Source organism: Euleptes europaea, chromosome 2 (genome assembly GCF_029931775.1).
Source record: "Euleptes europaea isolate rEulEur1 chromosome 2, rEulEur1.hap1, whole genome shotgun sequence".
Lineage (NCBI taxonomy): Eukaryota > Metazoa > Chordata > Lepidosauria > Squamata > Sphaerodactylidae > Euleptes > Euleptes europaea.
In genome coordinates this window covers 134,186,479-134,258,151 of record NC_079313.1, presented here as the reverse complement: position 1 = coordinate 134,258,151, position 71,673 = coordinate 134,186,479, and the positions used below count along the sequence as shown (strand labels likewise).

The following is a 71,673-nucleotide window of genomic DNA, read 5'->3' as shown; positions in this document are numbered from 1 at the left end:
TTAGCAGCCGAGATCTGACGAGATTGTTCTAGCCTGGGCCAACCTGATCAGAGAGGTTTTAATATATGTGTTCATAAAAACAGTAGATGCCAGCTTCCACCTCTGAGAAAGCATCTCCCTTTCAATGTCACTAGTGTTGCATGCCAACCTCCAGGTGGTGGCTGGAGATCCCCCGCTATTACAGGCTTTAACTCTTCCGTTATCTTCAGGATTGGGGTGTTCCCTCTCTACTTGGTGGCCAAGATAGGGTTGCCAACCTCCAGGTACTAGCTGGAGATCTCCTGCTATTGCCACTGATCTCCAGCTGATGGGACATCAATTCACCTGGAGAAAATGGCTGCTTTGGCAATTGGACTCTATGGCATTGAAGTCCCTCCCCTCCCAAACCCCGCCTGTGAGAGATCCCCCTCTCTGAGTTTGCTTCTCCAAATCAGTTGCTCAGACGTTGATACAGAAACAATAGATTTATTGAAGCCTTCAGGAGATGAGACAGGCACAGGTAGAAAGTTGCAAGTGAGGGGCTATACGGGTTTACAGAATATATTGACTCCAGGGCACTGGGGCACTGGGGTTCACACTTATTGTTATGGGAAGTTACAAGCTTGGCATAATACAAAACATCAGACGGATCCCAGGAAGTCTGGTGCGGCTATCACACTTCCAAGGCCGCACCGGCCTGAGGGAGTACTGGCAGGAAGAACAGCGGGGGGGAAGATACATGGGCCATCAGGCCTGGCGCCTGAGACCAGAAGGTGTGAACTGCTTTTACGAGTTCACTGATAACACCGCAGGTGATGGAAAGCAGAGACACAAAGACAGAGACCCTCACATTCTGCCCCCCTTAAGGCCCCCCTCCGAGAGGACGAGGCTTATCGGGATAAGCGAGGTGGAATTCTCGGACCAAGCGAGGAGCTGCCATGTGGGGTGCGGCCACCCATTCGTCATGAGCGGAGCCAAGGTTTTTCCAGCGAACAAAGTAAAACAGTTTCCCTTTCTTCCATTTGGAATCTAAAACCTTGGATATTTCCAAATGGGTATCCCCTCCTACTACGGTAGGAATCTCATGAGCGGGAGGGGGGTGGAACTGGGGAGCTGCTACATGAGGTTTGAGGAGGCTTATATGGAAGACTGGATGAACTCCCTTGAGAGTCTTAGGGAGACTCAGTTCCACGGTAACCTCGTTGATTACTCTGGTAATGGGGAAAGGTCCTACATAACGGTCGCTCAGTTTTTTGCAGGGGCGAAGAGAGCGGAGGTTTTTGGTGGACAGATAGACTTGCTCCCCCACCTTGAGTTCCCATCCCGGAGACCGGTGTTTGTCTGCTTGTTCCTTGTACTTGCTTTTTGCCCTTTCCAGATTTTTGAGCAACCATGGCCAGGTGGATTTAACCACCTGAATCCACTCCTGAAGATCAGGGGTAGACTGGAGCTCTGGCGAGACGGGGGCAGAACCGAAAGGGCCAAAATCCGTCCCGTATATAACTTGGAAGGGACTAAAGCCGGTAGAGGAATGAGGCGCATTGTTGTACGCATATTCGGCAAATGGCAGCAGGTCGACCCAGTCGTCCTGGTGGAAATTTACATAGCAACGCAAATAACATTCTACTACCGCATTTACTCGTTCCGTTTGACCATCCGTTTGGGGGTGATAGGCGGAAGAAAGGCCCTGTTCCTCCACTCCCATTAACTTTAGGAAAGCCCGCCAGAATTTGGCAACAAACTGGACCCCCCGGTCGGAGAGGACCTTCCTCGGGATCGAGTGTAGCCTGAGGACGTGCGTGATGAACAGTTTAGCTAAGCCCTGGGCTGAAGGAAGACCTGCACATGGAACGAAATGAACCTGTTTGGAAAAGAGGTCTGTGATAACCCAGAGAACCGTTTTCCCCCGACTTGGAGGTAGGTCGGTGATAAAATCCATGGCGATGACTTCCCAGGGACGGGAGGGGTTCTCAAGCGGTTTGAGAAGCCCCGGGGGTTTTCCCATCCGTTTCTTGGCTGTGGCGCAGGTGGGGCAGCTGCGCACATACAACTCTACATCAGATCTCATACCGGGCCACCAGAATTGCCTTCGAACCAGGTGAAGCGTTTTTATGAAACCAAAATGACCCGCTAGCCTGGCCCCATGTACAAGTCCCAATACTTCTTTGCGAAGGGAAGATGGGACATATAGTTTCCCCCCTTGCACCCACCAAGTGTTGGTTCGTTCCAAGCCAGTGGGGAGGAGATGGTGCTCCTCCTCCTGTAAGGAGGCGTCCCGGAGTCGCTGTTGGAATGCTTCCGGGATACCTTTGAGCGTAGGGGGGGTCTCCGGTTGGCGGGCTTGGGATCGGGTGGTGACGGCCAAGCCAGGGACTTCCCCTCGCTGTTCGGGAGTGAACAGGGAGTCGACGGGGCGATCGAAATCGTTGCGATACTGGGGAAGTCGTGACAAAGCATCAGCTAGGGCATTTTCTTTGCCAGGGACATGTTTGAGGGTGAACCGGAATTTTGCAAAAAATTGGGCCCACCGAATTTGTTTGGCATTGAGTTTTCTAGCTCCCTTGAGAGCCTCAAGATTCTTGTGATCTGTGCACACTTCGAACGGCAGCTCGGCCCCCTCCAAGAAGTGTCTCCATATGGTAAGGGCATGTTTGACCGCTGCTGCCTCCTTCTCCCAAATGGCCCAGTTGATTTCGGACTGGGAAAACTTCTTGGAGAAGTAGGCGCATGGCCTCAACCGTCCTCCCTCATCCCTCTGCAATAGGGCCCCGCCCATGGCTACATCCGAGGCATCCACCTGCACCACGAAGGGCTTGGTGCAATCCGGGTGAGCCAAAACGGGTTCGGATGAAAAAAGTAGCTTTAAACGTTCAAAAGCTTGCTGGCACTGGGGAGACCATTGCAGACGGGCTGAGGGGAGTGCGGCGCTAGCCCCCCTGTCCTTGGTACGCAACAGGGCAGTGAGGGGAAGCGCAACTTGGGCAAAGTTGGGAATGAAATTCCGGTAAAAGTTGGCAAACCCCAAAAACTGTTGAAGTTGGCGGCGGGTAGTGGGGGTTTCCCAGTCCCGCACCGCCTGGACCTTGGCGGGGTCCATTTCCAACCCTTGGTGGGAAATCACATACCCCAGAAATGTAATAGAAGGTTGGTGGAATTCACACTTGGACACCTTAGCATACAGTTTGTGCTCCCGCAGCCGCTGGAGCACTTCTCGCACTAGGCGCACATGTTCTTCCATGGTCTCAGAGTAAATAAGAATGTCATCGAGAAATACCACCACCCCCCGAAACAGTAAATCATGCAAAACTTCATTAATTAATTGCATAAAGACACTCGGAGCCCCCGAAAGTCCGAACGGCATGACCAGGTACTCAAACATCCCAAAACAACTGGAAAAGGCCGTTTTGGGTTCGTCTCCTTCTTTAATGCGAATGCGGTGGTAGGCTTCTACCAAGTCCAGTTTGGTGAAGATTCGGCCCTCCTTTAATTGTGCTAGAAGGTCAGGAATAAGAGGGAGGGGGTAAGCATTAGACTGGGTGACTGCGTTCAGTCTGCGAAAGTCAATACACAGTCTTAAATCTCCCGTCTTTTTCTTTACAAAGAAAGCTGGGGCTGAATAAGGAGCCTTGGAGGGGCGTATGAAACCCCTCGCCAGATTGACATCCAGATAGTCTCGCAATACAGTCTTTTCACTAGGGCTCATGGGGTAAACCTTTCCCTTAGACAGTTTGCCTTCCCCTACAATCTCGATGGCACAGTCCGTTTCTCTGTGGGGAGGCAGTTCGTCGCACTCTCTAACATCGAAAACATCAGTAAACTGCGAGTACTCAGAGGGTAATTGAGGAGAGACTGGGGCGGGGGACCCTACCAGTGCGGCGGCTGGAGTTCTGAGTACCCGTTCCTTGTCATGCAACCCACAGGGGTTTTCGGGGAAGGAAAGCACCCGTTTAACCCAATCAATGGAGGGATTGTGTCCCCTTAACCAGTTCATCCCTAACACCACAGGGGTTACAATAGGGGCGATGGTGAAATACAACCGTTCCCAATGTTCCCCCACGGACATAATCACGGCTGCAGTTCTGTGGGTCACAGGGCCCCGTTTAAAGTCACTCCCGTCCATTTGGGAAAAACGGAGGGGTCCCGGAAGCCGCTTGCGCCGGACACCCAACTTCTTGGCAGTTTCCTCATTTACCATGGTGCGGGCACACCCCGAGTCGACCAACGCGGGGACCTCTAACGGGGGACCCCCTTTGGGTAGGGACAGATGAACACGCACAAATACATTGTCCTCTTGGGCGCTTACCATCGGTGGAGCTCCTTGCACAACGATAGGGACGGTCTGCTGCGGAGCCCCCTCTACAGCAGACCGACGGCGTTTTTTGCCGGCTGTTCCCACTCTTCCTCCTCGCTGGAAGAGGGGGACGGGGTGGTGGCTTCCGGGGAGCCGTCCGAATCAAAGACGGTATTTGTAATCCGGGACCCCGATGGGACCGTAGAGTCGGATGCCCCATCCTGGGGGCGCGCGTGGAGAGCGGAGGGTGCGCCGGAGCGCCGGCTCAGTGGTCCACTTCTGCGGCGAGGCTGGCTGTCGGCGGCCGGTTTCGTCGGCTCGGCCTGGGTTTGGCGGGGGGGGGTCGGACGGCCTGAGCGAGAGGGGCATTGCGATGCAAAGTGACCCTTTCCCCCGCAGATCAGGCAGACGCCGGCCTCGAACCGCTTGCGGCGTTCCGCGGCCGAGAGACCCCCGTCACCCCCTTGCCGGAGTTCCCGGCCACGGTCACCTCGGGGCCTGGGGTCTCGCCCAAGCCGTTGCTTGGACAAGTTCAGGAGTTGTTTGCGATTCTCGATGTCAGCAGCATGGCGAACCCAACCTTCCACATCCGGGGGGTTCCCTTGCATGAAGGCCCAATGTTGGAGGTCTGGGTTGAGACCCTCCCTGAAACATTGTACCAAGGTAGCTTCACTCCAGTCCAGAATTCGGCTAGCCAGTGACTGGAACTCACTTGCATACTGCGCCACCGACTTAGTCCCTTGGCGCAGTTGCATCAGGGAGGCTTTAGCCCGCTCACCCAGAGTCGGGTCCTCAAAACGGTTTCGGAGTGCTACCATGAACTCGTCCAGGGTTCGCAGCACCGGCGAGCGGAGTTCATACTGCAACACCATCCAGGCAGCCGCCTCCCCTTGCAGTAAGGAAGCCACGTACTGCACCCGGGACTCCTCAGAAACGAAGGTTCGGCCTTGTTCCCGCATAAAAATGTCTACTTGGACCATAAAAAAGGTCAACTGGTCTCCCGACCCGTCATACGTGACTTTCAGGTCCCGACGGGCCGGGGGGGCAGGGGTTGCGGGCGGAACTACCGGCGCCCCGTCTGGGGGAGCACCGGCTGGAGGTTGCAACTTCAGCGCATCTAGGGTCGTGGCCATCTCACCCATTACGCGTTGCATGATCTCCATCTGCTCCTGCATAGCCCGGCGGTCTTCCTGCCACTGCTTTCGTTCTTCCTCCATGAGGGCCTCTTTGCGGGCCGGGTCCCCTTGGAGTCCCGTGCTGGGGAAGGCCAACCGGCGATCCTTCGCCGCAGTCCGCGAGAGCGACCAGCCCTTGGGAGAGTCCAGCCAATAAGTAAGCCCCCGGGGACGTCCGTCCCGATCTTGGTCGGGGGCGCGACCCTTCGGTTTCTTTGGCTTGGCTCCCTCCTCCTTCGGGTCCGGCTTCTCCGGCTCGTCCGGTTCCTTGGGGGCATCGGGGTTAGGGGTGGTGTCCTCGTCGGCTGACATTCTGTCCAAAGCGGTACAGCTGCAGTCCGAGAGGCAAGGACTTGCAACTTAATGTGAGAGATCCCCCTCTCTGAGTTTGCTTCTCCAAATCAGTTGCTCAGACGTTGATACAGAAACAATAGATTTATTGAAGCCTTCAGGAGATGAGACAGGCACAGGTAGAAAGTTGCAAGTGAGGGGCTATACGGGTTTACAGAATATATTGACTCCAGGGCACTGGGGCACTGGGGTTCACACTTATTGTTATGGGAAGTTACAAGCTTGGCATAATACAAAACATCAGACGGATCCCAGGAAGTCTGGTGCGGCTATCACACTTCCAAGGCCGCACCGGCCTGAGGGAGTACTGGCAGGAAGAACAGCGGGGGGGAAGATACATGGGCCATCAGGCCTGGCGCCTGAGACCAGAAGGTGTGAACTGCTTTTACGAGTTCACTGATAACACCGCAGGTGATGGAAAGCAGAGACACAAAGACAGAGACCCTCACACCGCCCTTCTCAGGCTCCACCCCAAAAATCCCCAGGTATTTCCCAACCTGGAGCTGGCAACCCTACAGCCCACACACACACACACACACCATTTTAGCCTCGTAACAATCTTAAGAGATGGGAACTAGTGCAAAGTCACCCAATGAGTTTTCATGGCAGAGCGGGGATTCGAACCCAGGATTGCCCGCCATCCACTGTAACCCGAACATGGTATGGTTTCCAAGAGTGGAACCCCCAGTCTGCCCACAGAGAGAATTATCCTATCTAGGTTAAAAGGTGGGAATATTTCCTACTCTGGGCTGGAAAATTCCTGGAGATTTGAAGGCTGGAGCCTGGGGAAAGTGGGGGCATAAACCCATAGAGTCCACCCTCCAAAGCAGCCATTTTTCCCCAGGGGAACTTATCTCTGTCTGGGGATCAATTGGAATTCCAGGAGCTCTCCAGGCATCTGGAGCTTTGCAACTCTATTAACCAAGTGGATTGCAGTCCTCAAAAAGCTTCCACCCCCAATTAGGAGGTTAGCCTTTGAATTGCCAAAAGAGCCGTTGTTTCAGCTTCTTTAAGTCAAGTTCTAGCTTTAACTTGAATTAAAGATGGTTGCTGAGAGAGAGAGTTATGGGAAAGGTGCAGGCAGGGTTGCCAACCTAGGGATGCTAGCCTCCCGGTGGGACCTGGGGATCCCCTGAAATAAGAGCTCATCTTCAGAATACAGAGATCAGTTCCCCTAGAGAAAATGGATGCTTCCGAGGGTGGACTGTGGGGCAGTGTATCCCTCTGAAGTCCCTGTCCTCCCCAAACTCCATCTTTAAATCTCCAGGAGTTTCTCAGTCTGGATCTGGCAACCCTACCCTCCCATCCACCACTGGTGGCCAGGAGGGACCTGGCAACTCTATGCCAACCTTCAGGAAGGGTCTGGGGATCTCCCAGAATTACAACTAACCTTCAGACTACAGAGGTCAGTTCCCAGAATTACAACTGATCCCCAGACTACGGAGATCAGTTCCCCTGGAGAAAATGGCTGCTTTGGAAGGTGGAATCTATGGCATTATATTCCAACAAGGAGGTTGGCCAAAGCGGCCATTTTTCTCCAGGTGATCTGATCTCTATCGGCTGGAGATCAGTTGAATTAGCAGGAGATCTCCTGCGACTACCTGGCAGTTGGCAACCCTATGGGCAACCCTAATGGGGGAGAATGCCGGGGTACAAATGGATTAAAATTAAAAATAAATAGTGGCCGTCAAAGATGCGCCCTGCCTCCTCTGCCACATTTCCCCACACGCAGGAGAGATTATGGGATGCAGAAGTCACCCCCTAGAAGGAGATGTCAGCGAAAAGGGAGGATCCCGGGCGCGGTTTCATGGAGGTCCTGGTCCGTGAACCTGAGATTAGCCGACATGGAGGTGGGCCACACTGATCTGAGGCCATGGCCCGGGGTCTGCAGCCTCTTTATAAATAGCACTGCCCGGAGGGGCAGGATGCAGTCAGGGCTCTTTTGACAGAGTGCTTCTTTCCTGACTAAAGAGAAACAAGACCTTTCCCTCAGCCCCCTCTCTCTGTGAGATGGCTTTGAAATGAAGGCCTCCTTCCGTTTATTTCTGGGCCTTGGCAGGAGAAGCGTTGGGAGAGGAGGTTCAAGGAGAGAAACGCTTTTCCCTTCCACAGAAGCTGCAGCCGGCTGGGTGCGGGAGCCGGCGTGCCTGCAAAGCAAAACACCGCCATAGGGTTGCCAACCTCCATGTACTAGCTGGAGATCTCCCGCTATTACAACTGATCTCCAGCCAATAGAGAGCAGTTCCCCTGGAGAAAATGGCCACTTTGGCCATTGGACTCTATGGCATTGAAGTCCCTCCTCTCCCCAAACCCTGCCCTCCTCAGGCTGTGCCCCAAAAACCTCCTGCCGGTGGCGAAGAGGGACCTGGCAACCCTATCTGTTCCGTAGGGCCCAATTAGACGTAATGGCCAGAGTTAAGGATGCCAGCATCCAGGTGGGACCTGGGGATCCCCTAGAATTACAGCTCATCTCCACACTGCAGACATTAGTTCCCTTGGAGAAAACATATGCGTTGGATCATGGACTCTATGGCACTGTACCTGATGGAAGTCCCTGTCCTTCCCAGGCTCCTTCCCCAAATCTCCAGGAATTTCCCAAACTGGATATGGCAACCCTACCCCCCCATCCCCCGCCAGTAGCCAGGCGGGATCTGGCAACCTTAATTATACCCATTGAAGTCCCTTCAATGGATGTCAATTGCCGCTGAACCAGACTGAACCAGCCGCCCGATAGTAAACTGAAGGCACAAACCTTTACTTTGGATATGTTTTCATGGAATACAATCCAACTGTGAGGATTTTCAAGTTTGATGAAGCATGAGCGAAATGGGAAGATTTACCGGAAGCCCATTGCTTGTCCTGTAATCCTATACATTGCACATTGTATATTGTTCCCTTGTGTTGTTGTTGCAAGCGCACAATTTGTATTATGCGCATTTTGATTTTGTGAACGCAATACTACTATTATACACACTATCTTGTGTTGGAGTGTAATTTTTCAGATATATTCTGATATTGCAAGGTGCTACTTTGATTGAGTTCCACCTGACTGTTTGGCACTTGCCAGCCTTTTTTGAATTCAACCTCCAGGTACTAGCTGGAGATCTCCTGCTATTACAACTGATCTCCAGCCAATTTTGGGGGTGGAGCCTGAGGAAAGTGAGGTTTGGGGAGGGGCTTCAGTGGAGTATAATGCCACAGTGCCCACCTTCCATAGCTGCCATTTTTTTCAGGTGAACTGGTCTCTGTCGCCTGGAGGTCAGTTGTAATAGCAGGAGATCTCCAGCTACCACCTGGAGGTTAGCAACCCTAGGGGGAACTGATCTCTGTCGCCTGGAGATCAGTCGTAATAGCAGGAGATGACCAGCAGCTACCTGGGAGCCAGCGTGGTATAGTGATTAAGAGCAGTGGTTTGGTGAAGTCTGATCTGGAGAACCATGTTTGATTCCCCACTCCTCCACATGAGCGGCTGAGGCTAATCTGGTGAACTGTATTTGTTTCCCCGCTCCTACACACAAAACCAGCTGGGTGACCTTGGGCTAGTCACAGCTCTCTTAGAGCTCTCTCAGCTCCATCTACCTCACAGGGTGTCTGTTGTGGGGAGGGGAGGGGAAAGGAAGGTGATTGTAAGCATGTTTGAGTCTCCCTTAAGTGGTAGAGAAAGTCAGCATATAAAAACCACCTCCTCCTCCTCCTCCAACACCACCACCAACACCACTCTTCTTCTTCTTCTCCTCCTCCTCCCTTCATACTAATGAGAAAGAAAAAGGAAAGGAGGAGAAATCAGGGCAGCCCCAATCTCTGCCCTGTGGCCTCGTGGCACGCTCGAGGCGAAGGACGAAAGCCCCGCACGCTTATCTGATGAAGGCCGGGGTCCTGCCAAACCGCCTTGCTATCAGCTGGAGACACATGTGCAATTGGCAGAGCTTCTGGGAAGGAACAATACAAACAGACGGCATTGTGGAGTCAACAATGCTGGGAGAAGGAGCCGGTGTGCCGTGGGCGGTCTGAGAAGCACACCGCGGGCGATTCCAATCAGGAAGATGCTGTCAAAATCAGATGTGTGTGTGTGTGTGTGTGGGGGGGATGGCAGATTTCTGGAGCTTGGCTTTCAGAAACCTTTTTTTTGGGGGGGGGGGGGAGGTTGTTCCAAAAGGAAAACTCATAAGTTGGGAATGATTTGGAGCCAATGATATAAAAGCCGCAGTCTCTCTCTCTCTCTCTCTCTGTGTATGTATGTGTGTATGTATATATATATATATATATATATATATATATACACACACACACACACACACACACACACAGAGAGAGAGAGAGAGAGAGAGACTATAAAGTGCAAAGAGAACTAGCACCTTGGCGAGTCCAACGACTTGTTAAACACTCTCTCTCTCTCTCTCTCTCTCTCATATATAACTATATATATATAACTATATAACTATATATATAACTGAGTATATATAGTTATGGTCTTTTGTGAGCTTAAAATAAACTGCTGTTGCCAACCAGTTTAACAAGTCGTTGGACTCGCCAAGGTGCTAGTTCTCTTTGCACTTTATAGTTTTGCCAGTTTGTGAGCAGAAGAGAAAAATAAGTAAATAAAAGCCCCCCACCGAAATTGCTACAGATGGATTGGAATTTGTCGTACCTTTGGAAGGTGTCGACTTTTCAAAACGTCGAGAGGGATATATTTGAGCTTCAAAACTAACAACAAGCCTTCCCAAGCTAACAATTATGTGCACCCTACCTCTTTGAGGGGTGTGGAGTTCCACGTTTCAGGGAGTCTTCTTGGAAACCAGCCTTTCACTCAACATAGTGAAGAGCCAGCGTGATGTAGCGGTTAGGGGCGGTGGACTCTAATCTGTAGAACCGATTTTGATTCCCACTCCTCCACATGAGCGGCGGTTGCTATTCTGGTAAACCGGGTTTGATTCCCCACTCCTCCACATGAATAGGGTTGCCAACCTCCAACCAGCATTGGTCCCTGAAGGCTTCTACAGCCGAAACAGAAAGATTACCAGGCTTCTGTTGAATTACTTCTCTTGAATTACTACTCTCAAGAAGCATACCTCTGGAAGAAAGGGAGGTGTTGTACTCCCTTTAATGGAGTTACTTCTAAAGCTGTTACTTGATTGTAAAAAGGCATAGCCTTATTTTTGGCGTTGTATATTGAAGGCTATAACCAGTATCAGTTGTTTTTGCCTATGCAGTATCAGTGGTGGTTATGAAATTAAATACCACTACTTCATAATTGTGGTGTCTAGCTAATTTGTGCTGCTTTTGGTTTGCTAACCTCCAGGTACTAGCTGGAGATCTCCTGCTATTACAACTGGTCTCTAGCTGATAGAGATCACTTCACCTGGAGAAAATGGCTGCTTTGGCCATTGGACTCTATGGCATTGAAGTCCCTCTCCTCCCCAAACTCCACCCCAAAATCTCCATAGAGTCCACCTTCTGTAGCAGCCATTTTCTCCAAGTGAACTGATCTGTATCGTCCAGAGATCAGTTGTAATAGCAGGAGATCTCCAGCTAGTACCTGGAGGTTGGCAACCCTAGTGTTGCGGTAGGTTTGCATGCTTCTTCCTCTTCTTAAAAGTTAAGTGGAAAGGTGTCACATTAGGAAGCCATCAAGTGTGTGCACAATGAGAAGAGTTGTTTTTTATATGCTGACTTTCTCTACCACTTAAGGAAGAATCAAACTGGCTTACAATCGCCTTCCTTTCTTCTCCCCAGAACAGATACCTGGTGAGGTAGGTGGGGCTGAGAGAGCTCTAAGAGAGGTGTGACTAGCCCAAGGTCACCCAGCTGGCTTCATGCATACGGTTGTCAGGTCGCTCTTTGCCACCTAGTAGCGCCCCTCCCCACATGGTGAGTTTTCCACCTATTGCCAGCCTCATACTGGCGACCCTGTGGCCAGGCCAAGAAGTTTTCACATTGTTTTTCTTTCCTCCATTTTATCCTCACAACAACCCTGTGAGGCAGCTTAGGCTGCGAGTGTGTGACCGAGTGTGTGACCGGCAAGCTTCCATGGTGTGTGTCACCCAGCAAGCTTCCATGGCCAAGTGGGGATTCGAACCTGGGTCTCCCAGATCCGACTCCAAGACTCGAACCACCACACCACTCTGGCTCTCTAGTATGAAGCAAATACCTGAAAAATCATTTGTGGATCCCCCAATGTAATAAATAGAGAGAGCCCTTAGGTTAGCATGCAGGACTTTAGTTTTCCTAGAATTCGGGCAGACTCATTTCCAACAGGATCAGTTTCCAGGGAGGCAGTCCATGGTGTAGATGTGGAAGGAGCCGAGTCAAAGGCAGAGGAAGGATGTTTTCTAAGAAGAGAAGGAGGGAGACATTTCCTAATAGTTACCGAGATTCACAATCACCAGCACTATGGTTGGTGATTCAGAAAGGTGACCTAGTGCACTCAGCCAAGAGGGAGGTTGGGCAATTGATTGGTGGTGGAAAGGGCCATTAAGTCACAGCTGATATTTGGGGACCCCTCATTTGGGTTTTCAAGGCAAGAGACGTTTTCAAGGCAGCCGTTGCTTGCCTCTGCACTGAGATCCTGAACTTCCTTGGTGGTCTTCCATCCCAGAACACACCACAGCCAACTCTCCTCAGCTTCCAAGATCTGACCAGATTGGGCTAGTCTGGGCCATCCAGGTCAGGGCAGAGGAGCAGAGGTGGTTTGCCATTGCCTGCCTCTGCGTAACAACCCTGGACTTCCTTGGTGGTCACCCATCCAAAAACTAACTAGGGCCGACCCTGCTTAGCTTCCAAAATCTAATGAGATCAGGCCAGCCCGGGCCATCCAGATCAGGGCAAATGAACAGAGGTAGTTTGCCATTGCCTGTCTCTGTGTAGAGACCCCAAACTTCCTTGGTGGTTTCCCATCCAAGTACCTACCAGGGCTGAGCTGGAGATCTCCTGATATTACAACTGATCTCCAGTTGATAGAGATCAGTTCCCCTGGAGAAAATGGCTGCTTTGGCAATTGGACTCTATGGCATTGAAGTCCCTCCCCTCCTCAAACCCCGCCCTCCTCAGGCTCCACCCCAAAAGCCTCCCTCCTGTGGTGAAGAGGGACCTGGCAACTCTACCCTGGGTTCTAGTATTATGGAAGAAGGAGAAAAGTATTATGGGAGAGGGAGAAAAGTAGTGTCGGCAAAGATGCCTGTCAAATAAATACCCTCAACACCTTCCACCTGGACTCACCAACCTCATTGTGTAGCTGCTGTAAAAATCCCAAAGGCCAATCCCTTTCAATACCATTGCAAGCTTCCTTTGCCAGTAGGTGGAAGGGTGCAGACAGGCCGGCTGGCTGGCATGTGCCTCCCAAGGGAGGTGTGAACAGGAGGCTGTGTGTTTCTGGGAATTGTGTGGCTCAAGGAAGGAGGTTGTCATTGTTCCAGCTACGGGCTTGCAGCAGGCATGTGAGATCAGCGCTTGGGTAAGGAACCATAGCAGGGGCTAGGGCAAGCCCGTTTTGTGGCTGCACCCCCCATACCGTGTCAGAATTCCAGAGATGTCCACAGGCTCAAAAAGGTTGGGGACCGCTGGTCTATATTGTTGGGCCTACCGTGTGATGGCAGTGAAGCATTCATACTTCTCAACCTCCATTGTCTTTCTGCAACGCCATCCAGCTAGGGTTGCCAACCTCCAGGTGCTAGCTGGAGATCTCCTGCTATCACAACTGATCTCCAGCCGATAGAGATCACTTCACCTGGAGAAAATGGCCGCTTTGGCCATTGGACTCTATGGCATTGAAGTCCCTCCCCACCCCAACCCCCCCTCCTCAGGCTCTACCCCGAAAACCTCCTGCCAGTGGTGAAGAGGGACCTGGCGACCCTATATCCAGCGGAGCTTTTCCAGGTCAGCTCTTTCCCCCGCTCTGCTCTTCAAAATATGTGAATGTTTTATTATCTGCAGTCGCTACTTAAACAGTTCTCTCTTTCATATGCTGGGCCTTTTCTATTTTGCTCGTACGCGCCTTTTCAAGATTTTGCTGTGAGTCACCTTGGGCGTTTTCAGCGGAGACACAAACTAATACATTAATTCAATAACAAAACAATCCCTAAAAACCGTATATTTCAAAGTCGCGTCAGCAACAAAAACGAACAAGGAAAGCTGGTTGGCTGCAGGATCGCTTCCAGTTTGGGAGGGGCTGTGGTTCAGTGCCAGATAGGGTTGCCAACTCCGGGTTGGGAAATACCTGGAGATTTTGGGTGTGGAGTCTGAGCAAGGCAGGGTTTGGAGATGGGAGGGGCTTCAATAACGTAGAGTCCAATTGCCAAAGCTGCCATTTTTTTCCAAGGGAACTGATCTCTATCAGCTGGAGATCAGTTGTAATAGAATCATAGAGTTGGAAGGGACCACCAGGGCCATCAAGTCCAACCCCCTGCACAATGCAGGAAATTCACAACTACCTCCCCCCTCCACACCCCTAGTGACCAGAAGATGGCCAAGATGCCCTCCCTCTCATCATCAATAGCGGGAGATCTCCAGCCACCACCTGGAGGTTGGCATGCAAAATAAAAGTGAAGTACCGGAGCAGTCGGGGGAGGTGACTATGGGGAATCAGCACTGCATAAACGGCCTGTGATGAAACGTTCACACCAGTTGCCTATTTCCAGCAATTTTTACTGGAGGCTATTCGTCTGCCTTGATCCAGACATGCTAATCTGCTGTCTGTCTGAAGACATATACTGGACTGATGATCTGCTAGCGTGAATGTTACGCAATTATATATGCAGTAGTTCCTGCGCTCCATATTGAGCGTCTTCGACTCCTTCTTTGAACAATTGGGCAACTGAAGAAATTAATCTTTTAAATGGGATTTTTAACCGGATTCCCCTTTCCCCTTTTGCTGAATTATTTGCTTTGGATGTCTTTTTGATGTCTTATTGATGAGTTGATGAACTGTCAATGTGCATTTTTGAATAGATTTGGATGTTGCTGTACAATTTCTCAAGGTTGACTCAGCCTTCCATCCTTCCGAGGTTGGTCAAATGAGTACCCAGCTTGCTGGGGGTAAAGGGGAAAGCAATGGCAAACCACCATGTAAAAAAAGTCTGCCTAGTAAATGTCGGGATGTTACGTCACCTCATGGGTCAGGAATGACCCAGTGCTTGCACAGGGGACCTTTACTTACTTACTATACAAATACACGCTGACTACTTATTTTGCAAAGACTCTTTAACATACATATTGTTAACCATGGTTTTTAATGTGTTGGGATACAATTGCTTTATGATATTATTGTTCATATGCCATTCGGATTGCTGTATCCATTTAGTCATTGGTGCCATTGTTTTTTCCCACTATCTTGTTACTTGGCACGAGCCCCTTTCTTTTATTGATCCAAATTAGGCAGGAACTCCAGGAAAACAGTTGCACTTACCTGTAACTGCTGTTCATGGAGTGTCTTCTGTGCAGGCATGCCTGGGACACGACGATGAATAACTGGTCTCCAGCTGACAGAGATCAGTTCCCCTGGAGAAAATGCCTGCTTTGGCGGGTGGGCTCAAGAAGTTGAAGCTTCTCAATTTCTTGGAGTGTGTTATTTCTTTGGTTCAGGCCTGGGAGGCCTATGAGTTTTGTGTTATTGAATTTTAGACCAGAAAAATAAGTTTCCTTTTGAAAACTGCTTCTGTGGAGGGAGTAAGCCCCAGCTGGTGCTAGTTAACCTCTCCCCTTTCTGGAATGCAAGGCCATGCATTGCCATAGTAATCAATCAGTCAGCCATCATGACGATGTCCAGGTGCAGGTAGTTCTGCAGGCTTCCTCACCTGAAAACACCTCCATCGTTACAAAACTGCTGCTGCCTCTCCTTTCAAAAGGCAGTCTTTCCTTTGCCATTTCCAAAGAAAACTAGCACCTCACAAAATAACAAACACGCTTGCCACTTCACGCTGTAAACCCAGCACAAAAGAAGTGTAAAATGACCTTTAGGATTCCAGTCCAGATCCCACCGCTGCCACCATGTCAAAGAGCTCCCCAACCTGTCTCCACCAGTTGGAGGCTGCTTTGGTTTGGTCAAAAGTTTTCCAAAAGACAAAACCTTGAACTCCAGGCTTTCGCCCCAAGTCCAAGGAGTAGCTGCCACCAGCCCTTTCAAAAGATTGAGCTCCGGGGGAAAGATAAGGGCAATCCTCTCCCAACTCACTCCAAAATTGAGTGCAACGCTTACCCTGCAAGGTAGAGGCCTGCCAGGGAAAGATTACACTCCAAAAAATGTCTTCGGTTTTTGGTAGGTGGTTTTTACACTCAAACAAGGCACTTAGAATTTAGGCTTGGAATCCCAAAATCACAGACACAAGCCATTTAAAGGCTAACAATTTATTTATAAGATTCAAGCTGGTTTACAGGAAAGAAAAGTCATGAAGTTTCAAGCAAGAAAATAATAAACTATTTAGCATAGCTAGCTAATACATTCAAAAGCCTGGAATGCTTCCAGCATTCAAGTTTCAAAAGATTGTCCAAAGGTTTCTCCAAGCAGGTCAGCTTGACCAGTTTCCCCCTCAAGGGCCAAAATCAAATGGGTTGTGATGCCGCCAGCACAGCTCTCCTGCTGTACCCCAAAGCGTGCATAGTTTGTTTAGGGTTGGTCTGTCCTTATATTCATTTTCTCAAAAGGATGAGCTCATAGAAACCAATCGAGAAAACGAAAGCAGTTAGCTGGTAATTAATCGCTTGGTCAGAAATGCTGACTCCTTAAGTGATGTGTTCAGGTGAGGAAGCTTACAGAACTACCTGCACCTGGACATTGTCATGATGGCTGACCGATTAACTACTAGGGCAAGGCACAGCCTTGCATTCCAGAAAGGGGAGAGGTTAACTAGCACCAGCTGGGGCTTACTCCCTCCACAGAAGCAGTTTTCAAAAGGAAACTTATTTTTCTGGTCTAAAATCCTAATAACACAGAATTCATAGGCCTCCCAGGCCTGAACCAAAAGAAATAATACAATCCAAGAATTTGAGGGACCTCAACTTCTTGACAACATCATATTAGGGTTGCCAACCTCCAGGTAGTAACTGTACAAAGAGGCAGCACGTGGCTCAAAATAATAAACATCAATATCAAAAAACTACAATTGTGTTTGAAGTCATCAAAAGTAGTAGAATTGTGCATTAAGCGTAAGAACTGACTGTAGGGTAAGTTTTTCCGGAAATGTATTGCTTATAACAATATCTTTTTTGGTTTATATTCAGCCCGGGAGGCTTTATTTTTGTTTAGCTCTTTGGCTTTCCTATATTTTCAGCCTATTGGCACTGCCTTAAGCCCTGCGAGGCTAGCCCTGCGAGGCTATTGTGTGTGTTTTTCGACACACTTTTCATTTGTTTTGGTGGTCTATTTTCAATACATTCATTTGTTTTGGTGGTCTATTTTCAATACATTTGACAGTAAGACAAACACAATTGTTGTTTTTTGATATTGATGTTTATTATTTTGAGCCACGTGCTGCCTCTTTGTACAGTTACCACTATTTTCAGCATAGGTTCCTTCAACCTCCAGATAGTAGCAGGAGATCTCCTGCTATTTCAACTGATCTCCAGCCAATACAGATCAGTTCACCTGGAGAAAATGGCCGCTTTGGCCATTGGACTCTATGGCATTGAAGTCCCTCCCCTCCCCAAACCCCGCCCTCCTCAGACTCCACCCCAAAAACCTCCCGCCAGTGGCGAAGAGGGACTTGTGGCAACCCCATATCATATCCTGCTGAACTCTTTCCCCCTTCTCAAACTCCACCCTACCCAGACTCCACCCCCTCTCCAAATCTCCAGGAATTCCCCAACCGGGAGCAGGCAACCCTAGGCCAGCAACATCTCATAGGCCCTGGATTTAGGGCAGAGCAAATCTAAAAGGTGGGAGAGAAGGGGGCTCAATAATGAGTAGGGTTGCCAAGTCCCTCTTTGCCACAGGTGGGAGGTTTTTGGGGCGGAGCCTGAGGAGGGTGGGGTTTGGGGAGGGGAGGGACTTCAATGCCTTAGAGTCCAATGGCCAAAGTGGCCATTTTCTCCAGGGGAACTGATCTCTATCAGCTGAAGTGGAGATCAGTTGTCATAGCAGGAGATCTCCAGCTAGTACCTGGAGGTTGGCAACCCTAACAATGAGAGATTATTCTAATTGCATATTCAGTTCTTTGCTCCTGTTTTGCTGAAACTCTGGGAAGCATGTGCATAAGACTGTGGGGAGGGGAAATGCTATAGGAAGCATTCAGTGGGAAGGGAAAGCCCTTGGTGAGAGCTCAGGAGCCCCCGCCTTCCCACAGCCAGCTTTGCAGTGGCGCCTGTCGAGAGGAGGATTTTGCAGCAGCCCGACGGGAAATAACCGAAAGCCGGATTTCTCAGGGTCAAGGACACCCGACGGGCCAAGAGGAGAAATGCTGGTGCGACTGGGGAGAGGCGGAGTTGGCAAGGAAGATGGAGAGCAAGCCGAGGGGCTCACACTTTATATCACTGCAACTAGGCCGAAAAGGGGGGGAACCTCACAAGATAACGTATACATGACATTAAAGGATAGCGTGGTGTAGTGGTTAAGAGTGGTGGGTTGGAGCAGTGGACTCTGATCTGGAGAACTGAGTTTGATTCCCCACTCCTCCACACGAAGCCAGCTGGGTGACCTTGGGCTAGTCACACTCTCTCAGCCCCACCTACCTCACAGGGTATCTGTTGTGGGGAAAGAAAGGGAAGGGGATTGTAAGCTGGTTTGATTCTCCCTTGGTAGAGAAGGTCAGTGTATAAAAACCAACTCTTCTTCTTCTTCTTAATTGGCACATACAATGCTCACCACACCTTCCTGCTCACACAAGGCATGAATTTACCAGATCAGAAGTTCTGGATTCTCCACATTACATTTTCCTACCTAACTACTTCGGCATTGGGTCAGCCCCCCCCCCACCTCGGCTCAACACTCTGGCACAGCCCACATGGATGTACATTCACGTGACAATGTCCAGAGAACATAAATCTCAGATGAAGCTGTCGAGAAATCCTTAGTTTAAACCTCACCTTGGCCGCTAACTCGCTAGATGGCCTCAGGTAAGCCACTGTTTCCCTAGCCTCAGTCTCCTCAATCTGAAAAATGGGGGTAATAAGGCTCAAAGCAGGACTACAAAACAGGATTACAGCTGAACATCAAGAAGACAAAAGTAATGACTACAGGAGAATGACACAACTTTAAGGCTGACAAGGAGGAAATTGAAATTGTTGAAGATTGTCTATTCTTTGGCTCCATCAACAACCAAAAGGGAGACTGCAGCCATGAAATCAGAAGGAGATTGAGACTGGGAAGGGCAGCCATCCTTTAAAATTTTAAAGCTATATTTAACGAATTATAGTTTAATGTGATTTTTAATTAAGAAATAGACTAACAGGTAGTTTTTGTTTACTGTCATAACACTTCGCCGGAAGTCCAATGGTGAAGGGCACTTTGGTGGGTGGTTGGGTATGGCGCATTAGGGACCAATGTTTTCAAAAGAATAGATAGTAATTACTAATGTACTAGTTTCGGTCATAATGCGTTGTACATGCTTTTTTGTATTGTTTTTTCTTTTTTTTCATATATGTATTATACTTATAATTTTTTTCCTTTTTTTCTTTTCTTCTTTTTTTCCTTTTTTTGTATTCTTTATTAAAAATTCAATAAAAAAATTTAAAAAAAAAGGAAGGGCAGCCATGAAGAGGCTAGAAAAGACTCTGAAATGTAAGGATGTGTCACTGGCCACCAAGATCAAGTTAATTCATGCCATCGTATTCCCTATTGCTATGTATGGGTGTGAAAGCTGGACATTGAAGAAAGCTGATAGGAAGAAAGTAGACTCCTTTGAAATGTGGTGTTGGAGGAGAGTGTTATGGCTACCCTGGACTGCCAAGAAAACACATCAGTGGGTTATAGATCAAATCAAGCCTGAACTGACCCTAGAAGCTAAAATGACTAAACTGAGGCAATCGTATTTTGGTCACATTATGAGAAGACAAGAGTCACTGGAGAAGACTATCATGATAGGAACAGTTGAGGGCAGCAGGAAAAGAGAAATGGATTGACTCAATAAAGGAAGCCACAGCCCTCAATTTGCAAAATCTGAGCGAGGCTGTCAAAGATAGGACAAAGAATCAAACCATCATACAATCACCTTCCCTTTCCCTCCCCACAACAGACACCCTGAGAGGTAGGTGGGGCTGAGGGAGCTGTGACTAGCCCAAGGTCACCCAGCTGGCTTCATGTGTAGTAGTGGGGAAACAAATCCAGATTAGTCTCCGCCGCTCATGTGGAGGAGTGGGGAATCAAACCCGGTTCTCCAGATCAGAGTCGGCCACTCTTAACCACGACATCACGCTGGCTCTCTTCACAGTCACGCCCTTTCACACTCATGGTCTGCTGGCTTTGCGAGAAGCGAGAGGTCGCCAGTCTGCCGGCTGAGCGAGAACCTTTCTCCTCTCCCTGGGAATTCCGGCTGCAGCAACGGGTTGGCTCCTGCAGAGGTGGGGTTTCCTCCTGCTCTGTCTCCACCCAGATGTGCTGGCAAGGCTCTTCTGTATTCAGGGGGCGAAGCCAGAGTACACCATCACAGCTGCTTTGTGACTAGGGGCATCAAACTTCTGCCAGATGATAAAGCTGGCTCTTATTTGGGGTGGGAAGGATGACTGCTGTAAATAATTGGATGCAAGTATTTTTCTTTTGGGAAGTGGTGGCTGGTAAGAGGACAGGGCTCCAATGCCAGGAAATTCCTGGTTCAGCCAAGGATCCTGTAGGCAGCCTTCGACGAGCCATTGCCAGCCATACAATATGGGGAAACTGAATGACTGACTTACCTTACAGGGCTGTTGTAAGAGTCGGTGGGGTGTATTGGTTGAGAGCATTGAACAAGGTTTGAACCTCCATTCTGCCACAGAAACTTGCTCAGTGGCTTTGGGCCAGTCAAACTCTCTTAGTCACAGGGTTGTTGTGAGGATAAAATGAAGGAGAGAAGAATGAATGATGTCAGCCACTTTGGTTTCCCCATCGGGGAGAATAGTGGGGCATAAATGAAATAAATAAAATTCCTGAGATAATGTATGCGGAACACTTTGATACTATTTACATGCTAAGTATTGGCATTAATTAAGAACCAGGGCTCTGCTGAAGCTGGAGGGTGAAAGATTCATAACAGATAAAAGGAAGTATTTCTTCACACAACGCATAGTTAAATTGTGGAACTCCCTGCCCCATTATGTGGTGATGGCTGCCAACTTGGAAGGCTTTAAGAGGGGAGTGGACATATTCATGGAGGAGAGGGGTTTTCATGGCTACTAGTCAAAATGGATACTAGTCATGATGCATACCTATTCTCTCCAGGATCAGAGGAGCATGCCTATTATATGAGGTGCTGTGGAACACAGGCAGGATAATGCTGCCGCAGTCGTCTTGCTTGTGGGCTTCCTGGAGGCACCTGGTTGGCCACTGTGTGAACTGACTGCTGGACTTGATAGGCCTTGGTCTGATCCAGCATGGTTTTTCTTATGTTCTTATGACCAGGGCTGAGCCTAAAAGTCTACTTTAATGACACGTTTCAAAGTCTCAAAGATGCGGCAAGAAGCTAGGAGAGCATACTTCTCAGCATAGCTGGAGTTCCTTTTGCACACTGGGTGATCACATTCGGAGAGCTCCCCACTCTAATCCAAAGAAATGCATTTGTTCATTTACATAATTTTTACAGTCTCATAGCAGAAACTATCAAGGTAGTGTATAGATAAGACAATAATCCACAGCTCAACAAATCCCAGGTGATAGTTCGCCCCGGCACCTAGACATTTAATTGTGGAGCCTAATATTTTCAGCAGTGGTTTTATTGTAGCTTCTCTTGGCAATCTTCAGGGGAAGTTCACAACTTTTCCCCCATTTCACATCAGACTGCGTTTTATGTACAGCATAAAAATCCATGTGCGTGAAGTCGCTGTTTGTTTATATGTTTATGCCGTTCAGTGGTGGTAGATGAATTCATTTGTTAACCAGTTGCTTTGTATGCTGGCTACAATATTCAATTAAATGGAGGTTTTTTTAAAGGAATAATGAAATTATGAGAAACTGGGAAGGGATAAAGTTAGGGATTGAGGTTAGCTTTCTGTTGTGATGAGAACCTGGGTTACCCCCTATTTATTTATATATAACATGTTTATCATAGTTTGAATAAACTTATAAGACACCAGGGAATGTTTCATATAAAAACCAACTATTCTTCTACATTGCAGTTTTTGCTTTATGCAAAATGCCCAAGAAAATGCACAAATTTAGAAACACATTTTTAATAAATGAAACATTATGACCACACAATGCTTGTGTGTGGATGGCTCAGTCTAGGTTTATCTTGTTAAATCTTGGATGCTTATCAGGGTCAGCCTGGTAAGTACTTGGATGGGAAACCACCAAGAACGTCCAGGGTCGCTATGCAGAAGGAAGGCAATGGCAAACCACCTCTGTTTGCCTATTGGGTTGCCATACATCAGCTGTGACTTGACAGCACTTTCCACCACCACAATAAACACACAACAATAAAGGCATGTACAGGGGACTTGTAGCTCATTGCAAGTAGCCAACACAAAGTGGCAGCAAACATTGTTATATATTCTGCACTCCTCCCAGCAGCACGGAAATCAGAAACATTGCCTAGTTTGGTTTCCTTTGGATCAGAGAGCCGTAGACAATTAGGATCTCTTGGTAATATGTCCTTGATTTACAAATATGCAAGCACTACCGCTTCAGGGGAGGGGGGAGCATTCGCTGCTTCTGATTTTTGATTTAACCAAATATTTCCCTAAAACGAGGCTCTTTTCCTTTAGAAGGAAATGATGCATATATAAAAGGTTTCTTGTCCAACTTAGGTGAGCAAATCAATGCTCCTGGATACAATGGAATTAGTATAGGACAGCGGGTAGCATGGAGTTGTGTGGCTTTCATGTTACAATACATTGCAATCCATTTTTACCTATACAAATGACTGAACAGACTTCTGCCAAATGGGGGGTTTCTATTGGAAAAACAAGTCCTTAGGGGTGTGTGTGTTTGGGAGGTACCGTCAGACCTCATGAAATTCAATTCCTTGCTGCTGTGCTTCATAGAATCATAGAGTTGGAAGGGACCACCAGGGTCATGTAGTCCAACCCCCTGCACAATGCAGGAAATTCACAACTACCTCCCCCCCACACCCCCAGTGACCCCTACTCCATGCCCAGAAGTTGGCCAAGATGCCCTCCCTTCAAGTTTCCTGACTTCGTAAGGGTATTTCTTTCCCCCAGTCAAATTCTGGAGGAATATGCATTTGAAGCAATCTTTCATTTGAATCCTACTATATTAAAATCCATTTAAATCCTACTTAGGCAGATCATGAGAAGGAGGGCAGGAAGGAATGAGCGAGAGCTCGGCTCTCATGGCCCTTTCTTACATGCCCAGGGGAATGCTGATCGATCACCACCAGGGTTGTGCACATTGATATACCAGAACCGAAAATAAACTCGAAATTAGCCATTTCGGCAGTGTTCAGGTTTCAGGTTGACCGAATACCAAAACATGGGAATTTGCCTGAAGCCAAACAGGCAATTCCCGAAAAAGCCAAATAATCAGTTTGCAAGACTTCAGCAAGGCTGTTATCAAGAGGATGTTTTGGAGGTTGTCAACTTATAGGGTCACTATAAGTCAAAACAACAGCACTTAACACACACACCAAGGCTGCTTACCATGCTATTGCACCTACACAAGATTGCATTATTAGTGAATTGACAGCCGAGGCATCATTTGAACCTGGGACTTCCCAGCTTACACGAAACGAAAGAGGAACAACATGCCCTTTCCACAAGCATTTTTGAAGCCATAATGCAGCCTCTGAATGTTGCAGAGCAACAGATGTGTGAAAGGGACATACCCTTTCCTTCTTCCAGCCATTTTCCTTCTCAGAATCTCTCCTCTGCCCTGCTACTTTTCTACCCTGGGAATGCTTTTGATTAGAAAAGAAGCTATGCGTGGCCGCATGCCACCTCTAGCTTGGGCCTTTGCCATTTCACTCCACTAGCTCTTGGTGGGATGATCCTCCTGATTCAAAGTGCTTAAAAAACGCTGCAAATAAGGAAATGCTACTCCTCTTGGGTGAATTATAAATCTAAATAAAAATGGTTCAAAGACGTTTTAAGTACAGCCCTAGGAGGCTTTGAACTTGCTATTGGACAGGATGTATTACAGACAGCTTAGCTATACGTTTTTCATTTCCCTCCCCCACCCAAATCGCTAGATCTGTGTGTGTGTGTGTGTATGTTGTCAAGTCACAGCTGACTTATGGCGAACCCATAGGATTTTCTAGGTAAGAGACGTTTAGAGGTGGTTTGCCATTGCCTGCCTCCGTGTGGGCTGAGAGAGTTCCGAGAGAACTGTGACTGGCCCAAGGTCACCCGGCAGGCTTCATGTGGAGGAGTGGGGAATCGAACCCAATTCTCTAGTTTAGAGTCCACCAATAGTTAGTATTTTTAATGTAACTCTTTTGAAATAAAAGTACTGATTCTAAAAGGTTGATGCACCCCCTGCTCCGGCCCATTCCTCCCTCGTCAGAATGACTGAGCACCCTGGAATCTGGAAGAAAACCACATGTCGTTTCTGTTTGAGGTGGGTTGGTATACACAGTGTTTCCAGGAGTAGCTGCAGCAAGATATGTGCCTCTCCTGATGCTTGCTAGAGGAGGCTGCATGTCTTAAACCCAGTCTTTGGCCAAGTTCTAGATCTGCTTCTGGTTGAGGGAGGTTCTGCCACCCTATTTTTCCTTCTGGGGTCTCAATTTTGCCAGTTGACGGATGATTTCCAGGCACTGTACTGCTTCCAGATCCTGGTTTGGACATCTGCCTAATCCAAACTACATGGAGGCTCATTAATGGCCATTTATGCATGGGAGGTTTTGCCTTGGATTTGTGGTTCTCTAGATGCACATTTGAAGTCTCAAAACTCTGCATGGGGGCTTATTTTTGAGTTTTGAGAATTTGGATGGGGAAAATGGGCATCTAGAGAGTGCCAAATCCAAGGCAAAAGCTCCCATGCATAAATGGCCAAATTGTTTCTGACGTCCTAACGACAATCGCCCTCCAGAAGGTGAACGCGTGTAGATTTCTGTTTTGGCCAAGTTAAAAAGAAAGGAAAAGAACCGGTTTGATTCCCCACTCCTCCACATGAGCGGCGGAGGTTAATCTGGTGAATTGGATTTGTTTCCCCACTCCTACACATGAAGTCAGCTGGGTGTCCTTGGGCTAGTCACAGTTCTCGTAGAGCTCTCTCAGCCCCACCTACTTCCCAGGGTGTCTGTTGTGGGGAGGGGAAGGGAAGGTGACTGTAAGCCGGTTTGATTCTGCCTTAAGTGGTGAGAAAGTCGGCACTCAGCATATAAAAATCAACTCTTTTTCTTCTTCAATCCCATAGAGTCCAATTGCCAATTGTAGATCAGTTGTAATAGCAGATCTCCAGCTAGTACCTGGAGGTTAAGCAAAATGGTACAGCAGTGGCCAAAAATATAAACATACAAAGTAATAATCCAGTCACTATCGGCATATTAAAAGATTCTATTGGATATACAAATGAATAACCATATCACATCAACAATCAAAATACAATATGCAACAAACAAAACCAATGCAGCAGAGAAGTGTCCAAGCATGAAATGTGGAGCTGAAGTCCAGGTAGTATTCTATGATATTCCTTGGTGATCTCAAAGTACCTGGAGGTTGGCAACCCATGTGTGTGTGTGTGCATGTTTGGGTTTGTGTGAACCTTCTGAAGGTTCCCTGTTGAGAGTGTTCTTATGCTTGGACATATATTTCAGCACTTCCACCACACATCCAATCGCCTTTTCCATTCTCTCAACAGAAGAAAAGGGGCAACCTGAGAACGAGCAAGCAGCCGCACAAGGGTTCTTTTCTTGTATTTCCTCCAAGAGCTCCAGCAATGATACTGCAGCTTACCACTCTGTGCCACGGGGCATGAAGATTAGTAGACATGTTACCACTTGTTCCAAACAGTAAGGATATTGTGCTATTTTCATTGAAAAGGGTTGTGTGGGAGCATCAAGGCAAATGCAAAACAATACGGCCCTTTGATTGGCGGTGGTGGGAAATGCTGTTAGGTTGCAGCCGGCTTACGGGCAACCCCATAGAGTTTGCAAGGCAAGAGGAAAACAGAGGTGGTTTGCCATGGCCTGGCTCTGTGTAGTGCCAGACCATGGCACTACACAGAGCCAGCATGGTGTAGGAGTTAAGAGCGGTGGTTTGGAGTGGTAGAGTCTGATCTGGAGAACTGGGTTTGATTCCCTGCTCCTCCACATGAGCTGCGGAGGCTAATCTGGTGAACTGGATTTATTTCCCCACTCCTACACACGAAGCCAGCTGGGTGACCTTGGGCCAGCCACACTCTGTCAGTCCCACCTACCTCACAGGGTGTCTGTTGTGGGGAGGGGAAGGTGATTGTAAGCCAGTTTGATTCAGAGAAAGTCGGCATATAAAAAATAACTTTTCTTCTAGTGACCCTGGATATCCTTGTTGATCTCCCATCCTAGTACCAACTAGGGCTGACCCTGCTTAGCTTCCAAGATCTGATGAGATAAGGCTAGCTGAGTGGTTATGTAAAAAAGGTTCATTCTTGAAATGGACCCAAATTGTTAACAACCCACCAAAGCCTTATCCCACAGTTCAACAGTGCCACCTACAGGAATTGTTAGAGTACTGGTGTGCCCTCAAAGTCACAGCTGATTTATGGCAACCCCACCCCAGGGTTTTTCAAGGCAAGAGACTCATTCTCATATTCTGCACCTGTGCTTCATGGCTAAATACTTCAACAATTTAGCGGTGAATTTGAAAAATAAATAAACAAAAACATGAGAGAGACAGAGGGCGAGCACTGCTTTTCTGATGCTTCAGTACCATTATTTGAAATTCTGTAACTCCACCTGGTAAACATTTCAACCAACCCTTCCTCCGAACAGGAGGAGATGTCAAGGAGGAGGGTGACACTTCCCCATTTAATCTTCACAATAACCCTTTTAGGGTGGTAGAAAGTGCCGTCAAGTCACAGCCAACTTATGGCAACCCTATAGGGTTTTCAAGGATGTGGTGATGGCTGCCAACTTGGAAGGCTTTAAGTGTGGACATGTTGATGGAGGAGAGGCGTATTCATGGCTACTAGTCAAAATAGATACTAGCCATGATGCAGACCTATTCTCTCCAGGATCAGAGGAACATGTCTATTATATGAGGTGCTTTGGAATACAGACAGAAGAATGCTGCTGTTTGTGGGCTTCCTAGAGGCACCTGGTTAGCCACTGTGTGAACAGATTGCTGGACTTGATGGACCTTGGTCTGATCCAGCATGGCTTTTCTTATGCTCTTATGTTCTTAAGGCAAGTTGGTCAGGGAAAGTGTTAAGCATTCCATAATTTCTTGTGCTTCTGATAATAATGTTAATTCCCAGAAATAGGTGGAAAGGTGTTGAACGAGCCTCTTTTCAACATGGCAGTGAGCAAGATTGGCCCTGCTGGGACAAGGGTTGCCAACTCCAGATTGGGAATTTCCTGGAGATTTGGGGGTGGAGCCTGGGGAGGGTATGAGGCGGACCTCAGCATGGTATAATGCCATAGAGTCCACCCTCCAAAGCAATCATTTCCTCCAGGAGAATTGATTTCTATGGTCTGAACATCACCTGTAATTCTGGGACATCACCTGTAATTCTGGGAGATTGCCAGGTCCCACTTGTGGTTGGCAACCCTAAATTATTGATATGCATTTGTGCTGTGCCCATTCATCCCTGATTTAGACACAGAGCACCTGAATTTGGAACGCATCTAACAAAACATCATATTAGTTATACCTGACTATATTGGAATCTTGGTATCTAGAACTTTGGTATCTAGACTTTGGGTGTTGCTTGCTGCTTTTTCTGAATAACCTGCAAATCTGTGAAAGTCCAGACCCATTTTAACTGCTGAGAAGGAAGCATCTGCGACAGAATGTTAAAAGCCTGCACAACGGCTGCGGGAAAAGTTGCAGCTCAGTTTGGAAAGCAGGTTTCTTTTTATTCCAAGGCCAACCAAGAGCCCTGGCACTCTTTCTAAAACCCTGTGTGTGTTAAGCGCCGTCAAGTCACTTATGGCGACCCTATGAATCAGTGTCCTCCAAAACATCCTATCCTTAACAGCCTTGCTCTGGTCTTGCAAATTGAGGGCTGTGGCTTCCTTTATAGTCAATCCATCTCTTGTTGGGTCTTCCTCTTTTCCTGCTGCCTTCCACTTTTCCTAGTATGATTGTCTTTTCCAGTAACTCTTGTCTTCTCATAATGTGACCAAAGTACAACAGCCTCAGTTTAGTCATTTTAGCTTCTAGGGTCAGTTGAGGCTTGATTTGATCTATAACCCACTGGGGTTTTTTTTTGGGGGGGGGGGCAGTCCAGGGTATCCGTAACACTCTGCTCCAACACCACATTTCAAAGGAATTGACTTTCTTCCTGTCAGCTTTCTTCATTGTCCAGCTTTCACACCCATGCACAGTAATAGGGAATACGATGGCATGAATTAACTTGATCTTGGTGGCCAACGACACATCCTGTTACGCATCAGTAATGATGAGACCATCCTCCCTTTCTCCTCTTCAACGAGCTACAGTTTCCAAACCAAAATGTCTTTGAATCACAGCCTAGATACGCATTAAACTCAGCTTCTAGCCAGCTCCACTCTCCCTGGTCCAGTTCTATATTTGCAAGCAGAAAAGAAAGACCACAACCTCAACCACAACAACTAACAGCAGGGTGGGAAAATCAGTCCAGGGATGCATTTCAAAGGAACACTAACAGATGGTTTTTGGCGAAGTCTTGCATGGATCCAACCGTACTGCATCAAAGGCATTTTATTTCCTTGCATTTCCACAGCTGCGGCCTCTGCTTCGTGAAGCTCCATCACACCTTGGCACCACGCAGGCATCCTGATCCCTATTGTTTTTCACAGCTTCAGCTTCTCCTCCGCTCCATTCCCCTTTGCTTCTCCAGCCGCCCGGCTTGGTTCTCCATTCTGAGCTGTTCTGCCACCTCCTATTCGCCTCTCCGCAGAATTGTCCCGTCCACCGATCCCATCGCGCACCGTAGAAAATCTATCACGCCGCCCAGCTGCAGAGCTCTGAATACGCTTGTAGTCCTTTCCTCGCAAGGGGTGGGCCAATCCTTGCAGCCGAACTACAACTCCCACAGTGCCTCGCGGCACACACCCAAGCACCGCGCGTTGCTCTCTGGGAGCGGCGGTCCAGAGCTGAGCCCAGCGAGGCCGACGAAGGCGTCGCGAGGCGAGGCGGGACTACAACTCCCGGCGTGCCCCGCGCTGGCGCATAAACGGAGTCGGGCGGCTGTGAGGGAGCGTCCGTTCTTCGTCGCGGCCGGCCGGACTGCGGCACGGCTCGCTCGGCCAGCGCCCAGCCTTATTGTCCCCTCTCCCGGCCGCTCCGGGCGAGGAGGCGCCTTCGCCATGGGCGGGGAGGAGGAGATTGTGCGCATCGCCAAGCGGCTGGACAAGATGGTGGCCAAAAAAAGCGCGGTGAGTGCCCGGCGCCGCGAGCCCAACTGGCTGGCTGGCCGGCCGCCTTCCCTTCGCCGCCTGAGAACCCCGCCCCTTTGGCCCCGCCCTCCGCCGCTGCCTCCTCTGGGAATCTTCATTCACCGCCCCTTAACGCCCTCTTCCCCCTTCGCGCCGCTTGAAGAATTAGCCCCGCCCACAACCGCCCTCCGCGACGTGGCCCCGCCCACCACCAGCTCGCGCCTTTTAAACCCTTCGCGCCTTTTAGCCCCTCCCCAACGGACACCCCCTGGCCGTTTCTCTGATAAGCTCCGCCCTCCTTTGGGAGGCAGCCCCGCCTCTTTACCCCTTGTCTCCTCTTCCCAGGCTCTAGCCCCGCCCACCTCCTCGGGCGCTCTCTCCTATCCCGCCGTTGGCCTCAACGATGTGTCTTTAGCCCCGCCTGTCTGCCTTTCTCGCAGCCCGATTGGTTCCCCTCACGTGGCAAGCTCCGGCCACCGTCTCGTGCTTCCTTCCCGCCTTTGGCCTCAACGGTATTGTAGCCCCGCCTGTGTGTCGTTCTCGCAGTCCGATTGGTTCCCCTCAGATGGCAAGCTCCGCCCACCATATCGTGCTTCGCTTTCCCGCCTTTTCCCCCTCAAGCCGTCCACCTTTTGCCTCAGCCTAGTGGAGAATGTCCCTTGTGCTGGATGTAATTCATTGGCATAATGTCAATTTTGTCCCCTTGATATTTTGTAATTGGCTCTTCCCCTGAGGTTACTTGCATTTCTACTCACAACAACCCTGTGAGGAAGGCAGGGTGGCAGCACAGTGTTCCTTGTGTGATTAATGTGACTGAATTAGGGTTGCCAACCTCCAGGTGCTAGCTGGAGATCTCCTGTTATTGCAACTGATCTCCAGCCAATAGAGATCAGTTCAGCCGGAGAAAATAGCCACTTTGGCCATTGGACTCTATGGCACTGAAGTCCTGCCCCTCCCCAAGCCCCGCCCTCCTCAGGCTCCACCCCCAAGAACCTCCTGCCAGTGGCGAAGAGAGACCTGGCAACCCTATGGATGACCCTGGGTCAGTCGTTCTTGCAGCCTAACCTACCTCACAGGGTTGTTGTGAGGATCGAAAGAACTATGTCAGATGTCCCAAGCTTCTTTAGAGCAATGGTGGGATGAAGACGAAAGAAAGACTTGAATAATGTGGCCATCAAAATTCCATAGGTTAATGGCCCCAACAAGAGCATTAGAGCAGAAGGTCGGGGAGTTGAACTGAAGAATCGGCTGCTTCCACGTTTTAGTTTCAGAGGGTAGCCCTGTTGGTCTGCATTAGAACAGTTAGATTCAACTCCAGTAGCACCTTAGAGACATTATTTTTCCTTTTGGAGTATCGTTGGGACTCCCCCCTCTCCTTCCTTTTTTTTCTGTACCCTATATCTTTAAAAGCATATATATGGTTTAAGTTTTCAAGAGTTTCATGGTTTAAGCTTTCAAGAGTCAAAGCTCCCTTCGTCAGATACGAGTAGAAAATAACTTGACTGGTGAAGGGGGCATTGACTCCATGGGTCTCTAAGATGCTACTGGAGTCCTAGGGATGGGACCTGTGATTCCCCTAGAGTTACAGCTGACCTGCGGACTACAGAAATCAGTTCCCCTGGAGAAAATGGCTGCTTTGGAAGTTGGACTCTGGCATTATACCCTGCTGAGGTTCTTCCCATCCCCAAACCCTGCCCTTCCCAGGCTTCACCCCCAAATCTCCAGGAGTTTTCCAGCCCAGAGCTGGCAACCCTATTCCCCATTCCCCTGCCTGTGGCCAGGGGGGACCTGGCAACCCTATAAACTGGACCTGAATCTAACTGTTCCACGTTTTAGGTTTTTCCTGCCCCGTTTGTGGTTCCATGCTGAGGAAAACAGCTGCCTCTTTTAAACCTGTATATCTCTCCAAGGTCTAGTTTTTACTTGAGGTGGGTCATCTGGGGCCTGTGCTGTATTCGAAACCGCAAAAGGGAGCTCTAATGATAAAATACACCTTGCGCATGGAGGATGGTGGCTCATGCCAGGCTTGTACAGACCTCATTGCTTCACCTCCGTTAGGTGAACTCCCAAAGGACAGCATCTCACTGTAGGCAACAATCTTTATGCGTGCCAACCTCCAGGTGGTGGCTGGAGAGCTCCTAAAATTACGTCTGATCTCTAGGCTACAGAGATCAGTTGCCCTGCAGAAAATGGCAGCTTCGGCGGATGTACTCCATGCTATTATACCCTGCTGAGGTCTCTACCCTCCCCAAACTCACTTTTCTCAGGCTTCACCCCCAAAACATCCAGGAATTTTCCAACCCAGAGCTGGCAATCGTAGCAGTCTTAAGCAGGTCTACTTGGAAATATATCCCAGTTACTAGATGGGGCTTCATCTCAGGAAGGTTTCCTTAAGACTGCAGCCTTATGGTGCAATCCTAAAAACACTTTCCTGGGAGCACGTCCCGTTGAATAGACCTGAATAGGATTCTGAGTAGATGTGGTGACTTACACAGAGATCCACGCTTACCTTGTAGAAGTGTGCACGGTTGCCAAGTCTGCTTGTATTTTATTGTTTTGCAGAAAAATTTGTCTGCACAGCTGGGCATCCTAAAAAGTTCAGTTTAAAAAAAATAACGAAGGTTTCTGGCAATGAAGGCTGCAGATGTCAGCTTGAGATTCTTCATGCAGTCGCCAAGCAACCATTTCTTATTTATTTAAAATGTTAATATCTGGAGGCCTCAAGGTGCTAAGCTAAAAACTTGGAAGCAGAGGGCTAAGCATGTTGTGTGGCCAGTCCGTTGAAGCAGAATCCATTATGCAAAATGAATAAATAAAAATAAATATGCATTTAATCTGCATCAGTAATACAGGTTTCAGAGTTCAGCTCTTCGTGGAATAACATTCGGTTTACTTTGCTGAGCGGCTGTTAAAGACAACAGATAATTTGATTTGCTTTGTTTGGTGCAGAGTAAACACAGTCCTGCTAATAATGTGAGAAAGAATGCGCTGGAAAAGGGAGACCTCCCTTTTCCAGCCCAGGGCATGTCTTGAAGCAGAAACTGGTTTTTAGATGCACTCTCAAAAAAGAGGCATGCCAACTGACATTATGAGAGAGTATGAAATAATAACCTGTAGAGGAAATGTCTGAGAAAGGTTACCCTTGTTTGCATGCGCCCTTTTCTCCCCAACTCCTGCCATGCATTCTTCCACACAGTTCTCATCTCAACTCATTTCTCAGAAAATAGTGCTGAGTTTTTAGGATCTTCTTATCAGATTGGCAAAGAGATTTTTCTAGCTGGAAGAGGCTATGATTAAAAAAAAAACAGGCTACTGTGGGCATCCTGGCCACCAGCTGGTGGGCGCACAAGGACCATTCAGCTCCTCCCAAATGCCTAAGGTGAAGCCAAAAATATGGTCCGAAAAAGAGGTCCGACCAACCACTTGAAGGCAAAACTGTACACTGGGAAAGCTACTTGTATGCCTCAAAGTGGTTGCAAACCTTTCCCATAGGGTTGCCAGCTCCAGGTTTGGAAATACCTGGAGATTTTGGGGGTGGAGACTGAGGAGGGCGGAGGTTTGGGGAGGGGAGGGACTTCAATGAGGTATAATGCCATAGAGTCCATCTTTCAAAGCGGCCATTTTCTGCAGGTGAACTGATATCTGTTGCGTGGAGATCCATTGTTATCCCCGGAGATCTCCAGCTACCACCTGATGGGTGGCAACCCTATTTTCCTATGGTTGCCAAGTCCCCTTTCGCCACTGGCAGGAGGTTTTTGGAGTGGGGCCTGAGGAGGGCGGGGTTTGGGGAGGGAAGGGACTTCAGTGCCATAAAGTCCAATGGCTAAAGCGGCCATTTTCTCCAGGTGAACTGATCTCTATCGGCTGGAGATCAGTTGTAATAGCAGGAGATCTCCAGCTAGTACCTGGAGGTTAACCACAAAAATAGAGTACTCCCATGCTAATACCATAAGGTTTGGAATTCAGCACAGAGACACTAGTACAAAGTAGACAAAATATTATTGTGTTTAAACATGCACCTGGAGGTTGGCAACCCTATATTTTCCCAATAGGCTTTGCCCCCACCTAATTTACTATTGTATGCCGACATAAGCTCCAAACTTCAGGAATGTGCATCATGCTCCCCAGAAATTAACCCTTTATGTACGGGGGCTGACTGTTGAGGGCCTTGCTCCCCCTTCCTCCTAGAGAACTGCCTTATGCCAGAAAAAAAGAGAACTAATATATATTACTGTCCTAGCGATAATTGAAGCCAGTCTTTTGCTGTTCTCTCTTTCTAGAAATGAGAGCAGGGGAGAGCCGCCGGCTTCCTTGGCAGCAACAGGCTGAGTTTAGAGCTGAGCTTGGCCTTTCTCTACAGAGAAGCATTTGTAGCGTTTTGCATGAAAATTCGGAATGGCGTTGTGCGGCCAGGAAATTTGATTCGGTGTCCACGATACTGTGTGGAATTTCCTTTCAAAATGTTAGTTTTTCTTTCTCCCACGGGGCTTATAAACTGCACACCAGTTCCAGAAAGTAAGCAAGCTCTTCTTCTTTTTTGCTGCGCACAAGGCTTTTGTCGTTTGGGTTGTCTTCCAGGGCACCAGACTGGCACTATGGCAAATGGATAAATTCTTGAATATCCCACACAGTAAAGCAGGGGATCCCCAATGTGGAACACATGAAACTGCTGCCTTATACTGAATCACACCCTTGTCCATCAAAGTCAGTATTGTCTACTGAGACTGGCAGCGGCTCTCCAGCCTCTCAGGCGGGGTCTTTCACATCATCTACCTGCCTAGTCCCTTTAACTGGAGATGTCGGGGGTTGAACCTGGGACCTTCTGCATGCCAAGCAGAGGCTCTATCACTGAGCCACAGCCCTCCCCAACACACACCACAGGACCTGCCAAGACTTTTCCTGGCACCCGCCAAGTGTTTTTAGAAAGTGGTTGGGTCAGGTAATGCTTCTGATTGGCCATTGGAGGTTTGATCAGCTCTGCAGATTTTTTTAAAAATTGCTTTGGCAGCAGCTGCCACCAACACAAGGAGTGTCACTGTGCAACTGCAGGTAAGCTGTGGCAGCAATTATGGGGCCATTATTCCCATCACACTGGGATTCTAAAGGTGTCCACAGGCTCGAAAAGGTTTGAGACCCCTGCAGAAAACCCATTGCCTTGGCCATGCTGCCGTCCAAAGAAACTATGGAAATTTCTTCAGCAAAAGCCAAAACTAGTTCTCCACTGTGGGCTTTTTGGGAGGCCTGTCTTGGGTTGGATGTTGTTGTTTCTGACTTTCACAAAGACTAAAGGGACTGAGGGGAGGGGCTATGGCTCAGTGGTAGAACATCTGCTTGGCATGCAGAAGGTCCCAGGTTCTGTCCCCGGCATCTCCAGTTAAAGGAAGCAGGCAAGTAGGTGATGTGAAAGATCTCTCTACCTGAGACCCTGAAGAGCTGCTGCTAGTCTGAGTAGACAATACTGACCTTGATGTACCAAGGGTCTGATTCAGAATAAGGCAGCTTCATGTGTTCAACTTTATTATGGGAGGGGCCATGGCTCAGTGGTAGAGCATCTGCTTGGCATGCAGAAGGTCCCAGGTTCAATCCCCAGCACCTCCAGTTAAAGAGACTAGGCAAGTAGGTGATGTAAAAGACCTCTGCCTGAGACCCTGGAGAGCCGCTGCCGGTCTGAGTAGACAATACTGACTTTTATGGACAAGGGTTTGAGTCAGTATAAGGCAGCTAGTTTCATGTGTGTGGGATTTGCTAAACGGCAAATTGCACTTTCTGGATGTAGTTGGAACGCTTGGCCTTCCAGCTCTTGCCCTCTGATTGATCTGTCCACGGCTTCTGATTGATCTGTCCACGGCCTTGCGGATTGCACTGGTGACTGAGCCTCTTTGAGAGAAGAATCAGCGACAGATCTGCTCTGTGGAGAGGGAGACATCAAAAGCCAGCAAGCCTGTCAGTTCAAACCTCTTCCCGCCTCTGTGGTTAGCCTCTGCAGAGCTCGTGTTTTGGAAAAAGTCCAGAACATTTACTGAGCTAAAAGCCCTGGCTGATGGAAGGGAGTGGGAGAAGCAGCTGGATGGTCATGACATATTCCAGGCCAACATGTGCCTGGTTAGCACTGTGGAAAGTTGGCCCGTACAAATGTTTTCATCACATGGAGAGCTGGACAAAAGTGGGGGGAGGGAACCAAATTCCTGGGTGCAAACCAGATTGATTGCGTTTTTAAAAAATCCACTGATGTGCCAAAAAATCATTTGGATCTGTAAAGTTTAATAAATGTGCAGATATTAAGTTAAATAAGTCACTTTCCTCTTGCATCCCTGGACTGATTTTCCCACCCTGCTGTTAGTTGTTGTGGTTGAGGTTGAGGTTGTGGTCTTTCTTTTCTGCTTGCAAATATAGAACTGGACCAGGGAGAGAGGAGCTGGCTAGAAGCTGAGTTTAATGCGTATCTAGGCTGTGATTCAAAGACATTTTGGTTTGGAAACTGTAGCTCGTTGAAGAGGAGAAAGGGAGGTCTCATCATTATTGATGTGTAACAGGATGTGTCATTGGCCACCAAGATCAAGTTAATTCATGCCATTGTATTCCCTATTACTATGTATGGGTGTGAAAGCTGGACATTGAAGAAAGCTGACAGGAAGAAAGTTAATTCCTTTGAAATGTGGTGTTGGAGGAGAGTGTTACAGACACCGTGGACTGCCAAAAGAACAAATCAGTGGGTTATAGATCAAATCAAGCCTGAAATGACCCTAGAAGCTAAAATGACTAAACTGAGGCTGTCGTATTTTGGTCTTATTATGAGAAGACAAGAGTTACTGGAAAAGACCATCATACTAGGAAAAGTTGAGGGCAGCAGGAAAAGAGGAAGACCCAACAAGAGATGGATGGACTCAATAAAGGAAGCCTCAGCCCTCAATTTGCAAGATCTGAGCAAGGCTATCAAAGATAGGACATTTTGGAGGACTTTGATTCATAGGGTTGCCATGTGTCAGAAGTGACTTGACGACACTTACCCTGGGCAATGCCACAGGAGATGCTCAGATCTGTCCAGCAGAAATTGCCATAGGCATGCCCATTACCTCCTCTGCACTGCTGTGGGAAGAGGCAGTGGGTTAGCAAGGTGGTTGTACTGGCCCTTGCTGGGTCCAGGCTGGCTTCGGGCTCAGCTCTCAGCTGCCTGCAACACGCTGGGAACTTTCCTGTAGTTATTTACCAGGGTGTGTGATAAATTCATTCACATGTCAATCCTGCTCCAGGGAGGGGATGCATACAGATTGCCTGCTGTCCGGAGAATCTGGAGGCCTCCTGAATTTTACGCAATTCACAACCACAGCTGCTCAAGCAAAAATGTCTGATTCCTCCTGAGAGGATGTCTGTGCTTCATTGATCCTGTGAATTGACTCAGTATTTGCTGGATCTGTTTTTCAGAAGATCTCCCAAAAGCTATTCAGATTAATTTTAATAGTCATTTTATAGGATTTATTTCCTTTTCCAGGAAGGGGCAATGGATTTGCTGAAGGAGCTGAAAAGTATGCCAATAACCTTGGACTTGCTGCAGGTAAACTGTGCTGCTTCATATTCTCCACCTTCCCTCTAGGTACCAGTTCCTGAACACCCCCCCCCCCAGTTTCATGTAAGTCACTTGGTTGTAAAGTCACTTAATTTTGTGGTCTCTGCAGAGCTGATCACACTGAATGTGCTAAATATGTATATTACAACTCCTAAGAGATCAGAATATTATAAGCGTTTGCTGCACAATATTCCTCAATCAGTCCAAATTCCTGCAATAAGAAAACCCCAAATTGTTTATATAATCAATCAAAGCAGATTATTGTTTTCCCTGAAGAATATATTGTGGCTTCAGCAGAACCGAGGTTGATCAGACCAGTGGGTCCATCTATTCCAGTAATTTGTTTCATACAGTGGCCCTGGGAGGTCGATGAGCAGGGCGTAGAAGCCAAGGCTTTCTGCTGATGTTGCTTCCTGGCACTAGTACTCAGAGGTTTGCTGCCTCTGAATATGGAGGTTCCCTTTAGTGTCTGTGGCTAGTAGCCACTGATGGACGTCTCCCCCATGAGTCTGTCTAACACGCTTTTGAAGCCATCCACACTGGTGCCCTTCAGTACATCCATTGGCAGTGAATTCTACAACTTATTGTTGAGTAAAAAGTATTTCTTTTTGTTTGTCCTGAATCTCTTGATCAAGGTAGAGAAGGGCAAAGGTGGCAGAGGAATGGGCTCAACCAAATCGAGCACTTATGCAGCATAGGCAGAGAGATCCTTAGTGGAATGAATGACTTAGTTTTTATAAAGCACTTGCAACAGTAAAAGTGGTACTTAGTGGAATAATCCTGGTGCAAAATGTCAAGCTGTCTAAGAGTTGTTCTGGTCCCTTGATCACTGCTGAAGTTTTTGGAAGTTTCCTTGTCAACATTTTTGTCTTGCCAGTCATATAGTGAACTGCTTATTTCTTGCCTGTTGGTTTGCAGTCCACACGCATTGGGATGTCTGTGAATGCCCTCCGGAAGCAGAGCACAGATGAAGAAGTGATTGCACTTGCCAAATCTCTTATCAAGGCCTGGAAAAAACTCCTAGGTAAGGGAATGAGCATGCTTGAGTGGATTTATGAGAAGAGCCCCACCGGATTGAACCAAAGGTCTGTTTTCTCCAGATTTCTGTTTCCAGCAGGGGCTAGCCAGATGCCGGTTGGCAGGGCTTGTAGACAAAACTTTCCCCTGTTGTTTGTTCCTCTCTCTGATATTCAGAGGCATACTGCTTCTTAATGTGGAGATACAACTTATCAGGTACCTGTTTTATCAACTCACATCTGCTCTTTCTTTGCCTTAAAGCCTGCATTTGGCACAACGCAGGAACCTGACTACCTACTAGTGCAAAAAAAAAAAAAAAAAAAACACGTTAAAATTCGGGTTCAGGTTTATTGGGCCCAATTTTTTTTGAAACCCGAAATAAGCCGAATTCCCATATCAGAAGTCTGCTAAATGGAAAATTCCCACAATATAAAACAATGGGGATTTTTTGCGAAGCTCCTGTGGGGGCATTTTTTGGGGTAGAGGTCCCAAATTTTCAGGCTAGCTTTCAAGGACTCTCCTTGCACGAACCCCAAGTTTGGTGAAGATTGGGTCAGGGGGTCTGGTGTTATGGGCTCTGGAGAGGTTGTCCCTCCCTCCTCTATAGACAAGCATTAGCCGATTAGCAAACAGAGAGTCTGACTCTTACCATCCTGCTTGTGTATGGAGGCAAGAGGGGGGCGACCTCTTCCAGACCCCATAACTTCAGACCCCCGACCCAATCTTCACCAAACTTGGGGGTTCTTGAAAGGAGAGTCCTTGCAAGCTACCCTGCAAGTTTGGGGGCTCTATCTGGGGAGAACCAGAAAAATCCTGAAAATTACCCGATTTTCAGGAATGGACAATTTGGCTTTGGCTTTCCCCCCAGGTTTTGGAATTCGGTAAATCCGAACCCAAAATTTACCGAAATGGCTTTTCTTCCAGCTTATTTTCTGTTCGGGTTTATTGATATGTACAGCCCTACTACCTACTAAACCAGTGGTCCTTCAAATTCTGGATGGTGACACAGATGGTGTTCGTCGGTCAGAAGCGTCAGAGTCTTAAAAATACCATGATGTGGTACCTTTCTGCATTGGGGAAGCCTGCAAGTAGTGCTCAGGAAAAGGCCCCTGGAATTATGAGTGGGTCCTCTTGCTGACTCTGCCTTGATTGACAGAAAAGCTCTACTTTCTCCCTCCCTCCTACTGGTCCCCAAATGCTCATAGGATGCAGGAGGAATTAGAATCATAGAGTTTGAAGGGGCCATACAGGCCATCTAGTCTGACACCCCATTTTATCCTCACAACAACTCCATTAGGTAGATGAGGCTGTATGGGATTGACTGGTTTGAGGTCACCCAGGGAGCTTCATGGCCATGTGGAGGTTTGAACCCAAGTCTCCCCAGGGTAGCTTGCAAAAAGTGAGTACTCTGGCCACCAAACCACACTGGCTCTTTTAGCTACTGTAGATTATAAGATCAGGCCGCTAAGCAAGCTCATTTATGAATGATCAAGCTGCTGGACATCCTCCAACATCTGCAAGGCAGAGAGAGAGAGAGAGAGAACAGTAAAATGTGTCCTCAGCTTGCTGGGGATAAAGTGTAGACGACTGGGGAAGGCACTGGCAAACTACCCTGTAAACACAGTCTGCCTAGTGAACGTCACGATGTGACGCCACCCAATGGGTCAGTAATGACCCGGTACTTGCAAAGGGGACTATCTTTACCTTTACGACAACTTAATTCCCCCCCCCTCTTGTTCTCTTCCCTGCCCTCCTGTACCACATTCAGATGCCTCAGAAGAGAAGAATGATGAGAAGAAAAAGAATTCCTCCTTGCCCACTTCCTCCTCCAAGGAGAGCAGTGACTCAAGAGACCAAAGGTAATTCATCTCTCTGGTCAGAGGTGACGCTCTGTTATTCCCTCCCGCCCCTGCCTGGTTTTTTTCATTTTGGATTATTAATATTAAGTCCTTCCCTTCTGGATCGGAATGGGATTTCTAATCAGATCTAGCACTAGTGAAGGCTACCTGAAAGGAAAGGAGGGGGGAGGCAGAAGAGGGTGGGTACAAGTAGATCCATCCCTTTAGTGTCATCTTTATTTTTATTTTAAAGCTACAGATGTAAATAGAAAAAATAAATGTCTACAAAACCCAGTGACTTTTGTGAGTTTATTTTGGTTACCTTTGTTTATGGTTTATCTCACATTCATATCTTCTTGGTTCTCTCTCATGCTTGTCTTTTCTTTATTAATAAAAATATCACTTCTGGTTTTGTTGATTTACTTTGTTGTTTCATTCTTTTTTATTTCTTTATTATTAACATGTCCTGCCCCTCCCTCCCCCTTCCACTATGTACATATGGAAACACACACAATTTCCTTCTAGGCGTTTTAAGGCTTTGTGCTTCTGTTGAAGCAGAAGCGACGCTAGCGGGAAAAACTTCTGCTGTTTAAATAGAAACAATATGCTGTTGAACAATTCTGCAACTTATCAGCTACCATCTGATCTGACAACACACATGCTAAATTTCAAGGCACTGCACTCTGTCTGATGCACATTCTGATGCACATAGCATGACGACACAAGGACAGATCTGAGAAACTTGTTGTGCATCAGGTGTGCATGGATTTACCTGTACAGATTTACCTGTCTAAAATTGATTTACCTGTCTAAAATGGGGATCCTACCATATTTACTTGAAGATGACACTGAATGTAAGGCAACCCCCTACTCCCAAAAAATTTATACACAAACTTTTTTTTATTATTGAACATAACTGTAACTTGTATGTAAATGTGAGATGTCACACCTTTTTGATGTCACACCTGGGGAAAAAAATCCAGGCTGTCCATTCCGGAAGAAGGGGAGGAATCATGTCAATCATGTCAATCAATCAATCAATAATTTATTTGCAGTCATAGACGATCAAAAAAGGCAAATTTGCATAGTTAAATAGTACAGGATAAAAACAAATACAAAATGGATTTACTATTAAAATGGTTAAAAATGGCAAGATACATAACTAATTACTATCCGAACAAATACTAAATGTGGGTAACATTAGAATGCTTGATAATATCCTAAAATTACAAAGGCTAGGAAGTTAGGCAGCGGCCGGAACGGCACAACCACGCTGCCTCTGCAGAGGGGCCCCCCACCCCGGCCGCAAAGAAAATAACACATTTTGAAAGCGAGTCAGTGTTAGGAATGTTGATAGGTTACAGGGGAGGAAGGGTGGTCTTTTGGACTTGAGTTGTCCAGTGCACATCAGCAGATCTTGTAGAGTGCCCCCTTGTGAAGTCTTGTCCTCTGAATGACCCACAGACACACTGTTCTTAACCACTTGTGGTGCGCGGCTGCCAAGGGGAGATGGCGGCCCTTCCAGGTGCCACTTCTGGGGGGATGAGTGAGGATGGATCTGTGGTGGCAGAAGAGCTTGTTTTGCCCAGTGAAGGCATGCCCTTTCTGTACCCACGTGGGTATACAAGGAAATCATGACATCTGAGCATCCTGACCTCAGTCTGTGACCCTCTTCGCTCTGCTAACAGTGGCGCCTTCCTCTGACACATGGAGCTTTCTCCAGTGCAAGAACCTCTTCTGCATTGGCTGAAGGTTCCCTGCAGCAGAGGAAGGCACCACTGTCAGTGGAGCAGAGGGGTAAGGACACACAACCTGTTGTCTCAGGAGGCGTGAAATTGGGAGGGAGGGCTCCCTGTAATCATTTGATAGAAAACCCAAGACACAGTACATTAGAATATGCATATGCCAGGGTGGCAAATAGGGACCCCCCTCAGTTCCCACCATCACTTTTCATGGGGACGGACCTACAGAAGGAAATGTCAGCGTTGGGTGGTGAAGAAATCATAGGGCAGGTCTGCTCTGCCATTCTGTGTTGGTTTGTGCAAGTTTTAATTGTTGTGATGTTCCTCCAGGAATCCTGGGAACTGGTTTGCAGAGGGTGCTGTGATTGTGTGTGTGTGTGTAAAGAGCGATCAACTTACGGGGTTTTAAAGGCAAGAGACAAACTGAGGTGGCTTGCCATTGGGTGCATCTTTGTAGCAATCCTGGACTTCCTTGGTGGTCTCCCGTCCAAGTTGTAACCAGGGCTGACCCTACTTAGCTTCCAACATCTGATGGGATCAGGCTTGCCTGGGTCATCCAGGTTAAGGAATGCTGTGAATAGAAATGTAAAATGTCTGGAAATTTTGAAGCCATGGAGAACACCTCCTTTGTTTTGCTTTTGCTTTTTTTGCATTAAAAATTGAAATTTCAGAGAAAATTGAAATACATGCAATACTTACTTTCCTTTCAAACCTAAACTTCCTTTACTGATTGAGGAACACCAAACTCATTATTTATAATGTGGCATATAAAATTGTACTATTTAGGCATATTTATGGAATGTAAACAAATATCTTCATTTTCTATAAGGAAAATAGTAAGTATACCCAATACTAGAGAAAGAGTTACAAACAGCAGTACCCTATGCTTCTATAACACATGTAACTTTAATTTTTTTGCCATTTGAGAAGTAGGAAAAAGTTGAAGGTAAAAAAAAATCTATAGAAATTCATCTTTGTATTATTTGGACAGAATCAGAGTTACAATAAGTAGGACTATCAGTATGTTTGGGTATTAAGCAAAATTTTATACCATTGAAAACAGTGAGCTCTTTAATAATGTATTATCATTATACTCATAATAGCATATTGTTACCAAAATTATTCACATTTAAACAAAACAACCCCTCTTGAAATAATTGTATATGTCTACCCTATGATAGGTTTTTTCCAGTGCTCAACCAAGTTTCCCAATTTTTCCACTGGAAAAATTCCTCAGAATTTCCCATGCCGTACATTTTGAGTGTGCAAAACCTTGTATTAAAAAGCATTTTACTCTTTCTAAAAGAAAATATACTTTATGAGGTTTTTTTTTTAAAAAAAATATGCCTCCAAAAAAATTTTCCATCAGAAAAAAAAATTGAAAAATTATTTGGGGGGGGGAATTCTATGGGGGGAAATCCATCAATGTTCTGTCGTCCCCTCCCCGGGCCTTCACATCTCTAGCTGTGAGTGCCGCAATCCCTAGTCTCCTTGCCTCCCTCCAGCAGAATTACAATTTCTGGGGTTCCCAGAGGGGAAGGAATATCTGGAACCAATTTAATTCTGTTGTGCAGAGCTGGCTCAGAGGAACCTGCAGTGGTCAAGATCAACCTTCTGCAGATCAGGATAGCCTGGGCCATCCAGGTCAAGGCTAGAAAGGTCCTATGAATCTTTACATTATCCATCCCCTTCTAAGAAACTCTCCTGGGAAAGATAGTTCAAATGCCTCTTGGGAACTTGTTCCGAGACTGAACGCTTCACATTGTGAATAAGTTCTTCCTCATTTTCACCTGAAATCTTCTTCCCACAGCCTGTGATCTGATTCTCAGAACTGCTGTTATGCTAAGATTCAGGATTAGGTGAGAAGTCACTCGCAAAAGTATTTTTTTTCTTTTTCGCTGAGGCAAGACAAAATAGTGGAATTCGGAGAGGCCAATTATGCCCTCTCTGTTGGCTTAATAAGCGCCATTAATGACTGTGGGCACAAAGAACAGCTATATTAAATTTAAGAAGGGCTGGTCTGTTGCAGCCAAGATCAGAGGTTTGTGGTACTTTAAAGATGAACAAATGTTGCAGATGCTTTTGTGAGCCAAAGCCCACTTTCTCAACTGCACCATAAGCCCACAAAACCAGCGTGGCATAGAGGTTATTGTGTCAAACTAGTATCTGGAAGGCCTGGGTTCGAATCCTCACTCATGCCATGGAAGCTCACTGGGTGACCTTGGGCCAGTCACATTCTCTTAACCTCACCTACACAGGGTTGGTGTGAGGATAAAATGGAGGAGAGAAGAACGGTGTAAACCTCTTTGGGTCCCCATTGGGGAAAAAGGTGGGTTATAAATAAAGTATATATCCCATAATATACAGGTTAGTTTTTAAAGTGCCATGAGATCCCTTGTTATTTCAGCTGTACAGGTTGAGTAAACCTTATCCGCAAATCCAAAAACCGAAATGCTCCAAAAACCGAAAGTTTTTAAGCCGACGTGATGCCACACCTCAAAATGCATAAGTAAAAAGGAGCACCTCTGTGTTAAACTGTAATGGCAGAAAAACAAAATAACATCGACAGACCACACTGTATGGTGAACGAATGATGTCTAATAACACCAATTATATGTGCACCTGGAACATCTCAAATTTTCAGGTAAGTGTTCGCAAATGAAAACTTGCAGGTAAGTATTTAAAGTCAAGATACAACAATCACAAAGAGATGTGAATGAATGTAATAAATAATATCAAGTCCTCTTGTAATAAGCCCGTCTTATGAAGACCCAGCAAATGCAAAAAGCTCAGGGGTTGCATAACTAGTTCCTGATATTGTTTGTTATTACATTCATTCACAGCTCTTTGTGATTGTTGTATCTTGACTATATACTTACCTGTGAGTTCTCATTTGAGAACACCTGAGATTTTGAGATGTTCCAGGTGCACATATAATTGGTGTTATTAGACATCATTAGTTCACCATACAGTGTGGTCTGTCTATGTTATTTTGTTTTCCTGACACCTCATTAGCCTCGGCGTTTTGCTTCGCTCTCTGCCTCAGGCAGCCCCATAAGTTGCCGTGTCTTCCCGCCCCTAAAAGGGGCAGGCTAGTAGCTATTGCGGCACTTCGCTCTCTGCCTCAGGCACAGTAGCAGCCCCGTTAAGTTTGCTGAACAAGGTGACTCACGGCAGGAGGGAAAAGACCCATATGCATGATTCCAAAATAATCCCAAATCCGAAACACTTCTGGTCCCAGGCATTTTGGATAAGGGATCCTCAACCTAAATTTGATTTCTAATGTACATTACAAGCAGAATGAAGCATAAGTGGATCTCCACCGTCTGCTGTCCTGATCTGCTGGTCAAAGAGCAGCTAAATCCCTTTGTAGTTTCCTTGTGGATTCTATCATAGAATCATAGAGTTGGAAGGTACCACCAGGGTCATCTAGTCCAACCCCCTGCACAATGCAGGAAATTAACAGCTACCTCCCCCCACATCCCCAGTGACCCCAACCCTCCCCCCGCCATGCAGGATCCCACAATCATCTTAATTGCAGTTTAAGAGTGAGGCTTGAAAATCTATTGGCTGGAACAGGGTTTCTTTTTTAAAAACTCTTTATCATAAGTTGTGGATCAAAACAAGAGTTTCTGATCAGAGCCTCGATCCAGACTGAATGCATAGTCAGTCCAGACAAAAGAGGAAACATTTGTGTAAATCAAGAAAGGCAGAGGCATGTAGAAAATGCAGCTTTTGCAGCACAGATGCAAAACTTCCCAGAAAGGTTTCCTGCGCAGACGAAAAATCCCAGGACATTGTGTCAAAGCTGATGCATAGAAATGGGTGTTATTTATTTAGAAAATTTGGATGCTTGGTGCTCACTTGAAATGGGGATGATAATACAGCATTTCTTACAGGGCTGTTGTAAAGGTTATATTTTTATATAATTAATTTGTACTCCGCCTTTCTCCCCAATGGGGATCCAAAGCAGCTGACATAATTCTCCTCTCCTCCATTTTATCCTCACAACAACCCTGTGAGGTAGATTAAGCTAAGAGAGTGCAACTGACCCAAGGTTGTCCAGCGAGCTTCCATGGTACGAGCGGGGATGCTAACCTGGGTCTCCTAGATACCAGCGTGGCACTCTTAACCACTTAAACCACACTGGCTGTCTACAACTATGGCCTTTACAGTTTTACAACCAGGGCTTTTCAGCTGGCCTGGATAAAATTGTCCATCTCTTTAATAATGTGTGGAAATGGACAGTTGAAGCTTTTGTGGTCATGGAAGTCAATGACATCCCCTTACGTTTCCAGTAAAGGGACAGGACATTTTCCTCTAGGCCAGTGGCAGTTAGATATGTCAGTGCCATCAAGTGGCAACCAACTTACAGTGAACCCAGCAAAGGGCTTTAAAGGCAGGTGAGAGGCAGCAGTGGTTTGCCATGGCTGTCCTCTGCTGGGGCTTCCTTGGTGGTCTCCCATCCAAACAACGACCCTGTTAAGCTTCCAAGATCTGATGAGATCGGGCCTTCCCTCCTGACTTGGCAGGTTGGGAACCCTAATTTCAACAATTCAGTGACATGTATCCTACCCTCTGCCAAGCAAACATTGAAGCTTCCCTCAAGCCTGAGAAGTCTTCCTCCAACTTAAACGGCTTTTACCTATTATTATTTATTTGTTTAGTACATTTTTGCCTGCTCTTCCTGTCTAGGGTTGCCAACCTCCAGGCACTAGCTGGAGATCTACTACTATTACAACTGACTTCCAGCCAATAGAGATCAGTTCATCTGGAGAAAATGGCCGCTTTGGCAATTGGACTCTATGGCATCGAGGTCCCTCCCGTTCCCCAACCCCACCCTCCTCAGGCTCTTAACACCTGGAGGTTGGCAAACCTAGTATTGCAATATGTGTCACCTGTTCCAAGATGATCAACTTCGCAGCTGATGATGTGGCTGTTTTTGTGATGTAGAAGGACCCATATCTTATATGCACATCCTTGACCATATGTGTTGGTTTAAACAGGGTGGGGGCAGGTCACCTATCCCCCCATTTTCTCACTCTCTGTCTTACAAAGATAAACCATGTATAGGGTTGCCAGTTCCCTCTTCGCCATTGGTGGGAGGTTTGGGGGGCAGAGCCTGATGAGGGCGGGGTTTGGGGAGGGGAGGGACGTCAATGCTGTAGAGTCCAATTGCCAAAGCAGCCATTTCCTCCAGGGGAAGTGATCTCTATCAGCTAGAGATCAGTTGTAATAGCAGGAGTTCTCCAGCTAGTACCTGGAGGTTACTATATAAACAACAGCACGAGGCTCTTGAGGAAACAAATTTACTTAACTAGATAATCTCACAGTATAGAAAGCAAATAATAAGCTATATACATATTATTGAAAAATAAACATAAAATGCCCCTTAGGGTTATAACATCACCCAAGTCCGGATAGTGCGTCTTGCAGCGGGTTAAGTCACCCTGCACTTCCTTGTGGGTTACTGCACCCTTAGCGTCCTTGTGGGTCTCTTCACCCTTCTGGCAAATCCAATTATAATCCAAATGGAAGTGGCAAGCAATCCAAATAATAGGTTCCCTTGTATATCAGAGGTAGGCAGCCGCCGTCCAGTTCAAGGGAAACAAAATGGCGAACGGAACAAAAAAAGACGACCCCTCTAGATACTTGGCCGTTTCGCAGCTTGTGGCTTCTTCAGTTAAATTTCTTGAGTTACAAGTGGGCAAATTGCCTCACATTAGAAAGGAACATGACCCCTATGGGTTCTCTATGCCTCTGGGAGGTAGTACCTGGAGGTTGGCAACCCTAACCATGTAAAACTGGGCTCAGTCATTTAACTGGACTTCTTATGAGGGAAGATGGGGAAGAAATGTTGAAAACTGGCAAGGACTGTTTTTCATTACTGCTTTTGAATAGGAAGATACATTTTTGAATGCGTTCCAGCCATTGTTCAATAACTTAGTTAACGGATGCCACTCACAAACTTAATAATTAATTAATGCAGTTTTTTAAATATTCTGTGGTGAATACTCCATAGTAATGGGGCCTGTGCAAGAGAGCAAATGCTAAATATTTTTCTCTGCTCACCACCCTTACTCTTTCAACTGACCTGAATCTGCGTTCACTCCAAGGGATCTGATAACTGGCTAGGAAAATATTTTGATTAAATCTTGTAACAGACTAAAAAAACACACCCCTGGCTTGAGCAAAACCAGTAATGCGAAAGCCACACAGATGCTGTGATGAAGACAGAATCTGATCATTATAAAAGAACTCAGTTATTATTTGTCTAGCTGCAGATCTGAGCAGAAGCACAACCATTTTAGTTTGTACTTTCTGAGAACATTTGACATACGTATTGTTTCTTTTTTGGGGGGTGTGGGGTCTAGTACTTAACAGAAGGAGAGCCCTGCTGGATCAGACCAGTGGTCCATCTAGTCCAGCATCCTGTTTCCCATGGTGGCTGACCAGATGTCCTAGAAGGCCCAAAAGAGGGGCTTTTTTTGTTTCTACCCCCCCTCCCCAAATGGCATTTGGAGATATATCTCCAGCATGGTATAGTGGTTAAGAGCAGTGATTTGGAGCGGTGAAGTCTGATCTGGAGAACCAGGTTTGTTTTCCCACTCCTCCACATGAAGCCAGCTGGGTGACTGAGCTAGTCTCACTCTCTCAGCCTCACCTACCTCTCAGGGTGTCTGTTGTGGGGAGGGGAAGGGAAAGTGATTGTAAGTCGGTTTGATTCCCCCTTAAGTGGTAGAGAAAGTCGGCATATAAAAACCAACTCTTCTTCTTTTTCTTCTTCAAATACAGAAGTCCCAGTTAGCTGTCATAGCTAATAGTGATTGATACACTTTCCTCTTTGAATTTGTCTATGAATTTGTCTACTTTTAAAGGCATCTAAGCTAGTACACCTCACCACACCCTGTGGCAGTGACCACCACAAGAAGTACTTTATTTTGACAATTCCAAACCTCCTGCCCATCGATTTCTGCAAAGCATATCTGAATTGATACAGGCAATGCCTAAATTCTTGATCTACCCCCCCCCCCCCAGCATTAATTCAGCTGTCACATTTCCTTCGGGCTGTCATTATCTGATTTCTGTAAGGCAGGCTGAGGAATTCTTCTGACAAGTTTAGTTTCTCTTGTAGCTCCAACAGAAGGCAGGACCCTCCGAAGACCCCGACCACCCCCAAAATCACCACCTTCCCACCGGTGCCTGTCACGTGTGACACCGTGCGCAACAAATGCCGAGAAATGTTGACCTCTGCTCTGCAGACAGACAGTAAGTAGACAGGAGCATGATCGTAGGGCAGCCCTTCCCCTTCTTTTCCTCCTCCCATCCACATTCTTGTTGAGGGATGGGCTGTGGCTCCCTGGAAGAGCCTCTGCTTGGCGTGCAGAAGGTCCCAGGTTCAATCCCCCGGCATCTCCAATTAAAAAGGACCAGGCAGTAGGTGATATGAAAGACTGCCTGAGACCCTGGAGAGCCACTGCCAATCAGACTACCCAATACTGACTTTGATGGACCAACGGTCTGATTCGGTATAAGGCAGATTAATGTGTGACATTTCCGAATCTGGTTGCTACAAAAGAACCTCCCTTTGGAAATGTTTGTAATGATCAGTATCAGCTCCTGGGCTCACAGGACTTTTAAAATGAACTAATTCTTCTTTAAAACGGCATGGGCAGCCACCGATCTGACCTGTGGCTGCTGTAGCTCATGTGGAGGAATGGGGAATCGAACCCAGTTCTCCAGATTAGGTTTGCATTCAATTCCTTTGGGAGTAAAGCAGCAATCTGTCACATTACCTGGCTAGGACGCATTCTGGATGTCCTGGTTTTTTAAAAAATACTATCTTATTAAAAATTTATAAAATCTAATTACACACATACTATCTCAAACACACGGCATATTCAGACTTCCAAGGGCATCAGTGTATATATTGCCTTCTAATACAATCTATTTTTGTTTTACAAAATGATTATTTAATTAACAATCTATTCTAAGTTCATTGCTAATATTTCCATTGTAGACTGACAGAACCAGAGTTATATTTAATCATTACCTCAATTTGTGAAAAATCATCACTATATTTTATTGTCTATACCTATCTTTCAAATTATCTATACTTTATTCTAAAGTATACTTTATACTAAACTGAGGCTATCGTATTTTGGTCACATTATGAGAAGACACTAGAAAAGACAGTCATGCTAGGAAAAGTTGAGGGCAGCAGGAAAAGAGGAAGACCCAACAAGAGATGGGTTGACTCCATAAAGGAAGCCACGGCCCTCAGTTTGCAAGATCTGAGCAAGGCTGTCAAAGATAGGACATTTTGGAGGACACTGATTCATAGGGTCACCATGAGTCGGAAGCAACTTGACGGCACTTAACACACACATACTTTATTCTATATCTTGTCTAACTATTCCAAACTAGTCTGTTTATTATAATCATTTAATCTATTGTACATATGCTGCTATTCTAATCTAAGAAATATTTTTCATTTATCCTGCTTTACTACATTACAGTTTCGATTTAGCATAATCATAGTAAGGCTACCCTGTTTTTGTTTGTCCCTAGACGACCACGTTGCCATTGGTGCCGACTGTGATCACCTTGCTGCCCAAATTGAAGAATATATCCTTATATTGTCTGTGGTATTGGAAAAGGGTGTTTATGAGCAACCGTTATTTTGCACGCAATCTCCTGGTCCTTATGTTTACTGCTCTCTCTCCACCACCACACATGAAAATCAAACTACAAAACTTCCTTCCCCCAGGGAATCTTCGGGAGTTGTTCAGATTTCTGAGAGTATGGAGAATTGGTTGGTAGTGACCTCTAGCGTTTTAGCACACCTGCAGTTCCCAAGTGTTTCAGTAAGCCATAGCAGTTAAATCAGTGTAAGCCTGCAGTGCAGAGATGCTCTGATTGTAAGGCAATGTGTATTAATTTAAAAAATAATAATACTGGGAAGGCAGTTCCATGGGAGGAATAAGGACATTATATATAGACAATATAGGCCATTTTGGTCAGGGATCCTGGAGGGTTTTTTTTTTTTTGCCATCATCTGGGCATGGAGCTTGGGCTGTTGGGGGAGGTAGTTATGAATTTCCTGCACCCTGGAGGTCCTTTCCAACTTTATGATTCTATGATTCTAATATGGAGGTGGTGGGCTCTCCTTTAGAAGTTTTTAAATGGCCTGACACCAAGGCTGATTCTGTGAACTTAGGCAGATCGTGAGAGGGAGGGCAGGAAGGGATGAGCCGGTGCTCAGCTCTCGTGGCCCTTTCTTATATGCCTGGGATAATGCCAGTCACCACTTTGGGGTCAGGAAGGAATTTTCCTCCATGTCAGATTGGCCAGGGATCCTGGAGGATTTTTGCCTTCCTCTGGGCATAGAACAAGGGTCACTGGGGGAGTGGAGGAGAGGTAGTTGTGAATTTCCTGTATTATGCAGGGGGTTGGACTAGATGACCCTTGAGTTACCTTCCAGCTCTGTTTTTCTATGTATCTAATATATGCTTCAGACTGCTTCTTCCTTGATTATCCTACTTCATTACACTTTATCAGAGGCTGGATGGAACCTCTGCCCTCTCTCATCATCCATGATGTGTAACAACCGGATCCTGTTTCAGTCCCTTAAAAAGAGAATCACACCTAAAAGGTTTATGACAGGATTCACCTCAGGCCTCTCTGTGCTCCAAGTCCTCCATTGTCCCCTGCCCCATAATTATTCTATTTTAAAAATATCTGGAATGATTTCCTACCCGTAGCTCTTAAGGAAGTGAGTTCTGGCTCACAAAAACTCACCTGGGGTAAAATTGGTTAGGCTTTAAGGGGACACTGGTCTTCTGGAATAGGGAAGAACTATCACATACCAAACTGCGGCCTGCCAAGTAATGAAGTTTTCTTGCATTGGTCTTCACGCCATCATGGTGTAGTGGTTAAGAACCGTGGTTTGGAGCGGTGGACTCTTATCTGGAGAACTGGGTTGGTTTCCCCACTCCTACACATGAAGCCAGCTGAGTGACCTTGGGCTAGTCACAGCTCTCTCAGCCCCACCTACCTCACAGGGTGTCTGTTGGGAGGGGAACGAGATTGTAAGCCGATTTGATTCTTCCTTAAGTGGTAGAAAAAGTTGGCATATAAAAATCAACTCTTCTTATTCACGAGAAGTGGAAAATCTACTTCCTGCCATGCCAGTCAAGTGGCAGGACCCCTTCCCAGGGTAATTCCCTGTGAATTTTAAAGACTGCATTTCCATTGCAGTGGCTGAAGGCAAGCAAAGAAACTCAGCATTTGCAGACAAAACTGTGCCAGGTCACGTCACCTGTTAGGGATTTCAAGTCAATTCAATTGCAAGGGAATGGGCATTGGATTCAGGATAGAAACAAGAAAGTGCTTCTTCACCCAATTTATAATAATAATAAGAATAGAAGAGTTGGTTTTTATACCCCACTTTTCTCTATCTTTAAGGAGTCTCAAACCTCCTTGCAATCACCTTCCCTTCCTCTCTCCACAATAGACACCTTGGGAGGTAGGTGGGACTGAGAGAGTTCAGACAGAACTGGGACTGGCCCAAGGTCACCCAACAGGCTTCATGTAGAGGAATGGGGAAACCAACCCGGTCCAACAGATTAGAGTCCACTGTTCATGTGGAGGAGTGGGGAATCAAACCCAGTTCTCCAGAGTCCTCCTCTCTTAACCTACACCACGCTGGCTCTCTTGTGGAACTCACTGCTACAAAAAATACTTAGCTGGCTTTAGTGTGGAACCCATCAATGGTTGTTGGCCATGATAACTAAACAGGGCTTCCATGTTCTGAGGCAGTGTACCACTGAATAGCTTGTTGTGGTGGTGGGGAGGACAACAGCGCAAATGCCTTTGAGCATGGAGGCTTTCTGGGCTATCTGTTGGGCTTCTGTAAGAAACAGGATGCTGGACTAGATGGACCATGGGTGTGATCCAGCAGGGTGCTTCACATGTTCTTTTGAACTGCTACAAAAGACATCATATGGCACTTGAGCCAGCTTTTCTGAAGGAGATCTAGTCTTAGTTAAAGAGACCGCCAAGTTGTTTTCTGTTGCCCCAGAAGGTTGGACCAGAACCAACAGGTTGAAATTAAATCAAAAGAGTTTTCGGCTGAACATAAGGAAGAACTTTCTGACAAAGCGGTTCCTCAGTGGAACATGCTTCCTCGGAAGGTGGTGAGCTCTCCTTCCCTGGAGGTTTTTAAGCAGAGGCTAGATGGCCATCTGTCAGCAATGCTGATTCCATGAACTTAGGCAGATCATGAGAAGAAGAAGAAGAAGAAGAGTTTTTATATGCCAACTTTCTCTACTACATAAGGGAGAATCAAACCGGCTTATAATCACTTTCCCTTCCCCTCCCCACAACAGACACCCTGTGAGGTAGGTGGGGCTGAGAGAGTGTGACTAGCCCAAGGTTACCCAGCTGGCTTCATGTGGAGGAGTTGGGAAACCAACCTGGTTCACCAGATTAGCATCCGCTACTCATGTGGAGGAGTGGGGAATCAAACCCAGTTCTGCATATCAGAGTCCACCGTCCAAACCACCACTCTTAACCACTACACCACGCTGGCTGTCAGGAAGGGTTGCGTCAATGTTTGGCTCTCTAGTCCACTTCTTGCATGCCCAGGGTAGTGCCACTTTGGGGTCAGGAAGCAATTTTCCTCCAGGCCAGATTGGCCAGGGATATTGGAGTGTTTCCCCTCATCTTCTGGGTATGGAGTAGGGGTCACTGGGTGTGTGTGTGGGGGGAAGTAGTTGTGAATTTCCTGCGGTGTGCAGGGGTTGGACTAGATGACCCTGGTGGTCCCTTCCAACTCTGTGATTCTGCTTCTGATGCGTGGGACTGGTTTGGTAAAGAAGGTAAGATTTCCAGAGCTGTGAGTGTTTCTGTGGAAGAGTCCCAAGATTCATAGAATCAGAGTTGGAAGGTACCTCCAGGGTCATCTAATCCAACCCCCTGCACCATGTAGGAAATTCACAACTACCTCCCCCACCCCCAGTAACCCCTACTCCATGCCTGGAAGATTGAAAAATAAAAAAACACCCCTCTCCAGGATCCCTGGCCAATCTGGCCTGGAGGAAAATTCCTTCCTGACCCCAAAGTGGGTCAGCATTACCCTGGGCATGTAAGAAAGGGCCAAGAGAGCCAAACACTGACACAGCCCTTCCTGCCTGCCGTCTCACGATCTGCCTAAGTTCTCAGAATCAGCCTTGCTGTCAGACGGCCATGTAGCCTCTGCTTAAAAACCTCCATAGAAGGAGAGCCCACCACGTCCCAAGGAAGCCTGTTCCACTGAGGAACCACTCTGTCAGGAAGTTGAGGGCAAGGAAACAGCTGGCAAGGGACAGAAGGATCATGGTCCTTTGGGATTTCTAATCGGGCTGCCCCAGCAGCTTCTTCCCAAGATGATCCAGAGAGAAGTTCTCCCCTCTGTTGGCAGAGTATGCTAAGTATGCAGAAAAGGGTCAGACTCACTGATTAAAGATAAAGTTGCCTTTATTCAAGGAACTACATTTTAAGACAGGAAAGCTGAGAGACAGAGCCTCTAGCTGTCTATCTAGCTAAGGAGGGAGAGAGAGGGTAGAAAAGACTTTCAAGAAGGAGGAAATTGTCCCCTAAGAATATCAGTCTAAGGACAGACAAGAGGTGTGAAAAAAGGGTGGAAAGGCCTCTAGTCTTACAGCCCTACACTAGCTGACCACTTGCCCGCCCCCTGCTGGGTCTTCTTCTCAGTTCCTTTGCATGCTAGACATTGCAACTCTTCCAACACCCTCTTACTCTGAGAAGTCCTGGGGTTCCTGTGCTGACTTAGAAGCATCCTGGTCTGGCCTCTGGGCCATCTGTGGCCAGACCTGGGTCCGCTACCATTTCAGGGTTGGAAGCAGGACAAGCAAAACTCTCCAACGGTGGATGCTCCTTAATAGACTTTGCACTCATATACCAGGATGTCAAGAACACAGACCTGAAGTACAAAAACCGTGTCAGGAGCCGTATCTCCAATCTGAAGGACTCCAAGAATCCTGACCTCCGAAAGAACGTCTTATGCGGAGTGATCACTCCAGAGCAAATTGCGGTGATGACCTCAGAGGTGAGGTGGGGGGGGGGGGGAAGGATGGCATTAAATCAGCCTGAAGGTCCAGGGCCTGGTTTTCATTTGCTCTAGACTCCCTCAGCCTCTGCCAGCACAATGATCAATAGCTGCAACAGACTGAAATACTGTGGGTAAAAAGGAAAAAGCCTCTGCAGAAAGGTTTAGATGGTAGGATCGGGCTAGACATGCATCATAGAACCATAGAGTTGGAAGGGGCCATACAGGCCATCTAGTCCAGCCTCCTGCTTAATGCAGGATCAGCCTAGAGCATCCCTGACAAGTGCTTGTCCAGCCTCTGCTCAAAGACTGCCAGTGAGGGGGAGCTCACCATCTCCCTACATAGCTGATTCCACTTCTGAACAACTCTTACTGTAAAAAATAATAATTATCCAGCTGGTACCTTTCCGCCCACAATTTAAACCCATTATTGCGAGTCCTTTCCTCTGCTACTAACAGGAACAGCTCCCTGCCCTGTGCTAAGTGATAGCCCTTCAAATACTTCAAGAGAGCAATCATGTCCCCCCTCAACCTCCTGTTCTCCAGACTGACCATTCCCCAGATCCTCCGCCTTTCCTTGTAGGGCTTGGTCTCTGGGCCCCTGATAATCCTCGCTCTCCTCACCCTCTCCATTCTGTCCACATCCTTTTTGAAGTAAGGCCTCCAGAACTGCACACAATACTCCAGGTGCAGCCTGACCAATGCAGTGTACAGTGGAAATATGACACTTTGCGCTTTGGATGGTATGCCTTATGTCATCATGATTTGGGGGGAAAGGAGACAGTAAAACGTATGTTAAGGTGTGGACGACAATAAAGTTACATACTACAGCTGCTATGTTTTTTTTACAAACCGCGTGAATACCCCCTTGTATTGCACTGGACAAATGTGTAGTTCACACACCATACATGTTGGTAGCTCCCGTCTCCACACAGGAGGATTGCCATGTCTGGGGCGGTGTCTAGCAAGGGGAAGGGACCAAGAGCAGCCCCTGGACTGAAAATTATTTCATTTCAGTATGGACTAGATCTGTAAGAATTCACTTTCCCGTCCAGGAACTGAGAAGTGAACACTGGGATCCAAATCAAATCCTTTTTCTACCATTCCAAAGACACACCGGCTTAGATTAGGGTAGAAAGCTAGTTGACCCATTAATGTAAATGCTCCCAAGCCTGACCAAGAGCATAGCCCCAGTTGCTTATTTGCTTCAGAATTTCTGATGGCCAGTATGGGACAAAACTCAATTGTCAGTTACTTTGGATACTTTTAGCACAATTGTGCATGAGTAAAGTGCCATCAAATCGCAGCCGACTTATGGCGACTCCAGCAAGAGGCTTTCAAGGGAAATGAGAAGCAGAGGTGGTTTGCCATTTTCTTCCTCCGGTCTCCCATCCGAATACCGACCTCGCTGAGCTTCCCATATCTGATGAGATCATGCCACTTCACCTCTCTAAGAAGAATTACACATTGGTAAATAAATCTTAACATCACCCTCTTGCATTCTTTCCTTGCCAGGAAATGGCCAGCAACGAGCTGAAAGAGATCCGGAAAGCCATGACCAAGGAGGCTATCCGAGAGCATCAGATGGCAAAAACAGGAGGGACCCAGACCGACCTCTTCACCTGTGGGAAATGCAAGAAAAAGAACTGCACCTACACCCAGGTGAGGCTTGGGGGCTTCCCCTGCACAGCCTAAGAGACCTGCTGGTTAGCTCACCAAGGCTCTGAACATCCCTCCTTTCCAGCTGAGAGGGAAGGGAGTGCAGTTTCTCCATGGGGGCACTGTCAGGACCAAGTCCACACCAAATCTTGCAACAGAGCAAAACAGAGAAAGAATGAGACACCTTTCATTGGCTGCTCATCGTAGAATCCTAGAGTTGGAAGGGATCACCAGGGCCAGCTACAGTTCCTATTCCTATAAATGCTGGCCTCCCCCCACCCCCCCCCACCCGACTTCTGTTACTTTTCTTCCCCTCTATCAACTTATGGGGTTGTAGCCATCTACTTGCCTGGCTGTGACTATATGTCACACTTCAGAGGTGCCTTTGGACATTTTTGTCTCTAAATTATTGAGATTACAGGGCTATTTTTAAATGTTGGTTTTAAACGTTTTATCTTATTTTATCATATGTTATATTGCTTTGTAAGCTGCTCTGAGCCCAGCCTTGGCTGGGGAGAGCAGGATATAAATTTAATCAAATAAATAAATATAGTCCAACCCCCTGCCCAATGCAGGAAATTCACAACTGCCTTCCCGCCCCGCCCCCCCCCCCCATGACCTCTACTCCATGTCCAGAAGATGGGTAAAAACCCTCCAGGATTGTTGGCCATTTTGGCCTGGAGGAAAATTGCTTCCTGACCCCAAAGTGGCCATCAGCATTACCCTAGGCATGTAAGAAGGTGCCACAAGAGCCAAGCACTGACGCAACCCTTCTCCCCCTCTAATGATCTGCCTAAGTTATGAAAGCAAATGAGGAAGCAGGGGGGACTTCCTCTGAATGGGTGGCCATTCCCCAATTTTGATGTGGACACTGAAGTCCTAAGAAGAGTTACACCCTTCTAAGCCCATTGACTTCAGTGGACTTAGAAGGGTGTAACTCTGCTTAGGATTGTGTTGTGAGTCTACTTGTGGTAACATTAGAAGAGCAAGCAAGATCCGTAGAACAGGGGAAGGCTCTGTGGCTTTGCCTGCAGAAGATTCCATCGCTGGCATCTCCCTTATTATTGAATTGTATACCGTCAATGTGCCTAAGAACAAAGTTCAGTTGTGGCTGCTTGATTTTGGACCCACGTGTTGGTGATGAGTAATTTTATGCCACCGTAGGCAAGGTGGATAGATTGCTACATGGTGGTCCAGGTGGCTGTGCTCATTTTCAGTTGCTAATGCTTGTTTCTTTCACGCAGGTGCAAACCCGTAGTTCAGATGAGCCAATGACCACTTTTGTTGTGTGCAACGAGTGCGGAAACCGCTGGAAGGTAAGGGGAACTCCTTGCATCTTGGCCTAAGGCTTGGTGACGCATTCTGTGTAGTGAACGGCCGTCTCTGCCCCAAAACCTCCTACCTAGCATTCTCTTTGCAGGGATCGAGATTTGCGGTCCCTCTGTCTCTTTCTGTTGCAGGGAACAGTGCAGTTTGGGAAGGGAATTTTCAGCTGACATTTTGTGGGAGGGGAAAGGGTTAAGCTGCCTCTCCCTGACATTTCTCTGCTCAGACTGGCAGCCTTCACTAACAACTTTCCAACTCAAACAAAACAAAATGCTCTGAATTGTCTTCATGGCACATTTGCAGAGAGATGATGTTTTGGATTCTACCTAAGTTTTCCACTTGTAGGTGGGGGGTGGCATTCCCCACCTTTACTACAGACTCCCTTTTTTCTCCCTCCTCCACCCACTGTTCCTGGGGATCCATGAACCCCTGTCCTCCAGACAGGATTTGGGAGGGGGTAGCAGGCTACAGTGAGAGTTCGATCTCAGTTATAATCACCTTGCCTGCTGCTGCGGGTGGAAGGGCAAGTGGAAAACTTAGGCAGGATCCAAATCCTGTTGTTTTCAGAACGAGATTCAAAGAATGCCTTTAGGGCTAGCGCTTGCCATTACCCACAATATATATATATATATTTTACATTTTATCCCTTTGAACAGACTGATTACTTTGGAAACTCCCTACCCTCCCTCTTCACGAAACACTAGGGTTACCAACCTCGAGGTGGGGCCTGGAGTTCTCCCAGAATTACAACTGATCTCCAGGCTACAGAGATCAATTTCCCCCGGAGGTAATGACGGTTTGGAAAGCAGAATCTATGACATCACGTCCCTGCTAAGCTCTCTCCCTCCTCGGACTCCACTCTCTCTCAAGACACTGCCCCCCAAATCTCTAGGAATTTCCCCAGCTGGAGTTGGCAACCCAGAGAAACATGTGCCTGAAGAACATCTAGATTCAAGTCAAGCAGCACCTAAGAGGCCAATAAGAATTTTGGGGTACAAGCTTTCAAGACTCAAAGTTCCCTTTGTCAGAAGGAGCGAGAATAAATAGGTTATGGAAGGGGGTACAGGGTATCTGATGAAGGGCGCTTTGACTCTTGAAAGCTTGTACCCCAAAAATCTCTTAAGGTGCTACCGGACTCAAATCAAACTGTTCTACTGCAGACCAACATGCCTGCCCTCTGAAAAGACACCTAAAGCTTTCCTGGGCTCCCAGAACTAGTGGTACTGTTCCTTGCATTCTGGCCCAAGATTTCTGTCCTATCCACCAGATTGCAAAATTAAATTGGTTTCATTTACTAGCATGGTTGCCCCAAATAAACCTGGGAATTGTAAATTAGGGAGGATACTGAAAATTTGTCAGAGATACTGCACCTCTCCAGTCAAGAAACTACAGTTCCCAGAATTCTCTGGAAAGAAGGGATGATTGGAGGGAACCTGCAAGAACTTGGGGGAGGGGTCACTTCATTTCCCCCTGTACCCCCTTCCCTGTATTTACTCTGTCTCTCCTTCTGACAGCACCCATATCCTCTCCCCTTTTCCTGCTTCCTTCTCTCCTCACTCACCAACCAACCTTTCTTTTATCTGCTCTTGCTAGTCTTCAGCTTTATTCGCTATGTATTTCCTTCATTTATACCCCAGAGGAGGGCAATGAAGATGGTGAGGGGTCTGGAGACCAAATCCTATGAGGAAAGTTTGGGGTACAAATGAAGTAAATAGATATAGCTTAAGATGGGGGGTCAGGTAAAAGATTTGTTGGTGAGTGGGTGGGAAGGAGAGAAGGAAACAAAGAAAGGTGAGGATATGGGGGCTGCCAGGAGGAGGGAAAGAAGAAATAGGATGGGGAAGGTGGAAGGAGCTGGGTTTGTTTAGCCTGGAGAGGAGACAACTGAGAGGTGATATAATAACCATCTTCAAGTACTTGAAGGGCTGTCATATAGAGGATGGTGCGGAGTTATTTTCTGTTGCCCCAGAAAGTTGGACCAGAACCAGCGGGTTGAAATTAAATCCAAAGAGTTTCCGTCTAGACATTAGGAACAATTTTCTAACAGTTAGAGCGGTTCCTCAGTGGAACAGGCTTCCTCGGGAGGTGGTGATCTCTCCTTTCCTGGAGGTTTTTAAACAGAGGCTAGATGGCCATCTGTCAGTAATGCTGATTCAATGACCTTAGGCACATGATGAGAGGGAGGGAGAGCCAGCGTGGTGTAGTGGTTAAGAGCAGTGGTTTGGAGCAGTGGATTCTGATCTGGAGAACCTGGTTTGATTCCCCACTCCTCCACATGAGCGGCGGATGTTAATCTGGTGAACCGGATTGGTTTCCCCACTCCTACACATGAAGACAGCTGGGTGACCTTGGGTTAGTCACAGCTCTCTTAGAGCTCTCTCAGCCCCACCTACCTCACAGGATGTCTGTTGTGGGGAGGGAAAGGGAAAGGGATTGTAAGCCGGTTTGATTCTTTCTTAAGGGTAGAGAAAGTCAGCATATAAAAACCAACTTTTCTTGTTCTTGTTCTTCTTGGCCATCTTGTGGGCATAGAGTAGGGGTCACTGGGTGTGTGTGGGAAAGGTAGTATTGAATTTCCTGCATTGTGCAGGGGGTTGGACGAGATGACCCTGGTGGTCTCTTCTAACTCTATGATTCTTGGAGTCTTGGCTCACCTGACCTTCTGGAAAACCCTGTTGCCTCGTTTCTCTAAACCCAAGTCTTCCCCCCCCACACCTCTTGCAGTTCTGCTGAGATGTCTCTGATGAGACCAGCGACAGCCAATCCCGGGCCTGATCTCCGACATGCATTCCCCGACATCGCCAGCAGATTTTGTACTGTTCTCATCACTGAGTTTGCTTTGTGCTCTTCCATCAACCGAGGGAGGACAACCCCGGCTGCCAGTCCGAGCGCTCCACAGAAAGCAGCAGCTGGGGACGGATGCTGGGTCGGCGCCACCTGGAAAGCTCACGACTGGACTGCCTTCATAGTTTCTCATCCTAATCGGTATTGTCAGGAGTTTGGAACAGTATTAAACTTTTTTTTTTTAAAAAAATAATTTTTTCCAACCACGAATCAAGTCTTGCAACTTTTCTTGTATCTATTGCACCTACTACAAAAAAACCGGGGACATGTTCATTCAAGTCTCCCACGTGGAGGCAAGTGAAGCTCTGTTTGCGATATGCAGAACGTCATTTTAGCCGCAACAACACAAATCCCTCTTTGTACCACTGCAATGGAAGTGAATGCCTGTGCTACAGATTCAAAGCTGTTTCAGACATGGGCATCCTCGATCTAGACTTTGTGGCACCTTCGCCTGCAAACTAGCCGTTCATAGAACTGGCCGGGTGACCAGTTTCAAACCAGTTTAGATGTATGGTGTAAACACTTCCCTTGGGCTGGGCTACCAGTGACACAGAAAAAGGGTTTGCTTCTGTCAAGGACAAAGGGGGTTTTTTTTGGGGGGGGGGGGAAAGCTGCAGATTGCGCCACAAAGCCAGGCAGTAAAAACTGTATAAGGAGGGATAAAATGAGAACTGGCCATGGCTCAGTGGTAGAGCATCTGCTTGGCATGCAGGAGGTTCCAGGTTCAATCCCTGACATCTCCAGTTAAAGGGATTAGGCAAGTAGGTGATGTGAAAGACCTCTGCCTGAGACCCTGGAGAGCCGCTGCCAGTCTGAGTAGACAATACTGACTTTGATGGACCAAGGTCTGATTCAGTATAAGGCAGCTTCATGTGTTCATGTGTACAAGGCACATCTGGAACAGCACTCAAAAACCAGGATTAGAAACAGCTTTTCCAAGAAAGGCTTGAGTCTCCTCTTCCAGCTTCCTGGTTTATGACTAGAAGCTGTGCACCAAATATTCCAGGGATCCCCAACATGGTGTCCAATGGCACGATGGCGCCTGCCAGCACCTATCCTGGTCCCCGCCAAGTGTTTTTTAGGAAATGGGCAGGGCCGGGTAAGGCTTGTGCCCAGCAGTGTTTCTGATTGGCTGTGCAGATCAACAGGCGTCCTGTTAAACAGGCCTTCTGCCTTAAATGTTGAAGAGTTAGTAGGAGAGTTATGCATAACCATAACCTTGCTCCCTGACAATCTGTGGTTGGCTCTGCCTCCTCTGGAAGCCATGTTGTGTGCCCACCACCCTGTGTCTGAATCTGAAAAGTGCCTCCAGGCTCAAAAAGGTTGGGGACCCCATTTAATTGCCTGTCTACCCCCTCCGTTGACTCCTGGGAGGGTGTCGAGAGTTTTGCTTGAAAATTTCTACCCTCCCTCTGAGAGCAGAGGCATTTCTGGTGCCCAAGGGTGCATTTTATGCTACAGACGGAAACTGGCTCATTTGTTTGTTCATCACCCCAGAGAGGAAATACAGTGCTGCAAGAAACACGATAGAACCACACTTCCTCTGAGTCATTTCCACAGAACTGCAGTTCCTCTGTGAGCGGAGGGGGTGGTTAGCAAACCACGTAAGAAATACCAAGGCATCAGACCACTAACCGGAACAAGCCACCTCTCCCAGCTGGAGGTGCATTGGTGGAGTATCAAAGAAGGGAATCCACCCCAGCCTAAGGTGGAAAGTGAATTTGGGGTGCATAGAGAAGGGGCCCCTAGAGCTGATGGCATTGGGGACGCAAACAGTATTGCCAGCTCTTACTGGCTGGCAGGAGCTCTGTAGGGATTCATGAAGGCCCCTTTCAGATTACCATTCAAAACTGGATGTGATCCATTGTTGGCCCAATTCTGAATAAAGCGATACAGGGACAGGTGTTTCATAAGGAAGAAGAAGAGTTGGTTTTTATATGCCGACTTTCTCTACCACAAGGGAGACTCAAACCGGTTTACAATCACCTTCCCTTCCCCTCCCAACAGACCCCCTGTGAGCCATCTCTAAAGCGCTCTGGCCATTTCAAACAACGCCATGTTTTCCCCACACACACTTTTTTTCGCAGCACTTTCTTTTCTGGCTTTAAAAAGAACATTCTAAGGTTAGTGCTACAGCACTATATCGCTATAGCACCATAACAATCCAATGCATCTGATAGTGGTGATATAGCACTGACTTGCTATATCACCACCATTTGTATGCATTGGGTTGCTAGTTGCTATAGTGTATGTATAGCACTAATCTTATAGTGCTATAGCACTATAGCCCCCCCCCCAAATGCAGCGTGAAAATAGGTGGGGGGGAAGTGGGTCCTTCCAGAAGGGCTACAGACATTATATCTTTGAGGGCTGACAATTCCCTTTCCAAATCCCCCCTCCCAAAAAACCAGCGTGGATGTAAGAAACCGAGTTGTATTGAGCTTAAACCTGTGCCTTGTTTTATACAGAATGGTTTCACATTTTCAGGGAAGCTCCAGATATAAAGTTATGCATGGCATGGAGAGAGTGGACCGGGAGAAGGTTTTCTCCCTCATAATACTACAACGCGGGGTCATCTGCTGAAGCTGGAGGGTGAGAGATTCAAAGCAGAAGTATTTCTTCGCACAACGCTTAGTTAAATTGTTGAACTCCCTGCCCCAGGATGAGGTGGTGATGGCAGCCAACTTGGAAGGCTTGAAGAGGGGAGTGGACATGTTCATGGAGGATAGGGCTATTCATGGCTACTAGTCAAAATGGATACTAGTCATGATGCATGCCTATTCTCTCCAGGATCAGAGGAGCAGGCCTATTATCTTAGGTGCTGTGGAACCCAGGCAGGATAATGCTGCTGCAGTCGTCTTGTTTGTGGCTTCCTGGAAGCACCTGGTTGGCCACTGAGTGAACAGACTGCTGGACTTTGGTCTGATCCAGCATGGCCTTTCTTATGTTCTTACTTTAAATAGCAAATTGCAGCGATTCAGAAGCCCAAGGAAGAACTGAAAACGAGAGAAAGCAGTTTTCATTAAAAACTGGCTGAGCCCTGGAATGCCAATGACACAAGCAGCTTTATCTGAAAAGGCTTGAAAAAATTGTTATCATCCGGGACCTAAAACAGTTGTGTCTGAAACGTTGAAATGGCACAAACAAACAGTTAGCAACCAGCGGCTCTAACAGATTATAGGGGCAGTTTGAAAGAGGCCGAAGAGTCTCTCCTTACCATTTTCCAGCCTGCATTAAGTGGGACTGAACCTTAGAGCTGCTGCTTTCAAGGCACGTCATACACTGCGGAGATACAGCTACCCCACTCAGTCCAAGGAAGGGAGTCCTACAGCATTGAGGGGAAGACCCAGTAGGTCCTTAGCTAAGGTAGGGGGTGGTTAGATGACTCCAGTGTGTGTGTGGGAAAAGCATACAATGATTTGCTCTGGCAGACAAATGCAAAAACCAAAGCCAGAGGTTGCCCATTAAATCGTTGGGTGATGTTGAATGGCCCAGGCCAGGCCGATTGCATCTAATCTCGGAAGCTCAACAGGCTTAGTACTTGGATGGGAACCCCCAGGGAAGTCCAGGGTTGCAACGCAGGGGCAGACAATGGCAAACCACCTCTGAACGTCTCCTGCCTTGAAAACCCTATGGGGTTGCAATAAGTCAGCTGTAACTTAATGGCACTTTCCGCCACCAGTGTTGAAGCAACACAGCTCCTGGTAGGTCGAGGGGAAGAAACGGCATCTCCTGTGAACAAAAAATGTGGTATGGCGGGAGAAGGGGGAGGCAGATGCGGGACCACTTTGCAAAAGGAGGACGCCCTGTTGTAGGTAGAATACAGAGAAGCTTGGATTGAATCTCCTGCCTTTTGCTGCCTCTAGCAAACTGTGCCTGTTTTGTTAATGTTCCCCTGAGCAAATGCAAATGAATGGAACAATAAAATCCCTGGATGTACAATGAAGCGATGAGCTGCTCATACAATATGCCCACCTAAAAATTCTGGGTGGGAAAAGAACCCAACAACCTCATGGTCTACATTCAAAATAATTATATATTCAAATCCACACGACTGGCAGAATTTTAATGCCATTGTCCATTGTACTTGAGGGCTGAAAATTCCCTTTCCTAATCCTCCCTCCAAAAAACAAAAACAAACAAACAGAGAGTGGATGTAAGAAACAGAGTTGAGTTGGGCTTAAACCTTTGCCCTGTTTCATACAGAATGGTTTTACACTTTCAAGGGAGTTCAGTGAGAACTAGGAACGAGCGTCCTTTTATAGTCCAGGAAATGTTAATGCAAAAGGCAGAGAGCTGTGTGTAAAGTCTGACCTGGTGTGGATCAAGTCTTTCTTACCCATAACCTAGATGAGACGGAGCGTGCTAACCTTCCCCGCTCCTACCAAGTCAACTTGCGGGCGTGGTGTATCAGAGTCGTGCAAACAGACCTTGTCCTTTTGAACACACGAAGCTGCCGTCGACTGAATCAGACCAATGGCCTGTCTTGCTCAGTATTATCTGTCTGGCAGCTGCTCTCCAAGGTTTCAAGCAGAGTTCTTTCACATCTTCTACTGTGTGATATGGCATGCAGAATAGTATCTTATAGCCCAGGCTCATCAGATCTCAGAAGCTAAGCAGGGTCGGCACTTGGGTGGGGGACCACCAAAGAATTACAGAGTTGGAAGGGGCCATACAGGCCATCTAGTCCAACCCCCTGCTTAATGCAGGATCAGCCTAGAGCAGTGGTTCCCAAAGTGGGCAGTACCACCCCCTGGGGGGCGGTGGGATTACCTAGGGGGGCACTAAGAGGCGAGGGGGCAGCAGGGGGGTACTAGAGGTGGGCGCCTTCAACTGTGTTGTTGGATAGGGTAGGGGGCGCTGAGGTTGAGTTTGTAGAACCAAGGGGGCGGTGGCCCGAAAGGTTTGGGAACCACTGGCCTAGAGCAACCCTGGCAAGTGTTCGTCCAGCTGCTGCTTGAAGACTGCCAGTGAGGGGGAGCTCACCACCTCCCCAGGATATTGATTCCACTGCTGAACTACTCTCACTGTAAAAAAAAAATTCCCTAATGTTTCCTAATTACCTTTCCGCCCATTTTTGCGAGTCCTATCTTCTGCTGCCAACAGGAACAGCTCCCTGCCCACCTCTAAGTGGCAGCCCTTTGAATACTTAGAGAGCAATCACGTCCCCTCTCAAACTCTTCTTCTCCAGACTGAACATACCCAACTCCCTCAACCTTTCCTCGTAGGGCTGGGTCTCCAGGCCCCTGATCATCCTCCTCCCTCTCCGCTGCACCCGCTTCATTCTGTCCACACCCTTTTTGAAGTGAGGCCTCCAGAACTGCACACAGGACTCCAGGTGCAGAAGAAGTTGTTTTTTATATGCTGACTTCCTTTACCACTTAAGGAAGAATCAAACCGGCTTACAATCACCTTCCCCTCCCCTCCCCACAACGGACACCCTGTGAGGTAGGTGGGGTTGAGAGAGTTGGGAGAGAACTGTGAGTAGCCCAAGGCCACCCATCTGGCTTCATGTGTGGGAGTGGCGAAACCAACCCGGTTCACCAGATTAGCCTCCGCCGCTCATGCGGAGGAGTGGGGAATCAAACCCGGTTCTCCAGATCAGAGTCCACCGCTCCAAACCACCACTCTTAACCACGACACCACGCTGGCTCTTCAATAGCCTGACCAACGCGGTGTACAGCGGGACTATGACCTCTCGTGATGTGGATGTTATGCCCGTTGAGACATTCCAGGACCGCATCGGCCTTTTTTGTCGCTGCATCACACTGACTGCTCATGTTCAACTTACAGTCCACCTGTGATCCTAGATCTTGTTTACCCAGAAGTGAATCCCCACATCCAACATGCATCTCAAGGAAGACTTTGCAGAGGAAGGCAATGGCAAGCTGCCTCTGTTTCTCACTTGCCTTGAAAGCCCCTTGCTGGGGTCGCCGTAGGTCCGCAGCGATGGCACTTCACACAGACACACTATGTGATAACGGAGGTGCCAAGGAATTGAACCTGGGACCCTCTGAGCCAGGGCACCTCCCTCTGCGTGTTGTTTGAAAACTATGGCCCAATAGAATGGATGACTGAGCCACCGAGCTGAGTTTATAGCTCCTTTCTAGTCTGGCTGCCCAGTGGGAAAACTCCGTGCCTATGATTTGTCAGCTTCGGAGGTTATAAATTTACTGCAGTGTTTCTCTCTCCCTCCCCTCCCTCCTGGCGGAGTGACAAACACCACTAAAAATAAAGATGCACGAAAGGTTTTCCTCCCTTTCTTTTCACAGATCGGCCTGGGGGAAAAAAATAATCAATTTTTACCCCCACTTTGGGTGGGTCTTTTCAAAAATTGTGGATGGGGGGTGGGGTAGGGAACTGGCGGATCAGCTCTAGGGAAAGGCTTTGACATCAAGACCCCAAAATGCAGGAGCATTTTGGGCCTCTGCTGCATATGTTTTCTGCCCGGACTAAATATGGCAAAGGCAACACACAGCCCTGCCTATCAACTTGCAAACCAGCCTTTTATGCTTTGCAAAAAACACAAAAAAAACCCCACCCTACAACACTATTTATCTCTTGGCCTAAAGCAATTCCATTGTGTCTGTAGCCACTCCATCTGGTTAAAGATGTGATGCTTTCAACTAATTAATTGCTCCTGTTACTATGGCATTTCTCCACTCACCAGATACGTGTGTTGGCTTCACAGGGGCTGTTTTGTGTATGTGTGTGTTTTGGGGGGAGACCCCCAAAACAAGAAGAGGAGTTGGTTTTTTTATATTGACTTTCTCTACCACTCAAGGGAGAATCACACTGGCTTACAATCGCCCTCCCTTCCCCACAACAGACACCCTGCGAGGTAGGTGGGACTGAGCGAGTGTGACTAGCCCAAGGTCACCCAGCTGGCTTCGTGTTTAGGAGTGGGGAAACCAACCCGGTTCATCAGATTAGCCTCCGCCGCTCATGGGGAGGAGTGGGGAATCAAGCCCGGTTCTCCAGATCAGACTCCACCGCTACAACCACCGCTCTTAACCACTACACCACACTGGCTCTCAACAAGTAGGGATCTCAGTAAACGAACTACTGTAGAACTGCAGTTCCTGATCCTTTTAAATAACATTTTGAATAATCTCTTTTGAATTAACTTCTTAATTTTAGGAAAGCCCTGCAGTAGCTGGAGGTATAATGGAACCATTCTGACTGGCCCAGAACGCTCCATCTCTCCTCTGATAAGCTGCAGAAATGGAAAGACTTTAAAGGATGTGGACAGAGCTGGTGCAGAGGAGAGCGACGAGGATGATCAGAGGCCTGGAGACCCAGCCCTACGAGGAAAGGCTGAAGGACTTGGGAATGTTTCATCTGGAGAAGAGGAGGTTGAGGGGGGACATGATCGCTCTCTTTAAGGATTTGAAGGGCTGTCACTTAGAGGAGGGCAGGAAGCTGTTCCTGTTGGCAGCAGGAGACTTGCAATAATAGGTTTAAATTGTGGGTGGAAAGGTATTAGGAAATTTTTTTTTGCGGTTAGAGTTGTTCGACAGTGGAATCAACTAACTAAGGAGGTGGTGAGCTCCCCCTCACTGGCAGTCTTGAAGCAGAAGCTGGACAAGCACTTGTCAGGGATGCTCTAGGCTGATCCTGCATTGAGCAGGGGGTTTGACTAGATGGCCTGTATGGCCCCTTCCAGCTGTATGATTCTAAGATCCGACCCTCTGGGGAAAAATGGAAGCCTTCGTGCATCCGCTCCAGTGTAAGACGCACAAAAGCCATATCCAGATTTAGTATACAGGACCCCAAGAGACCAAAAGAACCACCCTGCTGGTCCATCACTCCATTTTTTATCACTGGCTAGCCCAAGGCCTTTGGTTAACCCACAGGCAAAGACTCCCGTTTCCTAGAGTTTCAGAGAGTAGCCATGCTGGTCGACAGAAGAGCTAGATTCAAATCCAGAAGCACTGCAGAGTCCAACCAGAATCCAAAGGTATAATCAAGAGTCAAAGCTCCCTTCATCAGAAATCTTGGTCTCTAAGATGATACTGGGCTTGAATCTAACCGTTTCCTATACTTTCTCCTCCCCAGCCTTTGCTGTTCAGGGATACACTACCCTAGCACATGGAAGTTCTATTTAGCCGTCAGATTAATGTAGAAGCATCTTGATCGGGGGCACCGTTATCTTCTTAGGAGAAAAATCCCTGGCAAGGAATTTACCTCGTTCACCATTGCCGCAGTAGAGTGGATATTTTCATGGGGCTATCCACCACGACCCCATGATCTTTTTCCTGGTCTGTCAGCAAAGAAACAAAAACCAGAAGCGGTTGCTCAGCTAAAAAGGATACTTCGCAGACCAGTGGATCGATCCGTAGGTCCCCAGCAACGCAGGGAACGATTTGGTTGCCAATCACAGTTTAAATGCTCCAAAGGACACATGAAGAACTCCTGGTCAGAACACAAACATGAAGCTGCCTTATAGTGAAGTAGACCCTCGGTCCATCAAAATCAGCATTGTCTACTCAGACTGGCAGTGGCTCTCCAGGGTCTCAGGCAGGGGTCTTTCACTTCTCCAACTACCTGGTCCTTTTAACTGGAGAAACCAGGGGTTGAACCTGGGACCTTCTGCATGCCAAGCAGATGCTCTACCACTGAGCCACAGCCCCTCCCCACTGAAAGGACACAAAGTCTGGCCTACATCACTAGCTACCTTTCCCATGCTGCACTGCTCCCTCCCTCCCGTGTGTGTGTGAAGTACCATCAAGTCGTTTCCAACTCATGGTGACCCTATGAATCAGCATCCTCCAAAACATCCTATCATAAATAGCCTTGCTCAGGTCTTGCAAACTGAGGGCTGTGGCTTTCTTTATAGAGCCCATCCATCTCTTGTTGGGTCTTCCTCTTTTCCTGCTGCCTTCAACTTTTCCTAGCTTTCACTTTTCTCCAGTGACTCTTGTCTTCTCATAATGTGACCAAAATACGATAACCTCAGTTTAGTCATTTTAGCTTCTAGGGTCAGTTGAGGCTTGATTTGATCTATAAACCACTGATTTTTTTTTTTTTTTTAGGAAGTCCATGGTATCCGTCACCCTCTCCTCCAACACCACATTTCAAAGGAATCTACTTTCTTCCTATCAGCTTTCTTCATTGTCCAGCTTTCACACCCATGCATAGTAATAGGGAACATGATAGCATGAATTAACCTGAGTTTGGTTGCCAGTGACACATCCTTATACTTCAGAATCTTTTCTAGCTCCTTCATGGCTGCCCTTCCCTTCTGCCATAGCAGAAGCACAACTCTTCGGCTGTTTATGCTTGGTAATTAGCAGCGTGTTCCAGGCTAAAGTGCCCTGCGTATATATTTCGTTCTTCAGGCTGAACCATCATTCCAGAAGTCACTGCGAAGCCAGCGCATACCCGCTTCACATTTCTTAAGAGCCCCTTTAATACAACTTTTATTTGCTCCGTCTCCACCGCGAAGCATCCACTCAAGGAAGCATGAAGAATCACAGCTGTGTAAACAATGATTGCTAATGGCTATGCAAACAAAGGACTGAAGGAGCAGGCAAGTATGTGTGGGGGGTGGAATTTGTTTGACTTTCTTCTCTTGCATCAGGACCATGAATAGGCATTTTAAAGGCCGGATTTAAAAAAGCTTTGAGCGAGCATCAAAATCGACCCTGCATAACTGGCCCTAATGGCACTTCATTGTGACTGCAGATAGGAAGGGGGTTACCATGGGGTATGTAAACCTGGAAGGCTGACTGCCAATAAGCTATGGAGCCCCCTGCACGCAGAAGAGAGTTTCACCCTCCTTTACTGGAGTGCTAATTGGGAGGCTTCGTATTACCGCAGAGTTAAAGTTCCTTCTCAAATTGGGAGGCGTCCAGTTGCTGCAAATCACGTGGAGATGGGTGGAAATGTGTGCGAAGATGGGGCCTCGTTTCAATGTAATCTTGGCTTGCCTCGAAGTTTTCACAGCCAAGGGGAGAGCATTTTTGTTTGTTCAGTCGTTAAGTGTTTGTTTTTAGACGATGTAAGGCTAATCTCGCCTTCGTTTGCCTGATTTTGGGCCCTGTCCACATATACTGCTCCTTGGTTTGGTTTACCCCAAGGCTTAAGAATCCTTTAAGAATGTTTAGCTTTTGGGGTTGAGAATTTTAGTGTGGGTGTATTAAATATTTTAACTTACTGTGCGGAAGCCGTCGTGCTGACAGCAGAGGCTCAAAGCGTCTTCAATAAATAAATTCCGACTTAAGCGAACGAATGCATGCAAGTTTCATAGAATCAGCGTTGGAAGGGACCACCAGGGCCATCTAGTCCAACCCCCTGCACAATGCAGGAAGCTCACAACTACCCCCACCCCCAGTGACCCCTACTTCATGCCCAGAAGATGGCCAAGGTGCCCTCCCCCTCTCATGATCTGCCTAAGGTCATAGAATCACATTGCTGACAATGCTGATTTCCTTGACCACAGCTACCCAACACACTGGTGTGGGCCCTATTATATGCTTTCCTCACCTCTCCTCCAAAGAGAATTTCCAAGAGAGCCAGTGTGGTGTAGTGGTTAGGAGCTGTGGACTCTGATCTGGAGAACCAGGTTTGATTCCCCACTCCTCCACATGAGCAGCGGACTCTAATCTGGCGAACTGAGTTGGTTTCCCCACTCCTACACTTGAAGCCAATTGGGTGACCTTGGGCTAGTCACAGCTCTCTTAGAGCTCTCTCAGCCTCAGCTACCTCATAAAGTGTCTAGTGTGGGGAAAGGAAGGGAACGCGATTGTAAGCCACTTTGATTGTCCTTAAAAGGTAGAAAAAGTCAGCATATAAAAACCAACTCTTCTTCCTTCGTCCATTTTATCCTCACAACAACCCTAGGTGGTAGGTTGGGCCGAGAAAAGAAGGGCAGTCCACAGTAACCCAGTGAGTGTCATGGCTGAGCAGGGATTCGAACCAGGTCCTCTTCATTCCTAGGATGACTTGCTAAGCACTACACCACACTGGCTCTGCTCCCTGCCCTACCATCACATGCAAAATAATAAGTTTGTAGATTTCCAAGGAGAAAAAAATTGGGGTTGTTTGCTGAAGTAATCCTAATGGTTCAACAAGGGACAGATGGGATGATGAACAAGATCAGGGCCAAAAGCCAGTTTCCACAAACAAAATACGCACAAACATCCTGACCCACAAAGCTGACTAACACAACTCCAAAACCTCTCATGATGGGAAAATCTGA

At 47.3% G+C, this 71,673-nt stretch overlaps 1 protein-coding gene across 1 annotated transcript; it reads left to right on the top strand.

Annotated features, from left to right (window-relative positions):
- The first annotated feature begins 29,290 nt into the window (after positions 1 to 29,290).
- TCEA2 (transcription elongation factor A2) lies at positions 29,291 to 60,469 on the top strand. Its single transcript, XM_056844409.1, has 10 exons — positions 29,291 to 29,369; positions 36,859 to 36,921; positions 37,852 to 37,957; positions 39,719 to 39,809; positions 48,666 to 48,799; positions 50,102 to 50,158; positions 54,487 to 54,641; positions 56,157 to 56,303; positions 57,545 to 57,616; positions 60,351 to 60,469. The coding sequence occupies exons 1-10, from the start codon at positions 29,301 to 29,303 to the stop codon at positions 60,357 to 60,359; spliced, it is 903 nt and encodes a 300-aa protein (XP_056700387.1). The 5' UTR covers positions 29,291 to 29,300; the 3' UTR covers positions 60,360 to 60,469.
- Positions 60,470 to 71,673: the final 11,204 nt, after the last annotated feature.

Bases quoted from the DNA above. Each gene is read 5' to 3' on its own strand.
- TCEA2 (XM_056844409.1), top strand. From the start codon at position 29,301: ATGGGCGGGGAGGAGGAGATTGTGCGCATCGCCAAGCGGCTGGACAAG. The intron at 36,922-37,851 runs GTAAACTGTGCT...GTTGGTTTGCAG, and splicing joins TAACCTTGGACTTGCTGCAG to TCCACACGCATTGGGATGTC. The intron at 48,800-50,101 runs GTAAGTAGACAG...GTTTGTCCCTAG, and splicing joins CTCTGCTCTGCAGACAGACA to ACGACCACGTTGCCATTGGT.